Source organism: Neodiprion virginianus, chromosome 7, assembly GCF_021901495.1.
Source record: "Neodiprion virginianus isolate iyNeoVirg1 chromosome 7, iyNeoVirg1.1, whole genome shotgun sequence".
NCBI classification, from domain to species: domain Eukaryota; kingdom Metazoa; phylum Arthropoda; class Insecta; order Hymenoptera; family Diprionidae; genus Neodiprion; species Neodiprion virginianus.
This window is the reverse complement of record NC_060883.1, coordinates 13,849,884-13,921,972: the sequence shown is the minus strand read 5'-3', so window position 1 is coordinate 13,921,972 and position 72,089 is coordinate 13,849,884. Positions and strand designations below refer to the sequence as shown.

General features: G+C 42.3%; 1 protein-coding gene and 1 long non-coding RNA gene across 2 annotated transcripts; one reads left to right on the top strand and one right to left on the bottom strand.

Moving 5' to 3' along the window:
- Positions 1 to 23,291: 23,291 nt before the first annotated feature.
- LOC124309623 (uncharacterized) lies at positions 23,292 to 30,065 on the top strand. The gene is made up of 3 exons (XR_006909268.1): positions 23,292 to 23,649; positions 26,894 to 26,898; positions 30,053 to 30,065. It is a non-coding gene; the product is annotated as an uncharacterized LOC124309623 (long non-coding RNA).
- Positions 30,066 to 43,627: 13,562 nt separating this feature from the next.
- On the bottom strand, positions 43,628 to 44,296 carry LOC124309439 (uncharacterized). The gene has a single exon (XM_046773102.1). The coding sequence runs from the start codon at positions 44,294 to 44,296 to the stop codon at positions 43,628 to 43,630; it is 669 nt and encodes a 222-aa protein (XP_046629058.1).
- Positions 44,297 to 72,089: the final 27,793 nt, after the last annotated feature.

Genomic DNA, 72,089 nt, shown 5'->3' with positions numbered 1-72,089 from the left:
ATTATTAATTCAGGATATAACAAGTAATTTTTTTCAAAAAAAACATAAGCAAGCGGTATTCATTTTTTTGTAAATAACTTTTAAAGTTGGTGACTTGCGATGATTCACGTGAGTGGAAGTAAGTGAGCGATAGTCGGTAAAGAAAGACAGCACTAGTGAGTGAGAAAGAAAACAATAGCCATTGACTATTGGTGTCCTTTACATGTCACGGTACTACCTTAAGCATTGATCAAGTAAACCATAAAATATGAGAAGCGATTATAAGAAACAGGCGAAATATAAAAATTGTAATAGTTATCACATTACAAGAATTATCAGCGATATAACAGGGGCAGGAAATTATGAATCACGAGGTGAATTCAAGGAAACAGGTCAAGTAGAGAATTATTATAAGATACAGAAAATAACAGATAATACGTAGTCTCTAGTTTGCGGTAAGTGCGAGAAGAAAGAAAGGTAATATTCGATACGGTGAAAGATAATTTCGGGAATTAGACAATTAATGTTCAAAAGAATTACCACGCAACGTACGACAATCCAAAAAGACTACGGACAACTACGATCAGCGATATTAGCGAATAAAATAATGAAAAAGATGTTAGGCGATACGGCGCAATACTCCAATGTCAAATGAACGACGAGCGGGACCACGCGGCGATGTAGGATCGCTCACGCGGTACACTCACTGAGATAAATTAATCAAAGGTAATAGGTAAAGAGACAGTTATGAATTAATCAGAGAAAGTATAGCGAAATAGTAATACTCAATGACTAAGATAAGAATTGACATTTAACAGAACACGCTGCTATACAGCGATATTAGACATTTAGGTATTCTAGAAGAGAAAGATAATAAAATGAAGCAATAGTCACTAACAATGCGTAAGTTATAGTCGGCCAGTCGCGAAGTTACTTGCAATAAGGAACAGAAAGGGACAAGATAAGAAATAGTAGAGAATAAGATACGAGCCCAGGTGGCTCACGCAGACCAACTGCAAGATAGAGAGAGAGAGAGAGAGAGAGATAAAGATACGATGTATTGCAAGTAATTTCGTGGCTTCACAAAATAGAAAAGGAACCTCACTTACGTAAAGAAGAAGATAGAGAAGGCACCGAAAATGCGGTAACAAAAGCGAGAAACTGAATTTACGATACGAGAGACATAAGAGATAGTGATAGCGGTACGATATATCGATAGCACGTCTTCTTAGAGTGAAAACTGAACGTAGAGTGTCGAGACAAGCGATGATCCTGATTTTTGTCGCGCTGCTGTCACGTACGTTTTGTACCTTGAATTGTATCTAGAATTAAGTCTTAAAATCTGAGAAAATGATACTTCTAACACCACCAAGCAATGATGGAGGGTTTCGAGCTGCGTTTGCGTCTTGTAACTGTGATGTGAACTCGACGATAAATTTTGGACGGGTTCAGTCAAGACCAGAGTGCAGGATCGACCGGTAGCTGCGGTGGTATACATTCAGAGCCGAAGATCTGCGGTGTTGGGTGACTATCGCTCTAGGAATGCAAAACATAACTCGGTTTGAGTACAGCTCGGTCAAGGATGGGGCGCAAGGTTGAATCTTACGTAAGCTTTTTATTGAAAAAAATTCTCTCTTAAGAGCTGAGGTAAAGGTAAAGGTGTAAAATTATTTCATGAATATTCTTTAAAGAAGAGTTTTATTGAGGACAATTTTAGGGTACAGTTGACAATTACTTCACAACGATAGTACAATAATTCTATTCAACAGTATCATAACCAGGATGATATATTCGCCAGGAATGCATGACTGTTCTTGTAGACGCTTCTGCGCGGTGACACGAAACGTACACCCTTGCAACCCGAACAGTATGATGATTTTGTAGCCAATTTTGGAGTATCAAAACGCTTTGATCCGTACAGATTGCGTTGGGTACTGTATGACCGTCGCATCTCAGAAACACAGCTGAAGTTTTTTGCAAGGTTTGAAGCGACGGACAGCTAAAGTGCAGCATATCGATGATTTCAACTTTGGGGACAATTTCGAGCAACCAATCTAGTTTTTCTTCTCCTTCTACGTACACGGTTTCAGCTTTGCGCAACCTGTTTTCGATGGTCCACTCAACTTCCTCAAACGGTATGGTTTCACACCTCCAAGGTGAACCGTGAAAATAGCGTTCCAACCAAGAATTTTGGCTTTTGTATTTGACGTCCCGACGATCCCATTCGTGAGGTGGCTTGAAATAAAAACATTGATGGAGATGCTTCCGAGTAGATTGAAATTATAGCCAATTCTTTCAATGTGAAGGTATTATTGAAAGTTCTACGAAAGCCTTGTATGTCAACGATAAGCTCCATCTTCGAACTGTGCGACATGGTGGGAACGGGTCAGCTTTTATAGCAACTTTTTGACCCCACCACTTAGCGACTTGTATTCGACAATACGATCGTAAACAATCAAGCAGTACGCCGATGTTTCAGCGGAAAAGTCATTTTAACTTCAAATTCAAGACGGATGTCGACAGGTCCGTACTTCAAAGATTCGTTTTGTTTTGAACAGTCGATAACGAATAAGGGGACGTCTCGAAGGAATTCACTCTTTGTCAACAACGGCTCGGGGTTCTTGTCGTAGTAGGTAGCTTGGAAGTTTGCGTACATCTCGTACAGGGGCGCGTACAGATTACGACTCATGTTGAGGTTCAGGTTACCGTACGGATGAGATTAAGAGTTTAAAAATAGCTTGACGTCCGTGATATTGCAGTGATCGAAATGACTTGCGGTCTTGCCGGTCTTGTTTTTTCTACTTGTTTGGAATCCCAAAATGATGTACCGAGTTTTTTTAATCTGAGTAGAAGTTTTCACAGTCCAAACGTGTTTCGGAGTTGTGGGAAGTAAGGGATATTCGTACAATTCCCAACTGCGGAAGCTCATCGAAATAGGCGGATCTTCCCGAATGAAATTTAGTTGGTCAACTTTTTTCTGATCCGCGAGTTTCAAATACGGTATTGGCCATTTCACTGCATTGGTCGATTTTCAATTCCTCCTGTTGAGTATGCATGATTGCGTTGACGTCAGTTTTTGATCTCGTCAAAATTAACTCATGTTTAGCGTTGACAAAGATCTTGCGGTAGTCCTCAGCGAAACCCAATATCATGCTGAGCGGTATAAGTACGTCAAAATTACCCTCGGCATCGGTTAATTTTTTCTTCTCTTCTACATCAAGCCATCCAGCGTTCTCCATCAGCCAAGTCTGACCACGGTGCAGGGAAGCGTAACCCTTTATGAGACTTGTCAAGCCAACGTTCTTGCTTCTATTAATCTCAACTGCATTAATTTCGTAGCGAATTTCTTCAAACAGATGACAGATCGCGTTGTTTACGAGCTGTGTGTTCACAGTAGCTGTACCATCAGATTTAAGGAGTCGTCCATGGATATGTACCGAACTTTTGCCGGGTAATATGCATGAATTCTGATGCTCAACGGTGATTCGAATTTCATCGCTGTTGTTGAAAGTTGACGAGGCGTAAGGTTTGTGAGCGTGAATCTCGTAATGCGCAACGGATTCGTCAAAGACGACTTGTGTTTGAATGTTTACGATTTCTTCCTCCATGGTACGTAGCAGATGATAAAACAGAAAAATCGGATTTTTAGTTGTCGGAAATTCCTGTTGAGAATGTAATTTCAGAATACTATATATATGCATACATATACGTATACTATGTACTATGTATTACTATAGAGCCCAGTATGCGCAGTAGAGGTTAGGCGCATACGGCGCGTATTAGTATTAGTGAGATCGAGAATCGATGAGAGAGTCTGTACTGCGACTGCTCCTTCTTGTTCGTCGCCGACTCTCATGACACAATGTAGTCTTTATCAAATGAGTTTACCGTCAAAGTTATTGACTAATCAAATTGTTCTTTATTAATAATAAATAAAAGAGAGTATTTATTTACTGAATCGATCCACAAAATCTATCAATTCCTCTTCCAAACGTGGTCAGATTCAGACCCAGAGCTATCAGGAACTGCACGTTTCGAGGTGTTAACGGTTCAAGAATCGATCGATGACTGACTTGATCGGGGCATGCCGACTTACTGATATACCTACTCTTTGACAGTCTGTTGTATACAATTCCCATCGTTTATTGCGATTTGACATGTAGTCTTACAGTAATAACCTCTCTACAAAAATCAACCAGGTCTCCGTCTTGATCCACTAACCGGAGCTGTACGTGATCTATGGACCTGACGGTGAGCGGAAGGTGAATGACGTCTGACGGTACTTCCACGATCTTATATCCTAGTGGGACAGTTGTGAAAAACTTGTGAATACTGTGTACTTTGTATTCATTGACTTAGGCGCCCGTTGTAATGCTGCACTCGACTCGCAACGCTTTGACCTTGAGTATAGTTACAGGCACGTCCGATTCGTGAGTTTTATCAACTTCCAATACACGTGGTGTGACTTCCGAAAGTTGAGCAATGGAATCATTCGGCTGGAAGTTAATCGTGTGGTTGCATGTGATATAGCTGCGTAATGTATTATTATTGGGTTTGATGGCGAGCCTGATATCTGTATCTCTTAGCACGTTTTGAAGATGCTTTGCTATGTCCTCGATCGCGCAGCTGCCAGCAGGTATGGTGATCACTTTGTCAGTTACGTAAATTTTATTTTGGCCAACATCAACGTCGGGAATCGAATTAAAGATTACTTATTCTACCAAGCCAAGAGCATAACTTTTATCAGGAGCAAGTTCGATCGGTGGGAAATATTCTGCTTCGAGAATCGAAGAGGTTCCCGAAATCCTTAACGTTAACGAATCATCCATGACTGCGAGTGGTAGACTGACTCTGATGAATGATGCACCATGATTATATAGTTTACCACTCTGAAATTTCAGACACAAGTGTCCGCATTCAAATGTATCATAACCCTGGTACCTTTCATGATTGTATTTGACGCTACCAACGCCGAGGTATTTTATGAGGTCTGAGGGTGGTTGAAGGTTGCCGAAACTGTCAAAGTAATCTATATTATTGTCGCGTTTCTTGTATGCGACCCAGTGTGTTCCCGGACCGTCTTTGTCGTCAAGGTTGATTATGGCTGACTCGTTTTTTCGTGGACCGTTTTCGGGCATTTCGTTTCGCATGAAAACACCTCTGAAATGCGAAACCTTGAAGAATTTTGCATATTTCAACAAGTTCAAATCAGTCAACGCTCGACGTGGTAGCATCACATCTAGTTTATTGAAAGATGGAGACCTAGACCTGTTAAGTACGGTTTCATATGAAGCCCTTTGCCCAACGCGATAGCTTCCATAGTTTTGTTGCGTCGTTTTCTCTTTCCCAGTTCTCGTTTGGCAGCACTTGCATCGTTCACAGCTTTTGCTATACCTGCCGCACCACCAGCTAACGCGCCTGTAGCACTCAGTCCAGCGAAAATAGGAATTAGAAATGGTAGAAAACCACCGACTTTTGAAAATACCGGAAGGACGCGAGGTGTTCGCACTTTACATTTACCACCTACTTTTTCAACGGCGTTCTCTGCTCCCTTCAGCGCAGATTCGATAGCTACTTTTGCATCGTTTCTTGGAACCATAGAACGTTTTGCAACATTTATAATTTTTCTCAAGTTTACATTTTTTGACTTTCAAATTCCCATTCCGAGTTTCGATTTTACTTTCATTGTATTAGCTACTGCCCAAGCGGCTGCCTTCTCACCCAAATTTGCGTCCTTTGCGAGAACCCGTTTCCAAGCTTTCTCAGCCAACACCCTATCAGCCTCGTTTCTAACTTCAAGATTTTCACGATTCTGCGAGTAAGCAATTTCGTGGTCCTTGCAAGCTGCGTCGAAAAGATTGATTCCCGGATCACCCCGCGCGAGTCGCTTTGTTAATTCTGTACCAGGCCCACAGTACTGATAACCAGGTACATGCAATTCGACTGGAAGGCTGCTAATAATTTTATTCACCAGACCCTTGCCACGTTATTGCCGCCTGCTGCTTTGTTTACCTCTGTACGCGATCATGTTTGTGCGTTGACTGAAGAAGAGTGCTTCAGAACGGGGTATTTATAGCAAATCCGATCAGTCATGTCCGAAATGCGGTTTGAGAAACAACCTACTAAGCTTATCGTCATGAATTTTGACAAACTTTCAGAGCAAAATGTCAAAAGGTACAAACGGCACTGTGAATTACTCCCGAATAGTGTACGTGCAATATTCTGTGGACCGTCAAATTGTGGTTGAACTAATGTGTTAATCACACTTATAACCCATCCCAACGGACTCCGATTTGAAAATAATAACATCTACTCGAAATCTTTTAACCAACCTAAATACCGATTGTTGAAGCAATTGTTGGACCATGTTGAAAATACGGAGTATTTAGCGATTTCCAAGTGTGAGCAAGTGATTACACCGGAAGGAGCACGGCCCAACTCAATAATCATATTTGACGATGTAGCGTGCGAGAAGCAGGACAATATTAGAGCCTACTTCCGCATGGGTGGATATTACGACGTTGACTGTTTATATCTCTGTCAGACGTACGCGCGTATTCCCAAACATCTCGTGCGCGACAATGTCAACTTTCTCGTGTTATTCAAACAAGACGATATGAACCTGGGACACGTATACAACAACCATATAAACACCGATATGTCTTACACAGAGTCCAAAAGTGTGTGCTCTGCATACTGAAAGGGTAAGAAGTACGGGTATATGGTGATCGACTAAGACAGTGAGCTCAACGAAGGACGATACAGAAGGGGATTCGATTCTTTTGTTAGCCTGGAAAAAAAAAAAAATCTAACGTTTTTGAGCGAGGGACGCAGTAGCGTTGCAGACTCAGCTGCGTCAACATGCAGAGTTCTGAAATTTTCAAGCAAAAAGATGTCCTACATCAGATCGCTCAAGCGAGTGCTGCGATCCGTCGAAAACATAGATCGCTCAAGTCGGGCAAGGAATCTACGACTCAGAAATCGAGTGACGTTTTCAAACCAGTATTATATACCATACCAGTATTGACTGCATAAACTGGTGCATCTTAAAAAGATACTTAACCTGTGAAACAAAAGGTGGAAGAAATTGAAGAAGAAATAAAGCAGATGAAAAATGAAACAAAAAATGAAACTGTCTCGGAAATGGACGATTCCTTTGCTTCGGCAGGAGATGAAACAATCGTAGAAACACCGGCGAAAAAATCAAGGATGAGTATTTTGCACTGATGAGAGATGCGAAGACAAAAGGCGAATTGGACAACGTGTACGGTAAACGCAACCTCTCAAAGTGACTACGTTCATATTAGCGATACGCGTTATCCGAAAACGAAGGGTTTGCTGGAACTTTTGTTCAACAAGAAGCCTGACGGTTCTACGTTCATATTAGCGATACGCGTTACTCGAAAACGAAGGGTTTGCTGGAACTTTTGTTCAAAAAGAAGCCTGACGGTTCTTCTGTGAGCGCCGGAGATTGGGAAAATTTTAAAAACATAATCCTCGCAACGAACGCGCATAAGAAGTATTACTCATCCGATGGGGTTGTTCGAAACGATAACAGTTACAAATTCAAAAATGTCATTGCCGAATTGATGGAATATTCCCCATCACCTCGCCGGAAGGGTAAAGGTCTACTTTCGCAAGCTGTGATCACTCGACAAGGGGTTGAAACGGAATACGTTTTCTAGGATGATCCAAACGAGTTAGTGGAGCGTCTTCGTTTACTCTTGGCATCTCAGGCAGCGGAAAATCCGAGTCACAATGACGAAATGATCTACATTATCGAAGAGCTACGCGAAGCAGGAATCATTTATTGAGCAGCTCCCATCGTTTTTTTATTCATTACCGAGATGAGCGTCAACGTGTTTGGACGGCATCTGGATAAAAACACGGCCGCAAGCACTTGCGGTCCTCCGGGTGTCGGATTTTGAATAACAGCGGACGGGCATTACGATATACGGAACAAGAGACTGTGCAATGTCGCAGATCCCGCAGAGCCAAACACTGCTGTAACTTTAAAAATCTTGAGACGAAAATTCCACGTGCTGCAAAAACAAATCGACAACCTCGATCAAATGATCAAAGCTTTAGAGCTCACCACGGAGAAAGCCTTGGATACCTCTTACACAGACTTTAAAACAGGCAGAGACCTGTCGATTCGAAACGCTGATAATATTTCTCAATTGGACACTCGACTAAGAGCGTTGGAATATGAACGAGGAAAAGCAAACACTGGTGACGGAACTGCATAAGCCTGCACGCCGGAATGACCCGCGTCGACGTGTAGACGTGCGCTGCATCGACGAGATCTGGCAGGCAGATCTTGTTGATATGACGTCATACGCTGGACAAAATAAAGGCTACAAGTACATGCTCACAGCCATCGATATTTTTTCAAAGAATGCGTTGGCTGTACCGATAAAGAGCAAGTCTGGAGATGATGTTACAAAGGCAATGGAATCTGTGCTTGTCCAAAGATGGGTCCCGAAAAATTTACACGTCGGCAGAGAAACGGAATATTGCAACTCGAAATTTAAATCGCTCATGAAACGCTACGGAATCAAATTTTACTCCACGTACAGTAATTTAAAGGCTTCGATCTGTGAACGTTTCAATCGCACGCTGAAAGGTAAAATGTGGAAACGGTTCAGCATGCATGGAAGCTACAAGTGGCTCGATATCTTATCTGATTTGGTTTTGCCTTACAACATGGCGGAACACCGAACCATAAGAATGAAACCGTCGGATGTCACCGTTGCAAACGAGAGGCTGTTATTACGTCAGGCGTACGGAGGGCTTCGAGCGATACCTACCATATCGGCAAAATTCAAATCCGGTTGCAAAGTTCGATTCAGCCAATTCAAAACTGTCTTCGAGAAAAGTTACACTCACAATAGGACGATTGAAATATTCACGATAAGTCGAGTGAAAATACTCATCCTGTGACGTACAAGCTCAAAGACTACCGAGATCAACCCATCGCTGCTGGTTTCTACGAACAAGAGCTCCTCAAGGTTGAACATCCGGATATCTATCTGGTGAAGAAGGTGCTCAAGAAGCCTGGAAGAAAAATATACGTTAAATGGTCAGGTTTTGACAATACACACAACAGTTGGATGAACGAATAGGACATGTCACATTTTAATAAATAAATTTTTGTGTAAACGTAGGTGCCTCTTTATTTTATAACCGACACATAACAAGTATGCATCTTTATTTTCAGACCATCGACAGACATATGCATCGTTGTTCAAGTTTTCAAATTTCGGAGCGTTCTTATTCACTATCCTACATAATAACATTTCATACATCATGGTACAGTTATGAATTACAAAGCTAAGGTGCAGGCTTGTAGCCCCACAGAAGCGTGTCGGTTGTGTTTTGAAGCACGATAAGCTTGTCGTCATCACAGTTCAGTGCCACTTTCTGCTGTTTTACGTTGTATACCTCGTGCTTCCGACTTAATATCAAATCCTGATTTGTGGACACAGTTTCACTGTTCAAAACACATTTGAAATAATCGTTGAAAGTTATTCTTCCCAACGCTGATCCTTTGACACCTTTGGCACGTTTATTGTCTTTCTTATCTCCCAAGACTCGGAATGCGTACAATTTGGCTCCTAATCCTACGAATTCCAGCATCACTTTTCCGTTATTCTCATCTTTCATCAAGCCGAGAACTTTTTTGTTTGCTCGAGGTATTCCATAAACGTTGTCAAGCGGATAATCAGACGTGTCGAATTTATGCAAGTTCTCCTTCATATGTTCGTATATGTCGGGAACGGTAAAATTGTAAATCAAACTCTCGGTATCCGTATACATAAATTTTGCTCGGTTGCCAAATTTCTGCTCAATATAATCTTAATGAAAATCATGGATATATGTTTTAGACACATCCAGGATGGAGAAACCTGCATACAAGGGTTTATTCAACTTGACTTTCGTCTTAATCATTCCGACGATAATCATCTCTTTGTCGAAAACGGTGCAGCTGTGAAAATTAGGCTTGGCTATGGTAGCTTTAGCACCGTACCGTCCATCCCATTCGGTGATCAATCGAACATCTCTGTACTTTCGCACGCTTTTCACTGTTCTGCCAAAAACTGCGGTGTTCATGACTGTGTAAAAATTTTTCTCGAATTCGTTGTCGGATTTTTTCCACAAATCGGTAATCAAATCTATATATTTTTCGAGCCACGGGGTTTGCCCGAATTTGAGAACTCTGTGAATTTTGAGTTTGAAGCCTAGTTGTAAGCATTGTTTCAAAACGCTGTAGTGAGCGACGTAGTTTTTCTTGGAAAATAGCGTGGTCGTCAATTTTGGCTGTTTATTGTTCGAAATCGGAGATACATAGTGCTCCGGACACAATGGTAAATCTTTATGAGTTTCATGGAGTTTCTTAGGATATTCCAAATCTACGTCCAGCATGTAACCAAACTCCGCATTGTCCGAAATGGTAAGAACGTCGCATTGTCTGGAGTCTGATACCCATTCGAAGGAACTGTACGTCAGAGCAAAGCTCATAGCAGCACCGTACAAATTATTAACGTCAAAGTACATGAGATAAGATTCTTCGACCTCAGGATCGAATTCCTCTCCCATATATCTATTGTTGGCCTTTGCGTATCTGTTCGAACACTGTGATACACCACCTCGAATACCTTTTTCGATAAACATAACCATGTCTATGTCGGTGAGAAGCTCGAGCTCGATGTCGGTACACTTTAACATCGTATCAAACGACAGACCGGTCGCGGTGTAATGATGTAACGGATCTAGGTCGTACGTTGTCCACCAGCTCTGTCGAAAGTTTTGAAAAACGTCGGCTAGTAAAAACACGTCCGTCTGTAAATACAAGTCCGAATACTCTCCCAAAGTTTGAACGTTGAAAGTTTGCCCAACTTCACATGCATGTGCATAGTCGTCGCCTGATATATCCCGATCATTTAACCCTTTCGGTACGGACGCATTTTACGTCGCGCCGTCCCCGCTGACCGAGCAGTTGCGGCAAGCTTCCGTACTTGCGGAACAACTGCAAGCGCCCGTCAGACGCACAATACCACGCTATCTCACGCAGAGCGAGTGCATTCGCTCGTAAAGAAAAATGCTTAAAAAATTATCACATAATGTTGGGTCACCATGGTCACCGTTCGTACATAACGAGCGTCAAATGTTGGGTTACCATGGTCACCGCTCGGACAGAGCGAGCGTCGGGCATTGGGTGACTATAGTCACCGCTCGGGCCGAAAGGGTTAATTTTGAGTGAAATTGTTGTTTGGATGGTAACCGTCTGTCCTCGAGCTTCTCCCTAGTGTCTATGTATTCGTACGGGAACACTCCTCTTCTGGTCAATAACTGAAATTTATCTGAGCTATGATAAAATTTTCGTGTGATTGATTTCTGATCATCACCGAGATACGTTGCTAATTTCTGAAGACTACTGGGCATGAAACGGTTCAAATCTACGGATCTAAACTTTACATCTGTCCCCTTGACATATTTTGCAAAAGAAATGTACTTTTTTTTTTGTTCACGGGTGGAAGCTCAATTGTGCCCTCGAACGATGTAGTCAATGCTTTGATCAGAAAATGTGAATCGTAACCCGACAGATTGTGGAATATCACTGGGATAGTGTGCGAATTTTGGTAATTCAGATTGCAACCTCGATGAGCAGTACCACGGTACTTTCCTGTGAAATGGCAGTGATCACGATGTTTCACGTCTGTGAGACAACACGGTTTTTCACAAATGTCACACACTGTTGTTGAATGAAATTCGTTGATTTGATTGAAATTGAGCGGTTCCATCTCTACAACAGTTTTGAAATAAACTTCTAACGAATGTGCCAATTCTGCTATTTCATTCACAAACCATTGAATGCAAGTCTCTCCACGATTAATTTTGAATATTGAAAGCGAATCGTCAAACGCATAATGTAGATAGTAAGCTATACTATACGGAAGATGCTTCTGATAAATTGTTCTTGTACCCATCTTTTTAAGCGTAGGTTCCGGTAAACATTCAAGATCGGCGTAAATGCAGAACGGAACGGTTTTTTTGTGCTTGAAATTTTTCTGATTTCCGTATCTTCTCCTCCTCTATAGGTAGAATAACTTTTGTCTTGTTTACATTTATGTCGGCTGGGAACAGAGCTGCTGTGACTGACCGAAGAAAGCAGTAATAGTCGTTGTTTCTGATGTTTCCCACAGTCTTCTCATCACTGATGTGCTTAGGTAACGAGATGTATGTGAACACATTGCCTCGTAGTGGCACGTACTTGTTGATATCCACAGTCAAATTGATTATTTCAGTCAGCGACCAGCCTGAATCCTTTTCCTGGAAATTTTCCTGGAATTTTCCACCTGTTTCAACAAACGCTTCGTCACATTTTCGATGAACCATTTGTTGATATCTGTTGTCCGGAGGATGATTTCATTTCTCGTATTAAAGAATTTGATCTCTTTCACCATGTGATCATCTTATCTAACTTCAAATTTACAAGCCAAGATAACGTTGGCTTTCAAGCTCCTGTCTTTCTTCAGAGCGCTTTCTAGTCTCGTCGCAGCTAGTATCTTTGCGTCTTCTAGAAATCTCTCCACATCTTTGTGCTTCAAATTGACGATGGATCCAGTTCGAATTTTCCCCTCGAAAGCTGATTCCAAATCTTTCCAGTGAACTCGATCGCTTTTTCTTACTTGCTGCGTACCTTCACCCGTTTTCTGAAGACGTTTGAATTTTTTCCACTAGCGCTTTCAAGAGTCCGATCGTTGTGATAATTCTCATCTTCTCTCCAATCGATAAAGCCTTTTGCAAAATTTTGTTCAGAAGCCGAATATTTTGACTTCTGAATTTTATCCATTTTTGAATCTCTGCTGATGATGATGATTTGTCCAAGATTTTGTACGCCGATTCCATAATATCGATGAATCTCAAACACTTCGCGGATTCCATCTTGAGCTTCATCCTCACGTATACTTGACAAGTTGCGACTTGATGATCGTTTCCAGCGATGAGCGTCCGTTTTATAGGGCAGCTGTACGTATGTTTGTGTATGCGCGCGCACCTTTTAGCATTCTTAGAGCAATAGTAACCCAACACTGCAGATCCATGGCTCTGAATGCACCGCGGCTATCGGTCGACTTTGCACTCTGGTCTCGACTGAACCCGTTCAAAATTCATCGTTGAGTTCACATGACAGTTACAAGCTAAAAAAATGTCACGTGGTTGATATCAAACCGACATCCGAGTTAGTGAAAAACAATTCTCAGAACCATTAATTTCGGAACGTCGCGTGGTTGAGAACGTGGGAAAGGAATGTAAGGTGGTTGATGTTACACATCAGCGACATCCGAGTGGATGAAAAACAATTCTCGGAACTAATAATTTTGGAATGTCACGCGGTTGTCAACGTGGGAAAAGAATGTGGGGGTGGTTGATATTACACATCAGCTGTCCCACCGTGGGAAAGGAATTTGGAGTGATTAATGTCACACATCAGCAGTACTTTAGTGGGAAAAGCATGCGGGACGGTTAAAAAGTTCTCGCCCCCGCTGCACCCTCTACCGTTGGCAGACAAGCACCACATAAAGACTTTGATCTTCGGTCGGTAAGATTGTCGGTAAAACGGCACGATTTTGACCTTTGACCGATAAGAATTGTTGGTAAAGCAGTACGATTTTTACCGTCGACCGAGACAACTATCGGTAAGGTAGCATGGTTTTGACCTCAAGTCGGTACGGCATACTGTGACGTCATCGCGGAGAAGGGTTTGAGTCTGGGAAGAATGTCGGTAAGTGTCGGTAACAGGAATCTGCGTGTCGAACCCCCATTGCTATACTACATACCTATATATTTAGAAATACCCGCATTCGCCCGAGGGACAAGGGAAATTACCAGAAAGCCTTGTTCAGGTGTAGCCGGACTCAAACCACCGTGAGTCAAGTTCACGCCTGAGCGGCGTGACCCGTCTAAAATTTTTGCAAGTTGCCGCTCAGGGCTTTCTTGACTCGGTGGGGATATGAACTCACGTCTTCCCGTTTCGCAGTCTCGCACGCTACGCAATACGCTACTACGGTCGGTGAGAGAGAGAGAGAGAGAGGGAAACATTCATTTGATCGCGGGGTAGTACCCCCTAACAACCATAGACACACATATGTACATAAAAATAAAAAATTATACATATATATAATACAAAATATCAATTATGGTGTTAGTGAACAATACCAAAAGATTATAAATTGAAATCTAATAAGAATCTTCATACAGACACCTCGCAAATAAATGCAAATCAAATGACAGGCATACATGCGAAGAGAGTGGTCACATTTCGAAAACAACAATCATATAGTACATATTAAGGCGGAAGAACTCGCAAAATTCATCAATATGGACACGCAGTGTCTGAGCATTAAGACTGCTAACATTGAGGAGCGCATAGGTCTAGTACAAATCGCAGGCGGTGAGTCATCGCAGGACTTGGGTTAAGGCTGATAAGTCCGAGGAAGGCAGCAAGCGCAACGGTTTGATCCCCGGCCTAGGTCTCACAAACAGCGCAGCATCATCTATCTCCTCGTGCTCAGCGACGGATACTTCTCTAATATTCGACTCCGATATCGGTGTAGTTGCGGGAGATGTCTTTTATTGACGTAAACCTTTCGATCCGAAAAGGTGGCATCGATATCTGCTGCTTGGAGTTGAGGCTTCAGCTTCTTAGCCGCAATTACGGGATCGCACCATGTAGGAGACTGAAGGACTAACCAGAGAGGGCGTGCATCAAAGGTAGGAGAGCCGGGAACAGTTGCCTCCGATCGAGTGGTTGATGCACCAGTGGCATTCTAAGCTCTGCTGTGGCCCATTCTTTCAAAACGGATCACGGCATCAGGCGACAGCCGAAGATTGAGAGCTGCTAACTGTTTAGACAATAATAAATCTAGAGGCTCCCGATCACCACCCTATGGAACTCCTGAAATGATGACCTGGCTTGCAACCTCATTGCAAGCTACCCGCAACAGCATAGCTTCATAGGCAGGCGCCAGTACGCCAGTTTGTTTAATGGCAAGCTTGTCACCAATTTCGCTAATCTGCGCCGTATGGTGAGACTTTACCTCTACAAGCGAGTCAACATCCTTTTTTACTTCCGTTACGGTGACATTAACAGTTTCGAAACCTGATCTGAGAGCCACTTTATTAGCTAGCATGCTCTCAAATTTTTAGCGAAGTTCCTTAACAACCGTTACGAGCGTGTTGACTTTAGCAGCTTTGGATTCAAATGCGCCGAGGCGAGAGTTCATAGACACGAGCAAAGATGAGATTTTTTGTATTTCACCTCCGATAGTGGTTGTCTCATCTTTTGTACAGACAGGGCAGTGACCACGAACACGATCTATCGCAGCCCTGCTAGTTTCAACCTGAAACCGTATCTTCAGACAGATAGCGTGAAACGAACGTTTACATTTGTCACCAGTGGTAATGGCACCACTGGGGATATCTATAGCAGCGTAACACAAAGCATAGTTTGGAGGAGCCATAATATCAGCAAGTCGGTATCGCAGATTGGTATCAATAGGAGTCTACAGATGACGCGAGGTAATCCAACAAAACAGTCAACAAAGGCTACGTTCAAATTCACTGGTCTGACACTGGCACAGACAGCTCCAGGAAATTAACAAAGTCAAATCGTCCGAGAAAGTACAGCGGTTTATAAAGTATTAAGAGTCTCAATTATTCAATAGCTGCACAATAAGGTGCGAAAAGTTATATACCACCAGAAAGACCGGCACAGCGCGAGCCGAGTGATACTAGGCGTGTCGAACTCAAAAAAGAAAGACTTAGGAAAAGTCCAGAAAATGTGACGAGCAATAACGGACACACGTTACTCACCAAACACCAGGCAGTGAGAGAGAGAGAGAAAGAGAGAGAGAGGAAGAGGGAGAGGGATAGGGAGAGGGAGAGGAAGAGGGAGAGGGAGAGGGAGAGGGAGAGGGAGAGGGAGAGGGAGAGGGAGAGGGAGAGGGAGAGGGAGAGGGAGAGGGAGAGGGAGAGGGAGAGGGAGAGGGGGAGGGGGAGGGTGGAGAGAGAGAGAAGCGTTTATTTATTCGCCCTGGGACAAGTCCCCTCAGGCGGCATATGTATAATCAAGAACGAAAACAGAAAAATTAATATATACGAAAATAAGTAAACTAATTAATTATTACAAAATAAAATAAAAATAAAACACAATAACATTGATAGAAAATAAATGAAATAAATAAATAAATAGATAAATAGATATGTAAATATATAAAAGTAAATAAATAAATAGGTAGAAGTAAGTAAACATAGAGAAAGAAACAGAATAGGATTAGTTGAGACTGCCAGTACTCGAGCATAACAACTCGAGGAGTAAGCCGAAAAATAAAAAATAAAATATAGAAATAAAAATAAAAATAAATAAAATATATACATATATAATAGGATTATAGATAAAGACATAGCCGGGGCGAAAATTGTCTCATGACAGTAAGAAACAGAAACAGAAGGCTAGCAGGGCAGAGAACAATAGACACAATAAACATAAAAGTAGATTCACTCAAATAAAATAATAAAACAAAATAAAATCAAATAAAATAAAGTAGCCTTATATTTTAGACGAGGAAAATAACTACTGCAAAGAATCAAATCTTTGTTGATCGAGATTTCAGTAATAATCATAAAGTTTGACCTTGAATATAGCTAGCCTGTCACTGTCAACAATGTTCTGTGGGAGTGAATTCCACAAATAGCAGGCACTGACTATAAATGATTTTTGGTAACAGACCGTGCGGCAGTGCGGAATGCAAAGCCTGGCAGTAGCTCTCGTATTGACAGCAATACGTTGCGACCGCGCCTCAGCTGGTTGCAACGTCTCAGCCAAATAAGTTGGCCTACCTGAGCGTAAAATAGTAAAAAGATAAAAACCGATTAAGTATAGCGTCCTATTTCGCTGAGTTAGTCAGCCCAACTGAAGTCGGTGTTCCGTAATATGCTCATCCCTCGCTACGCCTGTAATAAATCTAACAGAGGGGTTAATCAGTCGCTAGAGCTTAATATCAAGTACACCAGGTAGATTATTATAGACTGCTGAACAATAATCGAGGTGAGGAAATATAAGAGCCGTAACTAACCATTTACGAAGAGAACCAGAAAACAGTTCCTTGTTGATTTTCAAATGGTATAAAACCCTGTTGACCCTGTTGCAAATTACATCAACATGGTCATTCCATGTTAGAGTCGCATTCATAATTAGTCCAAGGTTACGGACCCTGTTGACATACTCGATTGTATGATTCCCAACCTTAATTAGTGGTAGATGAGAGGCATCTAGCCTATTAATGAATTTGGAACTACCACAAAACATTCCCTTCGTCTTTCCGAAATTGATTTTCAAGCAATTGTCACCGGCCCAATCATGAATTGCTTGTACATCACGCGAGACTTTACTTACGCCCTCGGCAATATTTGATGGTAGGAATGAAAGGTAAATTTGTAGATCATCAGCGTACGAGACATGCTTACAATAACGTATCGATGCGGGTAAGTTGTTGACAAAAATGGAAAATAGTAACGGACCCAGCACCGAGCCCTGCGGGACCCCCGAGTGAATATCAACCCAGGAGGATAAATCCCCATCTGACCCCTTGACCGCTTGACGTTGATCACTCAAATACGACCTAAACCATTCAACCGCCGAAGCTGAGCAGTTAAGAGCTTTTAATTTATCCAACAGCTTCGCATGACAGACAGTGTCGAAAGCTTTTCGGAAATCGAATAGCACAATAAGAGTGATCATCCGGTTATCAATAGCTTTTTTAACGTCATCCGTTAGTTTAATTAAGGCAGACTGAGTGCTGTACCCGTAACGAAAACCCGACTGGTAGGGATCCAACAAGCACTTTGACTCCAAATAAGCAGTTAACTCGAAGTAAACAATCCTTTCAATACCCTTGGAGAGAGCACAAAGAATAGATATAGGACGGAAGTCGTCAAGCGAGGTTGGATTTTTTATCTTATTGATAGGCTGAATTAACGCTTTCTTCCACTCAAGGGGGAAGACAGAATAAGTCAGCGAGTAATTATAAATTTCCAGCACAAAAGGGAGCAATGATTGGACAACCAGACGTAAGTAGCTTGCCGGAATCCCATCACAACCACAGGCTTCAGTTTTCGAGGAGAGTAAACATTCTGCGAGATAAGTAGGAGTGATGTGTTTAAAGTAAAAGCGCTCAGAGTCAAGAACGGACTCGGGATCGAGTACAATTGGACTGATCGTGCAATGGCAGGCAGAATTGGCAATCCTAGCAAAATGACTATTAAGTTAAGAGGTCGTGAACTCAGCATGGACTACACCTTGACGCTGCTTGCAGAGGCCAAGATGCTTGAATTCTCGCCATAAAGACTTAGGAGTAGTTAGGGCGGAAAAGAGATCTTCATAATAGCCCGATTTAGCTTCACGAATTTCCAACTGAACTCGATTCCGAGCAGCCTTGTACTCGCCAAAGAGAGTCACAGAACCAGATTTTTTGAATGCCCTAAAACACATGTTCCGTTCTTTGATACGGTCACGGATAACTTCAGACAACCACGGAGCTGTTTGACGCTTAGGAAGATAAGTTTTAAAGGGGGCATGTGTGTCCAGAGTACTAAGCACATGCTCATTGAACAAGGCTACTTTATCATCGATATTCACAAACCTATCGAAAATAGGAGACCAGTCAAGACCAAGCAGGTCACGATTGAAGGACTGCTGGTCAATATTTTTCATATCTTGGTAACTGATTGATCTAGTCGCCAACTTAGGCACCCCAAGCGAGTATTTAATGTAAATAAGCTCATGGCCTGAAAGAAAAGGGGTACCAGATTGCCCATTAGCTAAAACCTTAGCGATATCGTCAACAATACAAAGGTCTAACCTGGTATGTGAGTGCGCAGTATGATGAGTCGCCCGATACGGGACAACATGAAAGCCATTTCAATGAAAAATACCTAAGAGTTGACGAGGACTTCCGTTTCCGTTTTGAATGTGAGTGACAGGTGTGCGGAAGAGTGCGAGAGAAAAGGCGAGAATTTAGCAGGATAGCAAAGGTGAGGAGAAAAGGACATAGGGCAGAGAAGGAGCGGGGAAGACATAGACGGGAGGTCGGGTGAAGGAAATAGGGAGGCAGGAATAGAAGGGAAGGGCAGGTGAAAAAGAAAGAAGGGGGAGAGTTTCGAGGTTAGGCAGAAAGAGCCGGCGGACGGCAACGATTCGGATAAGATAGGAAGAGGCAGTGTCATCTAGGAAGTAAGAAGGGGGATAGAGTGGACAGGTAGGCGGCGGATAGATAAGGTAGGGAGCGGTGACGGAGAGAAAGAATATGAGTAACGCGGGTGGCCAAAAAGAAGGGGCGACCAGGGAAGAGGAGGAGAAAAAGAAAGGTAGGCCGGGTGCAGTAGCAGCGTTAGGGAGGGATAAAAGGCATAGTCTGGGATCGGCGACGACGGTGCTAGATTTATGGAAGAGAAAGCGGGAGGAGGAAGAGGAAAAAGGGGAGGAGGAGGTAGACGATTAGCAGGAAAGAGAAAGAGTATTTGGGAAAAGCAGGAAAGTGCACCGGTCGCCGGAGGGTAAGACAGGGGAGGAAGGGCAGGCAGAGGGAGGGGGTATACAAGATATGCTAAGGTTGATTAGGGAAGAGCTAAAGATAGGTCTAGAGGTGGTCAAAGGGCAGGGAAGGGGGATCAGGGAAGAAATGGAAAAGATTAAAGGCGAAATGACTAGAAGGGAAGAGCAGTGGGAAGTAGAGAGGGGGGAGATGAAGGAAATGATAAGGGATCTAGGTAAAAGACTAGAAGAGGTAGAAGAGCGGAGAGGGGGAAGATGGAAAGGGTAAAGGAGAGGCTGATAGAATTAGAAAAGAAGAGTGCAGAAGGATGGGGAGAAAGGCAGGTACAGGGGAATGCGGAAGTGGCGCAGGTAACAATAGATAGATTAAAAGAGATGGAGTGGGCCATAGAGAGGAAAGAAAGGGAAGAAAGAAGGGGAAATATAGTAGTGAGAGGAGCGAGACTTGAGAAGGGAAGAGAAAAGGAAGGGTTGAAAAAGATTTTGCAGTTGATAGGGGGAGAGGTCGAGGTAAAGGATATGTGGGAGGTAGGCGCGAAAAAGGGGGGAGAAAAGGGGATATGGATAGCAAGACTAGAAAATAGGGAGCAAAAGAGGCAGGTAATGGGAAGAAAAAGCCTCCTCAAAGGGAGGGAGGAGAATAGACGAGGATCTCACCTAGGCAGAGAGAAGAATGAAATGGAAGTTGAGGGAGATAGCAGCTATTGAGGAGAGAAGGGGAAACAGAGTAAGAATAGGGTATGCAAAGATCTGGATAAAAGGGAAAATGTGGAAGTGGGATGAGATAGGAGAGGTGCTTAGGGACGGTACAGGGAGAGCGAGGGAAGAGGGGCAAAGGGAGGGGAGGGGAAAAGTAGGGGAAAGCGATGAGGAAAGGTCAGCAAGCGAGGAAAGACAAGAGGGAAGTATAGAAGCACAGGGAAGGGTACGTAGGGAAAGGCAGTCGGGGGAATGGGTAGTGGGGGGGGGGGGCAGAGGCAGGGGGGGAGGGAGATAAGGAGGAGAGAGAGGGGAGTAGGCGAGACAGAAAGGGAGGGGTGAAAAGTAGCTTTTTGGAATGTGGCGGGGCTCGCGAGAAAGGATGAAGATTTCTGGAGGGGGCTAGGGGAGTGGGATGTAATATTTCTAATGGAGACATGGATAGAAAAGAAGGGGTGGGAAAGGATTACAAATAAGTTGCCAGTAGGGTATAAATGGGAAGTGCAGTATGCGGTTCGAAAAAATAGAAAGGGAAGAGCAATAGGCGGAATGCTGTCAGGGGTAAGAAGGGATATAGTAAGTGGGGAGGGAGGGAGGGAAGAGGTAAAAGAGGGCATGATAGCAAGGAAAATAAGTGTAGGGGGGAAAAAATGGGTAGTAGTAGGAATATACGTAAATGGGGACCTAAAAGAGAAGATAGGGGAATTGAAGGAGCGGGCAGAAGAGATAGAGGGAGGGGTGAAAGTGCTAGTGGGGGGTGATTTTAATGCCAGGACAGGGCAGGAGGGGGGAGGATGCTGGGGAGAAGGAGAGGAGGAGAGTAGGAGTAGGAAATCAAAGGACAGGAAAATAAACTCGGAAGGTAGGCAGCTGGTGCAATTTTTAGAGGAGACAGGATGGGCAATAATGAACGGGAACATAGAGGGGGATGAGGAGGGGGAATTTACGTATGTAGGAGGGGCAGGGGTGACAGTGATAGACTACGCTATAGGAGACATCGAGGTGAGGGATAGGGTCAAAAGGATAGAGATTGGGGATAGGGTTGACTCGGATCATCACCCGGTAATAGTGTGGTTGAGGGGGGCAGTGGCTAGGACAAGGAAGGGAAAAAGAGTAGGGGGAACTAGTAGAGGAGACTGGACGGAGGAGGGTAGGATGAGGTTTAGAACAGAAGTCAAATGGGAGGGTATAGGAGAAGTGGATGTAGGTAAAGAGATAGTGAAAAGAATAAGGGAGTTTAGACGAGCCTTAGATGTAGGAGGGAGGGAGAGAGAAGTGAAAAAGGGATGGTGGGATGAGGAATGTAGGCGAAAAAAAGCGGAAGTTAGGCAGAGTCTAAGGAAATGGAGAAAGGGGGAGGCGGAAGGGGACGCGTATAGAAAGGAAAGAAGGGAATATAATAGGCTATGCGAGGAGAGGAAAAAGAAAGAAAATGAGGGATTCATAAAAGAAGCAGCGGAAGCAAGGACAGAAAGCAAGGTATGGGAGATAGTTAATAGGAAAAGAAAGAAGTGGAAGAGGGTGAATGAAGAAATAGGAGATCAGGAGTGGAGGGAGTATTTCATGGGATTATTAGGCGGGGTAGAAAGCAAGGTAACAGAAGGCGGGGAGTCGGTAAATAGGAAAGGGGACGGGGAAGGGGAGCTGCAGAGGGAAGAGATTAAAAAGGTGATAGGAAAGCTGAGGGATGGAAAGGCACCAGGGGGGGATGGAATAGTTAGCGAGGTATGGAGGTATGGGGGGGAAGAAATGCAGCAGTGGATATGGAAAACATGTAACAGAGTTTGGGTGGGGGAGGGCTGGCCAGAGGATTGGAGGGAGGGATTGATAGCGCCGATAGTTAAGAAGGGGGAGGGGAAAAGGGTAGAAGAGTATAGGGGGGTGACTTTGATGCCAACTCTATATAAGGTGTATGCGATGGCATTAGCGGATAGGTTAGAAAGAGAGGTAGAAGAAAAGGGCTTGATACCGCAAAACCAAACGGGTTTCAGAAAAGGCATGGGCACCATTGAAAATATATATGTACTTAATTATTTAATCAATAGGCAGGTGGGAAAGGATAAGGGAAAGATGGTGGCGTTTTTTGTAGACCTGAAAGCTGCTTTCGATTCAGTGAACAGGAAGGTGCTGTGGGAGACAATGGAAAGGAGAGGGGTGAGGGAAGGGCTAAGGGTAAGGATAGAGGAAATTTACAAGGAAACAAAGAGTCGAGTAAGGAGCGGGGGAAAGGTGGGAGAGGCGTTTTGGACAGCGAGGGGGGCAAGGCAGGGATGTCCGCTCAGTCCGCATGTGTTCAATCTGCTGCTAGCGGACTTAGAAGAGGAAATGGGGAGAGGGAGAAGGGTTGGGGGGGTGGAGTTAGCCGGCGGCAGGGTATGCACGTTAGCTTATGCGGATGATATAGTGTTACTAGCGGAAAGTGAAGAGGAAATGGAGGTAATGATTAGGAAGTTAGAAAGGTATATGGATAGGAAAAGGCTGACGGTAAATGTAGGGAAATCAAAGATTATGAGATTTAGGAAAGGAGGCGGTAGAAGGAAAAACATAGATTGGAGATGGAAAGGGAAAAGGATAGAGGAGGTGAAAGAGTTCAGCTATTTAGGGTATAGAGTGAAGTGCAATGGGGGACAGGAAGCACAGGTGAAAGAGATAGTACGGAAGGCAGGGGTAGTAATGAGGCAGGTATGGGGAATAGGAAAAAGAAGGTTTGGGAGGGATTGGCAAGAAAGGATTTGGTTATTTGACAGGCTAGTATGGACGGTAATAGAGTATGCATCGGAGATATGGGGGTGGAGGGAGTGGAGGGCGGTCGCGGCGGTACAGGATAGATTTTTGAGATGGACATTAGGAGTGGATGGGAGAACACCGGGATATCTAGTAAGGAAGGAACTACAGAGGGAGAAACTAAGGATTAGGGCAGGGAGAAGGGCATGGAATTTTGAAAGGAAGCTGGAGAGAGGGGAGGATAGCGAGTTAGCTAGGAGATGCTGGAAAGAGATAAGGGACAAGGCAGAAGCTGGGAGGCAGGGATCGAGGTGGGAAAGAGAAAGGGAAAGTTTCTTTGCGGAAAGGGGAGCAGAGAGTAGAGAGGTAGTCGCGAGAAGGGAGAGGGGCGAGATGGAGTTTAGGGAAATAGAGGAGAGAGAGAGGGAAGAACAGAGAAAAGAGAGGTGGGAGAAAATAAGTGAATCGAGGTACAACAGATGGTACAGGCTAGTGAAAGGAGAAGGGATACCAGGATATCTGGGAAAGGGATGGGGAGAAAGCAGGTGGATAAGGGTGGCAAGATTTAGATTAGGAAGTGAGATGAAGGAGGCAAGGTACTGGGAAGAAGAGGAAAAGAGAAGGTGTAGGGTGTGCGGCGGGGAGGAGGAAACATGGGAGCACGTATGGGAAAGGTGCGTAGGCTGGGATAGAAGGGAGGAAAGCTGGCAGGAGGTGGTGAGGGAGATGTTAGGTGAGGAGGGGGGGGGAGAAGGATGAGAGAATTGGAAAGGATCAGGGATGTACAAGAGAATGAAAGAGCGAGAGATGAATGGGAAATGGAAGTCGATTAGGGTAAGGACGATTTAGGGAATAGAATAAGGTAAAATAGGATAAGGTTAAGTAAAGACAAGGATAAAAAAAAAAAATAAGAAAAGGATAAGAGGGAAAGTAAGGGAATGGCAAGGCAATGGCACAGGACACAGGCAATTAGAAATTAAGTAAGGATAAGGTAGGAAGTAAGAATTAGGGTAAGAATAGGTTAAGAAAACATGTAAAAAAATATTGTAAAGGAAGAGGAAAAGGGAAGTCCTTGTAACCCCAAGGGGAACAATAAATATTACATACATACATACCTAAGAGTTGACGAAAGTCCAACGAGTCAGAGTTAAGGTTGGCGTTAAAATCTCCTACAATAACGAGATTCTTATACGATTGCGCAAGTTGCATAAAAGCATCCTCAAACTCTGATAAAAAACCAATTTTCGGAGGTCGATAGACGACCGCAAACAGAAGTTTAGAGGCGATCGGTACGATAATCTCCATAATCAGATACTCAGGCTTGTGACAATAGAGATTAGGCGAGGATGAGATTAACCGCGCATTCAAACTTTTGTGGACATATACCGCAATCACACCTCCGCCCTTGCCTAATTTGTCGTTCCGAAAAAGGATGTAATCTTGGATCCGAATAACTTTATCGGGAATAAGATCGTGAAGGAACGATTCAGAGACTGCTATGACATGGTAGAAATTGTCTGAAAAATAACCCAGAAATTCATCGAAATGCGCAACAAGCGATTGCACATTCGCATGACAGATCGTCAAACAGTCCGAGTCTAGAAGATGTGCGTTGGGTCGAGCAGCTAGGGTAGCAGGTGACGTCGACGTCGATGTCCGTTGCACACGTCACAGAGACGCACAGGGCTGACCAGTAGGCAGGTCAGCAGGAGTGCGTATGCGTAATGGCACCTCTCCGGTGGTCTTCTTAATATATATTGTACCCCTCCTGGCCCAAACATATTTGAAGCCGTGTTGAGGGACATAGCTACGTGCGGAGTTCAGGAGCAGTCGCTCTGAGGATGTCAGGGATTCGTTAATAAAGACACGAGCCGCAGGAAGAGAGTCATCGACATCCTTGGCTAGTAGCCCACTTTTAGCTCGTCAATTATCTAGCCACATATCCCTCATCACACAGGAAGTGAAACGAATGATGAGTGGACGCGGTTTGTCGCCCTTAGAGGGAATTAGATAGGCGCGAGCTATATCCCCAGCTGAGCAGGAAACACCCAGGGCACCAGCAAGACGTGAGACCATCCCTAGCATAGTAGTGCCAGAAATCTCCAAAAGACCCGTAACAAAAACCTCGAAGTCTTTACTTTGCTTCTCCAGTCGGTCCAGCCTTGAAGAGGTGAGCGGACAAGACCTTCTCAGTGTATTGGTGGAGGAGCCCGACTCTTGAAGCGATCCTACCGATGCAGCCAGGTCTGACAGCCTGTTCTCAATCACATCAGAGCGATCTTCGAGGGTTTGACAGCGGGCAGCTAGAGCGGCATTAGACCGCGTCAGATCGTCAACGTTAGACACCAGCTGCTGCGTTACTGATGCAACACTGTCGAGCTTTTGCGCACAGCAGTATAGCCTCTTTTTGATGTCCTCGAAATTGCCTAGTTTTTTGAGGACAGTTTCCATCGCCCCCGAAATGGTACGGAGTTCACTGGCCAGTGAGGTGATTGAGACAGGCCAACCCCCAAAAACACGACCTTCACCCAGTCCTTTACACACCCTGGAAGTACCGGCGGTAGCTGCGGTACCCGACTCTCGCATAGCCTGACCTGAAGAAGAAGGACTGCAAGTAGTACGCATGTACTGAAATGCTCCAGGTATGGGTTTAAAAGACAGTCCCAAGTGTTTTTTTACACAACTTGCGTGAAATGACCTCGCACAGACACCCTGACAGCCAATGTCTGATTCCGACACGAAGCCGCTGCAGAGACCACAACGTTGCGTCATAGTAAGGTGAGTGTAAATAGATGTTTAGGCAATCTGGAGATTATCAGAGTAGCTGAGGTAAAAACAATGTAAACACTAACATCAACAGTATTAGGATTGACCTATGTGTGCTTGTACGTAATATGCCAATAGACACACATAAAACCAGCTCACGCAATCACACTCTAGCGGCTAACAGCTGAATTAAGTAACTCAAAGTGGCAGTTATAAAATTTCACTTTAAACGATTAAATAAAACACTAAAAGCACAGTTACAGGGAATAGATTACACTCAGAACAGTGAGAGGTACACCGAAACTCAGGGGATACCACTACACAAAATAAAACCGAACCGTAAAGTCCGAAAAAATATAAGTAAATCCTGCACCTGAGGTAAGCACAACCACTCAAGTTGACAGTTGAAAGCTCGAGAGGAAAGGGAGAGGGAGAGGGAGAGGGAGAGGGAGAGGGAAAGGGAGAGGGAGAGGGAGAGGGAGAGGGAGAGGGGGAGGGAGAGGGCGGAGGGGGAGGGGGAGGGAGGGGGAGGGTGGGGGAGGGAGGGGGAGGGAGGGGGAGGGGGAGGGGGAGGCGGAGGGAGAGGGAGAGGGAGCGGGAGAGAGAGCGAGAGAGAGAGAGGGAGAGAGAGAGAGAGAGAATGGATGAATATACTTTATTATGCCCTGGAGAAAAACTCCGTGTGCAATGCGTACATGAAAATATAATGTAATAAAACTTAACCTAAGAGCTTAAAACTAAGAAAAAGCGTACAAAATCAAAATGCAGAGAAACCGCGAGCACAAAAGTGTAAATAAAACATAGAAATAGTGTAAAGAAAAAGAGTAAAAGAAAAAGAAAAGAAAAAGAGAGTGGCCAGCAAGCCGATTAACCGCACGCAGTGAATGCAACCAAATATATTAAAGTTGCGAAGCCAACAAATGCGCGCGCAGATCCCTCTTGAAGGTGGAGAGACACTGCAGAGTTGTAATGCTAGGAGGAAGGGAATGCCAGAAATGAGATGTAGAGAGAACGAAGGAATTGCGTAATGTGGAGGTACGATGCAAGGGGATAGAAAATGTTAGTGTAGAGTGGAGACGAGTTGGACGAGCTAATGTAGGAGCAAAAGAGAAGAGGTCGGAGATGTAGGAAGGGACATTTAATATGAGAAGCTTGAAAATAACTATGCCCATGAAGTACTTTCTGCGATTGGAAACCGTAAGCCAAGATAAGCTATTGCGAAATGGGGAGATATGAATGGCACGACGAAAATAGTCTGGCAATTATACGAGATCGTCTGAAATATTGTCATAAAGCCACGTTTCCGAAACTGAGATGATATGATAAAAGTTAAGAGCAACATGCGCAGTAAAGAACGGAAAATGGCCAAGGAGCGAATTAGCATTTAAGGACGCGACCTTGAGAGGTGACATAGATGGTTGCATTATAACATTGGGCAAAGTCGGCTTAGAACGTCGCGGTAGTCAGGTAAGTCGATTAAGATCCGACTCGGACTGGAGAATTATAATCTCAGGACAGCCTTCTCTCCGAACCTTGACAACACCCCGATTAGCCCAAACATAGCTTAGGTTGAGTTCACGAGCTCTAGATTTAGCTAACAGTAAGAGCTTATGGATATTAGATGGAAGCAATTCATTAATATAGATACGGTCATCACAGCTCAGAGAGAAGATGTCATGGACGGTAAGGACCCTTCTGGCTGACACTTTTTCGAGAACGAAGTCGCGAGTGGCCGATAATTTCAGGCGAACCACCAGCGATCTCTTGAACACAGGCTCGAAGTGGAATCACGAACGTGAGGATCGTTGGGCTGGCGCGTTTTCGGTTTCATAAGGCGTGAATCCAGAACATCGCCTAAGAGCTGCGAGACGCCCAGAAAGGAAAAGATAGCATTCATAGTCTCAGAGTCGGATAGGGAGAGCTTCAATGGTAGTCCGCGAACAACAAATTCCGTTGTCGTAGATAAGGCTGGTGCAGCAGATGACCGAGACAAGGATGAAGTCGAGGCAATGAAGGAGGCCATCTCTTGTTTGATTGCGGATATTTCTTCGACGTGTCGTTGTTTTATCGAAGTGATCTCCTCAGCCGACTCGAGATCTTGGCATTCAATACCCGCAACTCTCGACAAGATATTACTCTGGCCAGCAGACAAGCCAGCAACATCCTCACGAATGGTGGACATTGTTTGAACAACTCCGGCCACCGTGCCTTGAATATCCTCATACTGCTGCATCATGTCGAGTTTCATGGTCTCAAATTTTTGCTCAAGTTTAGCATCGAAGGCAATTGTAAGGTCAATTTTAAGTTTATCGATTTTTTTATCGAGTTTGGAGTCAAGGGCCACAGCATTAGCCTGTAGCTGGCACATCACATCGTCGATCGTAAAGCGAGGTGCAGCAGTAGACGCTGCAGTCGCAGTGGTGGCCATTGCAGTTGCAGTAGTTGGCGCTGCAGTCGCTTGCATCAAAGTGGGAAGCTCCAGATTCAAACGGTCAGGTGATGATGGGGGCGAACGCTCGAGTGTGGTCGACCGACGTCACATGCATTGTTCGCATTTGAATGCTGACGAGCCAAATTCCGAGGGGTCGAATTTATATGAGAGAGAGAGAGAGAGAGAGAGAGAGAGAGAGAGAGAGAGAGAGAGAGAGAGAGAGAGAGATTGATTGATTGATTGATTGAATAAATTTATTAGGGCTACGGGGTACAATCCCATACAGCCCAGTAAGATAGTACATTAGTAATATTATTTGTAATTCACATCATATCTTATAATTAATATCTTCAAATTTAACAAGAGATCTTACATGTTAAGTTTAACAATTTTATAATTTTAAGTATAATCCTAAGTATAACATCTTTGTTTATTCTTAGATATCAGTAGATTTCTTAATTTCGGTAAGCGTAGTAACATAGTAATAGAAACAGTCTCTAGAGTATACATATCACAAAGTATTTTATATTTGGTTACAATTTCATTTAATAACTAAAACTAAGTGACACAACTTATGCCGAAGCTACTGCTACATATCTAAAAGACTAGTTAAGGTACTGTCGTGTGGTAGCGGGTTCAGTATCAAGTTTGGGTCTTGCTCCACCCTAAAACGCCACCGATCAACTTCAATCTTAACGAGTTTTGTAAGTATGTCACGAGCGCCACATATTCACACCAAATAATCATAAATCATGTCAATTATTAATATCACTTTAGAGACGAGGAAGCATAGCTTAAATATATTAGTTAAACTTTATAAAATATTTCTTACAAAACAGTTCGTGGCATAACCGAGCGCAACGGCGTAGTTGACGGATAGCAACGTCAGCGTCTCCGCGGCCGCCAGATCCCGGGTGTAATCAACACCGGGATGAGGCGATCGCGAGATCACGTGCTTCGAGGATGACCGTCGCGAGGCGAGCCTTTGTTTCAAAATTGTAAAGTCAGCGAAAACCTCGCTCGCCGCCCGACGTTCCAAGGGCTGTCGGACGAGCGAGCGAAGTCAGTCCCCGGCTCCTTCGGAGCTGCTGTGTGAAGAGTATCAGACTTAGAATCACCGACGATCAGAGCGGGAACCCTTCTAATTCTACAAGCGATATTCCGAAGCATCTCGCGCCGCGGCGTTAGTCTTTGAAGCTAGTAATAAGTGTTGAACCTCGAGCCACGAACTCAATCGAGCTGTGTAGTAATAAGAATAGTGATAATTGAGAGAGAGTGAGAATTCGGAGTAGAAACCACCAAAAGAGTGAGTGGATGTATGAACGAGAACAACTAGGTTAAGAACATTTATGTAAGCTTCCTCGTCTTAGATATTTCACCCGCTGCTTTCGCTTGCTATTTTCAGTTGCATTTGATTCATTAAAACTTGATCCCATAGTAAACATTCTATTACATTAATATCATTGAATCCTCCAAACCTATTCCCGGGAACGCCCTGTAGAGGACGATCACCTCCCGACCCACCAAAAAAATAAGAATAAACCTCTACGAATACCTAGAGGGTTAAGTCGTCGCGTGCGAGACCGCTCCGCACGTGACAAGTACTTCTGATTTAAAGCCACTAAAACGTTGAAGGTCAAACATGATGTTGCGAGCTAGGGAGGAGTTTATAAAACGCGATGCAACATAGTGAAACGAGTTATCAAGCTTCTTAGATCGTGCCACATTTATCAATAATGGAGCAGGAGGATAACGTGGCGTAACATGTCTCTGCTCAGCATCAGCCTTTAGTTTGAAATGATCAAATAGATACGTAGGTTTTCTTGAAGAAATCACAGTGTAGGCTAGAGTAGCAATAATGCATAATTGTCTATCCTCAACAGTAAGCCAACCAAGGGACAAGCGATATGGCGTTATTGGAGTTTGCCAAGGGATATAACCTTGAACAAATTGAATACAGGTATTCATGAGACGATGAAGCTTTAAGTTTTGTGCTTGTGTTAAATCATTGTATACCGCTTCTGCATAGTCAAAGTGAGGAAAAATAAGAGATTCTTCAAGGCGTTTTCTAAGAGATCGTGTAAGTGCATGCCTATGAAATCGCAGGGAATAAAGTGCCCCGTGAACACGACTAGAAATCTGACTAATATGCTTCTCCCAGTTTAAGGTTGAGGAGAGTTGAACTCCGAGATCAGTTACATGACTAGAGTAGTCTAAAGCGACACCATTAATTACAACTCTTGGAAGTGCGGAAAAATCAATACTGGAGATGTAAGCTTGACTACCCAAAATAATTAGCTTGGTTTTATCAGGATTCAGTCTAATCAAGTTCCGTTGTGCCCACTCAAAAACACGAAACGCATCCTCAGAAAGCCTGAGTATATGTTCATGTAATTTACTGGGCGGACAGTGTAGATAGATACGAGTATCATCTGCGTATATTCCATGTCTGGAATAAGTCAAAACTTGTGGAAGATCGTTGATAAAGATCGCAAATAACAATGGCCCAAGTACACTTCCCCGAGGAACGCCTGCAAAAGTTTCAACAGGGTCAGAATAGGTACCATTCTCATTTTTAACTACTTGAGTTCTGCCCGATAAATAATCAGCAAGCCATCTGATGACGCGATCAGAGCAATTTAATGCACGTAATTTTCGTAAGAGTAGTTTGTGAAAAACAGTATCAAAAGCTTTTGAGAAATCAAATAATATCAATGGTGTGAGATCACCCTGTTCAATACCCATTCTGACTGCTTCTATGAATCCTAGTAGAGCAGTTTGAGTTGAATATCCCGGTCTAAAGCCCGATTGATGAGGATCTAAGAGATTATGAGTATTAAGATATTCAAGTAGTTGCTCATGTATCACACGTTCAAATAATTTGGAAAATTCAGAAAGAATAGCGATAGGACGCGTATCTAAAGATGTAGCAGGCGGATTTACTTTTGACAGAGGTGTGATTGAGGCCAATTTCCAACAACTAGGAAAAGTTCCTTGTTCAACGGATCTATTAAAAATCTCAATCAAATACGGACGAGGGACTGGGTATACAGTTTTAAGCATTTCTGTTGATACTAAATCGGAGCCAGTACAATTCGTTTGAGCCTTTAATAATGCTCGATCAATATCTTCACCTGTTATAGGTTTAAACTCAAAAAGACTCAGAAGACTACTCCTGAGTGGACAAGAGTTGATATCAAGAATTTCATTCGACAGAAGAGGTTGTGATGCACGAGAGACAGCAGCAAAGTGTTGATTTAAAACATGTGGGGAGAAGTACTTAAGTGGAGAAGGAGTTTTTGGTGTTGTCAAATTCATGCTTCTAAGTATGTTCCAAGTAGATTTCGAGTCCGGAGATGAGTTGAGTAAAGTCGTGTTATAACCATTTTTAGCAACATCTATATTGTTTCTAACTCTAGATCGCAATTCAGTAAACAATTTTCGATCAGTGGGACGACCGTATAGGTGTGCTCTACGATAGGCAGCACTCTTTTTCCGCATCAGTGCGCGAATGTCGGCCGAAATCCATGACTTGTTTTGCGCACGAATTGTAACAGTTCTCTTCGGTGCGTGAACATCAAAAGTAGAGAGTACGTTATTGATGAGAATTGTAGTTATTCAGGACAAACTAGAGGATTGTGTCGGAGAGTGAAGGAATCCATCAATATTATTATTATGATAATCATGACTCAAATTTTGATTATGACTAGGCTCAGCCGATAAATCCAGTACCAGCCGCGAATGAAGTTCATCATAAAGAGAGTTGAGATTCAAATTTTTCAAGTTACCATGAGTGACTACCTTCGGTTCTATTTCCAATGCTGGAAAATCATACTCAATTGAGACGAAGTCATGACCACCTGCAAAAGGAGCATCAGTTTTCGAATAGGAACGAACCAAATCTAGGTTCGGAACCATAAATAAATCTAACCAGGTATGTGTTTGAGTACCATTACTATGGAGTTGATGATGAGTAGGTTCAGACGGGACAGGCACTAAATTATGTTCAAGAAGATAATTATGAAGAAAGTTTGAGTCCGGATGACTCCTGTGCATGGGTAAATTAAAGTCACCCGCGATAATAAGATCAGTATAATTCGCAGATAATCGTATAATCATATCAAACACGTCATATGGGTAGATTCCATGGGGTCGACGATAAACAACCGCTAGTAAAATACTAGTTGAACTATGTCTAACCTCTACAATTAAATACTCTGCCTTATTATCAAATTGGTGATTAGAGCTTGCTAATACTTTAGTTTAATAACATTCACGAATATATAAGACTATTCCTCCACCTTCCTTTCCAATGCGATCCTGACGATAACTATGATAGCCTGGAAGATGGTAAGTTTTTTCAGAATCTCCAGGAACAAGAAAAGTTTCAGTAAGAGCAATAGCATCATAAGTAGAATTTATTGAAAAATAGGTTTCTAAACTATTGAAATTGGCTGATATGTGATTTATATTACTATGACAAAATCTAAAACATCTTCTTGAAGTAAAAGGTTCATTTTGCGGCTGAGCGGTAAGTTGTTATTGTTGCTGTTGTTGTTGCGTGTTGTTAACACGACGATCAAGTGGTTGAGGTTTGTTGAGATCTTCAACTGAATAGATGGGAATGAGAGGAGCTGTACTGTTAGTACGCATGCAAACCATTAAGTTTCGTACAACAGGTTCAATATAATTCAATGCTTTGGCTTTTGGAATAGCAGCACGAAGTAGATTATAGGTTTGTTTAGGTCAAACAGCATTCATAAAGACTGGTTTTTCAACACCAGAGCCAAAAATGATTTGCGCAGTCTTTTCCTTAAGCAAATGCGACTGAGATGTAACATTATTGCGTACTGTAGGGGACACAAGTTTGACCATGAGAGTTAGAAATTCCAGAGAAAGAGCTGAATCATCAGCTGTAGTTTCAATTGCAGCATTAGCTGAGACATCAGCTGACTGTGCAGAGGGCAATTGCCGAATCCCAGGTACATAATGTAAATTATAGTCATTTTTAGTCGCTTTAAATACTTTTTGAACCGCATTATCATATTCATTTGTCGGGGATTTAGGAACGCCCGTAATACGTACTTCACACGAATCAGAAAGAAACTCCCAGTCTTTAATACTTTTAAGGGTCGACTTAATATCATTCAACTGCCCAGAGTTAACTCGATTTTCGATTTCAAGACATGTTATTCTAGTAGACAAATCTGCTAGCTTTTGATTCACTTCTTTTGTGAAAGGATCAAATTTTTAAGTTGACCACGCCTCAAACCAAGGTGGCATATTTCTATCGCCCATGTTTGCGGGAGAATCTGATGAAGAAGCTACGGAACAAGCAACTTTTTGCCTTTGCAAGTTCATTGGGGACGGAACAGGGAGACAGAGATAGATAGATAGATAGATATTTTATTATGCCCTAGAACACTTTGGGGCAAGAGAAAAACTACAGTGTAGGAAAAGTATTATGAAAGTATATAAGTATAAAAGTAAAATAAAATAAAATATAATATAATATACAATAAAACAAAATAAAATAAGATAAAATAAAATGAAATGAAATGTAATATAAAATATAAAATAATAAAATTTAGATAGAATAAAGTAAAGTAAGTATATTAAATGAAAAACACAATGAAATAAGCGAAATAAAATAAAACAAAAATAAACTAGCACTACGCAATACTATTACTTCAGGTAGTTTGAAGATAGGTTAATCAATCGGGCTAGCTAGGGCAGAAACCTCATTTGATAAGCAGTACTCATAAACCATAGCCTTGAAAACAGCACATGAGGACGAGGAAGTAATGTCAGGAGGAAGAGAATGCCATAGGTAAACAGCAGTGAGATGGAAAGAGTTGCGGTAAATGCAAGTTCTATGTAGCGGAATACGAAAAGTATTAGCCATGCCCAGACGTAACGAATGACGAGTATAATCATGATGTAAGAAAAATAGTTCAAGCAAGTACAACGGGGCATGGTTATGCAAAATATTATAAGTAACTATAGCTACAAAGTACTTCCTCCTGTTTGACACTGACAGTCACTTCAACCGTAATCGATACGGGGTGATATGTACATCACCACGTAGATCGAAAATGAATCGTATCGCACTGTTCACCAGTCGCTGAAGTTTTGAGTCAAGCTCGTTTGACAAATCATTATAAACAAGACAACAATAGTCAAGTGAAGGAAAAATTAGAGTAGAGACCAATTTTATGCGAAGTTCAGTTGATAGTGAGTTCTTATGATATTTTAATCTATGAAGTGTGAAATTCACTTTGCGAGATATTGTTGTTACATGACTAGCCCAAGAAAGATTTGCTTGCAATATAACTCCCAGATTACGAGCCTCCAGTACTTAAGGTATGGAGGTCTGATTTATTGCCATGACCGGCAATAGTTTAAAGTCAATGGACTGAACGTTTGCTCCACTACCACAGATCATTACAGAAGACTTCGCTAAATTTAATTGAGGGCTATTTTCATTCGAATACTCAGATATCTGGTTGATATCATATAGTATCTTAGCTAACCCTACATTGAGCTCTGACAGGTGACAGCTCAAGTAGATTTGAGTATCATCAGCAAAAACTATGTGGTTGGAATACTTGAGAGAAGCTCCTATGTCGTTGATAAAGATAGAAAACAATAAGGGTCCTAATACAGAGCCTTGCGGAACACCCGATGTGATAGGGAGCCAGTCCGAAATATTTGTCTTATCTATGACAGTCTGAGTTCTACCAGTGAGATAGAAGTAAACTCAGCTCAGAGACGATTCAGAAAAACCAATGTCACGGAGCTTTTTCAGCAGAATAGAATGAGAGACCGTGTCAAAGGCTTTGCTGAAGTCAAAGAGAACTAAAATAGTGACACGTCCATCATCAGCAGACTTTCTAATGTCATGGTAAAGGCGAAGCAAAGCAGTCTGTGTACTGTGAGCAGTGCGATACCCTGACTTGCGAGAATTCAAAATATTATGGTCAGTAAGATATTTGATGATCTGGTTATGAGCTATCTTTCCATAGATTTTGGAGAGTTTGCACAAGTTCGCATTGGTCGAGTATCCGAAGGAGACAAAGGTGTACTTTGTTTTGACAAAGGTCTAATAAATGATCGTTTCCAACTCGCCGGAAAGAACGAGTTGTCAAAGCAGGAATTGAACAATTTCTGTAAGAAAGGAACCAGCAATGGAGCTGCTTTTTTAATAATGAAAGACGAAATACCGTCGGGTCCAGTCGAATGAGAATTAGAGATATAAGACATAATTAACCGGAGTACATCATTCTCCGTTACGTGCTGAAACCGAAACAGATGATTCGAGGTATCAACATGGCTTTCAATTGACTGTAATTAACTTTTAGAACAAGCTGGTGAGGAACTAGAGATTGAGGAATTATAAAAGTTCAATTGATCAGGCGTGAAAAAATTGAGAGGGGAGGTTGACGATGTTTTTACTAGCCCAAGGGTCGCAAGCTCCTTCCACAGTTTGTTAACATTGTTAACATTGGCTAGTCTGGTAAAGTTGTATTCGCTTTTCACACGTTTCAACTCAGACGTCAACTCATCTCTGAATTTTCGATAAATTGCATACCCTAATGGGCTATTAGCCCTTTTTGCCTGTTTATAAAGGACGTTGCGTTTTTTAATACGCAATTTTAATTCTGATGTGAGCCATGGTGCAATAGGCTTGCGTACAATAAAATTCTTGAAAGGAGCATGAATGTCAAGAGCTAAAAGTAAAATACCTTCTAAGGCCTCAAGAAACACGTTAATATCATCAGAGATTAAGGAATTTGTGGGTACAAGCTCTACTATCTTAACAAGAGATAATTCCACAGTTGTATTGAATGCACAAACGTCAAAATTCTTAAAGTTGCGGAAAACTATCATCTGGTCAGGATTCTGCGGTGTAATAAAGGCATACGAGAGTTCAAGAAGGTCATGGCCTGCGATAAATGGTGTTTTAGACTTTGTGAAGGCAAAGTTTTGTCACTACTATCAATAATTATGACATCAATAAGCGTATCAGACGTGGATGTATGTTGCGTCGCTTGGGATTCGACCAGGTATAATGATAGGGAAGAAACCATCTCACTAAGATATCTAGATTCAACAGAGTTACACAAAAGATCACAATTTAGATCACCAGCAATTATGACATTTTCGAAGGAATGACTAAACTCACAGAAAGTGTCAACATTGTCAGTGAATAATCGATTTTTGGGTGGCCTGTACATGGACGTGAATAACATAGAGTCCTGGTTAGGATAGTGTATGTCAAGCAGGGAAAACTCAGGTTGATTAGAATACAAACAAGGTGAAGCTGCTAATAGATTGGCTTTCAGTGACTCATGAATATAACACGCAACACCTCCACATCCCTTTCCTATTCTATTATGACGAATAATAAAATAGTTCGGAATCTTAACAAGATCATTAGAAATTTCAGGCTTGAGCAATGTTTCAGATATAGAAATAACATGATAAAAATGTTCGCTAAGATATGATTTGATGTAATCAATGTGGCCCAATAACGAGTTTGCATTAAATTGACAGATTTTCAAGGACGTAGAACTATCATGCAATCTCACCGCTTTTCGAGAGTTTTGTACATGATTTAGTCAACCTAACTTGTCGAGATCAGCCTCAGAGGTAATACGAATAAGCTGAGATCTATCTTGCTTACGTGCGTAGATCTGACCCTCCCTAGACCATACATATTTCCAATTCCTATCAGACGCGATCTTCTTAGTTTTGCGCAACAAATTATACGTGTTGGGTGATGAAACTCGTTGACCAAAATATTACCAAGTTTATCACACGCTAAAACACCTCTAACCGCTAATACGCCGTGCGAACGCTTTTTCCTTATAATATGGCTACTAATCTGAGAGGATTTAAAGAAAACGATAAATGATTTTAATGCCTCTCTAGTGTTATCCCGCTTAGGATTTTGGCTCGACGGAGCTCTGCGGATGATCAAACGAATGTCGAGTATGTCAGAAGCAAGTTCAGGGACACCAAGCACAGTCAGAACTTTAGTAACAACTTCTAACGGACTATCGGTAATTGTAAATGGTATACCAGCAACGGTGATCTGGGCAGAGGAGTTGACAGATGTATTGGCTAATGAATCTCGTAAAGAATCAATTTCCGTAGTAAGTAACACGTTGCTGGCCTCTAATTGTGCTATTCTGTCACCTTGATCACTCACTGTTTTAACAATATTTTCGATGGTATTAAGCTTCGATGCCATGTTAGAATTAAATGTATTCTGACAGTTAATGGAAGCATTAAGTGTTTCAACATTTTTGTTTAGAAGGGCTGCTATCGAATCTAGAGTTTTGCCCGATTGAGACATGACAGGTGTATCAACAATACAAGTCGACTGCTCTCTGATATTTTGAGAACTACTCGATGGCGTGTTACCGAGATTTTTATAACAACAAGAAGTAGAGTTTCTACTACTCGTATAATATCTGTAATACCCTGGGTGAAAACTTTTTAAGCAGTCTACACACCTGAGTTTTTCACCGGCTACAAGCCGTTTGCACTTAAAGCAAATATCCGCCATGCAACCGATTTGGTGTAGTAAGAAGTAACAAGAATACCAGCTGAGAGAAATGTCACAGAGACATGGTAAAAGGTCGTGTAGATACTAATACACCGCATAAATCGCACTCACAGTAGACACGCACACGCTGAAGCATACAGGAACCCAGCATTAACGTAAACAGGTACTTAAAGATCAATTCCAGCTTCAGAGTATTATTTCAGAGAAATTCCCTAGCGGTCGTCCAATGGGAAGAGGGAAGATAACGTGGGAGTTGTAAACAGCGAAATCGTCCGTTAACTGCCAAGTCGTTTCACTCAAGAATTATAGGTTATGGAATACCAGTCTTAAGTTTATTGCCTCGTCCCGTAGGTCAAAAAAGAGTGCAACGACGATTTTTAGCTCAAATTTTTGCGAGAGCAACGGGGGAGGAAAAAACCTGGAAGCAGAGCCCGAAAACGGGCAGGGAACAGCAGAAAATGGGCAGAACAGGAGGGTAGAGAGAGAGAGAGAGAGAGAGAGAGAGAGAGAGAGAGAGAGAGAGAGAGAGAGAGAGAGGGAGGGAGGGAGGGAGGGAGGGAGGGAGGGAGGGAGGGAGGGAGGGAGGGAGGGAGAGAGAGAGAGAGAGAGAGAGACAGAGAGAGAGAGAGAGAGTACCAAAATAATATAAGATAATACAAAAATTAAAATAAAATAAAAATAAAAATAGAAATACAAATAGATACAAACCGAAGCCACATTCTGCGCGCATAATACATCATACAGCATTCATCATACATCATACAGCATACATCATACATCATACAATACATCTGTTGATTTCAATAGTTTCACAAGCATCACCCTCGCTGCACACACTCAGCCTCTTCCGCTCGCAGATCTTCTAGCAGGCCAATACGAAACACCGGCAAAGTGGACGCTGATGTAATTGACGGAGGCAAAGAGTTCCAAAAGCTAACGCCAACATACGCAAAAGACTTTTCATACGTCACGGGCAGGCATGGGAAATCCTTTGCAGGCAGGCAGCGACTGGGCGTTAAGGCCGCAGACATTGAGGAGCTCCGGGCGGGTCAGTGAGCGCTTAGGTTTGAGAACAGTCGCAGATGTGAGTCATTGTAGGGCTCCGGTTAGGGTCGACAAGGCGGAAGAAGGCTGCAAGCGTAACGGTTTGATCCCAGGTCCAGTTCGAACAAACAACGCAGCATCAGATATCCACACAGACCTCGGGCTGAGCGACGGGAACTTCTTCAAGATCTGACTCCGATATCGGTGAAGTTGCACAGGATGCCTTTTGTTAATATAGACCTTTCGGTCCGAGAGGGCGGCATTAATTTCTGCAGCGCGGAGTTGAGGCTTGAGCTTCTTAGCCGCAATTACTTGATCGCACCAGGCAGGAGACTCAAGTATTAACAGAAGAGGACGCGCAGTGAAGGCAGGAGGAGAGCCAGGAGCAGTTGCATCCAAACGCAAGGTTGAAGCACTAGGGGCACTCTGAGCTCTATAGCGGCCCATTCGTTCGAAGCGGATTATGGCATCAGGAGGCAGCTGTATATTAAGAGCCGCTAGCAGTTTGGTCAATAGTTCATCTAGACGCTCGCGATCACCACCATCTCGAATCCCTGTAATAATTAGTTGGTTCGCAACTTCATTGCATGCTACCCGCAACAGCATAGCCTCATCAGCAGGTGCCAGCACGCCAGTCTGCCTGATGGCAAGCTTGCTTCCAATTTCGCTAATCTCCGCTGAATGGCGAGACGCTACCTCAGCCAGCGAATCAACATCTTTCTTGACCTCTGTTACGGTGGCATTGACAGTTTCGAGACCTGATTTGAGAGCTACATTATCGGCTAGCATGCTGTCAAATTTTCCTCGAAGATCCTCGACAACCGTTACGAGCGTGTTGACCTTGGCTGCTGTGGCTTCAAACGCACCAAGGCGAGTGTTCATAGCCACGAGTAAAGTTGAAATTTTTTGAATTTCTGCTTCGCTAAACCAATAGCGGTTGTCTCATCTCTTGTACAAATAGGGCAGCAACTACGTACACGATCTGTCGCAGCCCTGCTAGTTTCGACTTGAAACCGTATTTTGAGACAGATAGCATGAAATGAATGTTTACATTTGTCGCCAGTCGTAATGGCACTACTAGGGACATCTATAGAGGCGTAGCACAAAGCACAGTTTGGAGGAGCCATACTATCAGCAAGTCGGTATCACAGATTGGTATAAATAGACGTCTATAGATAACACGAAGGTAATCCCAAAACAGTCAACAGTCAACAAAGGCTCACCTCACTAGTCTGACACTGACACTGACAGCTCCAGAAAGAAACAACAAAGTCAAACCGTCCGTGAAATTTTAACGGGTTATAATGCACTGTAAGTCTCAATTATTTAATAGCCGCACTACAAGGCGCAAAGAGTTTTATACCACCCAAGAGCCGGCACAGCGCGATCCGACCAATACTAGACAGACCGAACTTACAAAAGAAAAACTCAAAAAACGGCCAGAAAATGTGACGAGCGATAACGGGTAGACGTTGTTCACCAAGCATCAACAAGACCGAGAGAGAGAGAGAGAGAGAGATTTTTTAGATTGAGATTTATTTTGATTTTATGCCGTGGCCTGTTGGAGCCAATGGGCAAGTTTAACAGAGACAGAGAGAATAATAGAGTATCTTAATAGTATAACTGAAAATAGACATGACATAAACAGGAAGAGCAACAGCAAACTTGTAATACTAAGTAGATATAATACTATATAGATATAAATAGGAAAAGAAAATAGAGAGGTACATTTGTGAGATTTATCAAGGGCAATGTAACAAGATAACAAAATAACACCTATAATTACGATAATGAGGTAGGGAATAGACTTAACCTAAAAGGAAGTGAACGAAACTTAGTAATCAGAGCCTCGGCGACGGTGCTAGATTGACGGCTACTAACTCCAATGCTAAAAGCCGATCGAAGAGTTTAGCCTTGAAGACAGCCAGAGGGGAGGATTGCCGGAGTGATAGGGGTAGACTGTGCCAGAAATAAATAGCCGACAGGAGAAATGAATTTCGGTAGCAAGTCGTGCGATCAGCGGGGATATGAACTGATGATGGGTAATCTGTAATTGCAAGACTCAAAGAGCGACGTACGTCGGTATCTGTTTCGATAAAAGAATTCCGTAAATAAGTCGGTATAGACGTCAATAGAAGCTGATACAGAAAAGAGCCTAAAAAGTACAGGCGACGATTTGCTACCGACAGCCATTTCAACTGAAGACGGTAAGGTGTAATATGAGTGCCCCTACGACAGTTGTAGATAAATCGGATGCCACAGCTTACGAGCCTCATCAGTTTAAGATTTAGATAATCAGTAAGGTCGCAATAGACGAGGCTACAGTAATCAAGATAAGGGAGAACTAGAGCATGAACGAGCAGCGTTTTGACTTCCGGTGATACAATATTTCTATGTTGTTTTAATTTATGCAGAGTCCCATGGACTCTGCGAGAGATCTGAGCTACGTGAGCGTTCCAAAATAAATCGGCAGAAATAAAGACGCCAAGATTTCGAACTGAGCTAACGTATGGGATACACTGTCTATTTATAGTGACTCGTGGCAGATTGTCGTGACATAGTTGAGTAAGATAGGAAGAGCTACCAAGGATAATGGCCTTGGTTTTCGCAACATTGAGCTTCAAGCCGTTTTCGGTCGCCCAATCCGACACCGCCCCTGCATCGATACTGACCCGGCCGAGAGCCGAAGCAATGTCGGTCAGGGAGGTATGCAGAAATACCTGGAGATCGTCGGCAAATACAATATGCTTCGTGTGGGTTAGTACAGGGCCAATATCGTTAATGAAGATAAGAAAGAGAATCGGACCCAGTACCGAGCCCTGAGGAACTCCTGAATGGTTTGTTAAGAAACTAGAATGTGTGCCGAAGAGAGTTTGGACGGCTTGGGATCGGTTTGAAAGGTGAGAGTGGAACCACCTAACTACATCGGCAGTCAGCCCGTAACGAATGAGCTTAGCCAGTAGTAAACGATGATTTATACTATCGAACGCCTTTGAGAAATCGAAAAGGACTAAAATAGTAACGCATCTATTATCAATCGCTTCTCTCACATCGTCCAGTAACTTGAGCAGGGCCGACTGGGTACTGTAGAATTTACGAAAACCCGATTGATACGGATCTAGTATGGCATTCTGCCCGAGGTAGGCCATAAATTGAATTGCTACTAGCTTCTCAAAGACTTTCGAAAGATGAGCTAGATTGGCCACAGGTCGAGTATCTGATTCGGAGGCAGTTGATTCACATTTGTTAAGCGGGACGACATAAGCCCGTTTCCAGATCTCACGAAATGAAGTATGACGAAGGGAGCAATTGAAGAGGTTTGTCAGAAGAGGTGCGATCACGTTTAGGTGATCCCGGAAGTGTAATAATTGGATATCGTCAGGGCTCTCACCGCGCGATTTAGTAAGACAGGATGAGAGTAGGCGCAGGACTTCGGATTCAAGGACAGGTGAAAACGAAAACTGAGATTTAACCAAAGGTAAAGCGTCTTCTAGCAGCTGATCTAACTCATGAGTTGAGCAGGGAGGATGGGCATTTGTGGTGGAAGTATAAAAAATATTTATTTGGTCAGCCCCGAAGTGATGTAAGGGGGAGGCCAGCGGACCTTTTGATACAATAAGCCCAGGCGGCCAAGTTCGCGCCAGTCGCTCGATACATTGGGGAAATTCGATAAGCGATCATTAAAATATAAATTTTTTGCTCTTTTAATCTCGACTTTGATAGCGCGGCGTAGAGCGTGATATCGAGACATCAAATCAGCTGATTTCAGACGTTTCGCCGAGGTATATAAGTAATTTTTAGCGCTTATACGCCGCTTAATTTCTGGCGTAAACCAGCCCGCTGGAGGTCCCCTAAATTCGCGCATGATCAGCGGTGCATGGGTATCTAGCACGTGAACAATAGATGAACATAAGAACTCTGCCTGTCTATTTATATCCGATGAGGAGTCAGAGGGCAGTATAGTGGCGATAGAGCAAAGATCGTTTTTCAAAGCTATGGGGTCGCAGTTTCGAAAATGACGGCATTTTCTTAACCGAGTGCGCCGGTTCGGAGCTAAAAGTTTGTACTGGAACTCAAGTAGGTCGTGCCCTGCAATAAAGGGTGCAGATGACTTCACAAATGAATGAATCTTTTGAGACGAGTTGACTATAACAACATCTAGCCAGGAGTCAGAGGAGCCTGTATGATGGGTGTTCCCGTAAGGGATAAGATACAAGGAATGACTAAAAATGAAATCTTGAAGGTACTTGGCCTCAAAATTGGAGGAACTTAAGTTGCAATTTAAGTCTCCGGTAATAATTATTCCACTATAGGCGTGAAGGATATTCTCAAACTTGTCAATAAACACGTCTAATAGTTGACCCTTCGGCCTCCTGTAAATGATGAAGAACAGAAATTTTTTACCGTGCAAGCTGATTTCCAGGATGAGGAACTCAGGTGAATTTGAAAACTGGGGAGGGGAGGAAACTAGAATCTTAGACTTAAGAGAGCTGTGAACAAAAACACCCACTCCGCCCCCCACTTTTCCAATTCTGTCATTTCTTATCAGATAATAACCATTCAATGAAACGCAATGGGAAGAAATATTATCGTGCAGCCATGTTTCGGAGACAGAAATCATATGAAATCGGCCATCAGCAAAGAATTCCCTAACAATATCGATATGCCCTAAGAGAGAATTTGCATTAAAATTAGCTACATTAAAGAAACAACAATCAAGAGTGGCATCGGAAATAGAAGAGATGGGGCCGCAATCCAATCCAACGAGGGTAGATTCAGATGGCTTCGACGTTAGTCAGGTGCGATGCGAGAGTAGTTGAAGATCGGCCTCAGATTTTATCAGGATGTGATCAGAGGACGCATCCCGCTTGACGTATACCAATCCATTTCGAGTCCAGATGAAGCGATAGCCTCTCTCCTTGGCATAGGCTCTCACCTTTCCTAGAAATTTGGAAAGAGTAGGGGGCAGATGCTCGTTAATGAAGATAGGAGTCCGGAGCTGATCATGCGGCAAGCCAAGCTGATTTGCATAAATGGGGCCTTTAGCTCTTTTGGCGGCAAGTAAGCGATTTCGACATTGGACGGATCTGAGTCTGCAGAGAATCAATCGGGGCTTATTGGAATCCAATGTGCTTTTGATGCGCCCAATCTCCAGAACATCGGTAGGCGGCACGTCAACAGAGAGTTGAGTTGTAAGGGCGACAAATATAGCCAACAGGTCCTCGCCTTCTAGCTCGGGAACTGCAGCGATAATTAAATCGCAATTTAAAGAATTTCGCTCGAGAGACGCCAGCCTGTCCGTCAGATTTGTGTTGCACAATAGTAGCTCAGTATTAGATGTCACAAGGCGGGTGATCTCAGCCACCTGTGATTTACTAGTGTCCTCGAGGTCGTCGATAGGAGCACTAAGAAGTGTATTCTTGTTTAAGAGATCCTCCACTTTTGCCGTGAGGCTGCTGAACATCTCAGTTGTGGATTTTGAAGAGAGAGAGAGAGAGAGAGAGAGAGAGAGAGAGAGAGAGAGAGAGAGAGAGAGAGAGAGAGAGAGAGAGAGAGATGCGGCTGTCATGGGGCTGGTTTATTAGAATCCTCGAGCACGACAACGACTATCTATCAAAAACATGTATAGACAGACTGATAAATTTTGCTAACAACATAGAAGCTGAAAATAAATATAACTGGGCCACCCAATTCAGATCTTTACTATTCAAAACAAACTCCCACGATTTGTGGGGGGACTTTGATCCTGCTGCATGGAAAATAAGAACTGAACCAGTATTAGCCAAATACAAACAAATTCTGAAAACAGAAGACCTCGAATCATGGACCGCATCGACGTCTGCCAAACTCGAAATACCCCGACAAATAGACAACCGGATAGCCAAACACTTCAAAATGAGACTCCCATTACTCACCAAACGTATTACCCAAGCTAGACTAGCCAATGAGGATATCTGATACTTCAGCTTTAAGCACTGTTCTGGGAAACTCGATCCAAACCAAATTTGTCGGAACTGTAATCTTGCAGAAAACGAAATACTATTACACTTTATGCTGCGCTGCCTATTATGTGAACCTTATAGATTATATTACCTGAGCGACCTCAACGCCGTGCGGACGAATGATATGTTGATAACAATTCTTACTTCAACAGACTCAAAAACCCTCAAAAATCTTTTCAACTATGTTACTTAAAGTTTAATGTTAAGAGCGTTCTCATTATTTGTTTAAACTGATTGTACTACTAAGCGCCGCCCCCCCCCCCCCCCCCTTGCTATAGGGGTATCTGTATGCCCGTTTTGAAGCAATAAAGAATAATAAATAAATAAATAATAATAATAATAAATAGAAACTACGTTCAAAAAAGTATTTGAAATAAAATAAAAAATGCTTTTTTCGAAAACGTATTTGAACGCAAGATAGAAACAGGTATTTTGCATTTTGTATTTGCATTTTAAATACAACTGATTCAAATATATCACATCTCCGATTGCTTGAAAGTGGCGATGATCTTTGTATGTGTGATAATTTAAATAGGCAGAAGACACTGAATATTAGAGATTTAATTTCCACCTAACTGCCGCGTTTCTTTCAAACACCCAACATTTAAACAGATTTCTCATTTCAGTTGAATAAAACCAATTTTCAAAGTGCATTAGCATCAAGTTTCGACCGTTCTTTGAAGAATCAACTTTTCGACTCAATAACAAATGCTTTCCGAGTCACTACCTCGACTGTTTGAGATTCTCACCTCAAAAATTCGTATGAACTACATCGCCGCCAGAAACAGAGTTTGACAGCTGAAACTCGGAATGGCCAACCTGCCCGAGCAGCCGATAAAACTCTTGCATGCGCATTGACTGTATAGTTTCTAGAGATTGTCCCGGCATAACACTCGTGCCAGAGGCTGAGCATACGCACACTGTGTAAAGTTGGTCGCACGAGCCGCACTCCTACCACGAGCAGATCGTGCAATCAACTTCACAGTATGCGTACAATGGTCGCCTTCTTGTACTTGTATCACAAAGTACTGTTATTCGTAGTAAATGATACACGCTTCTCATTGATTCTTGTCCTGTCTTCATAATTTCATATTTTGTTTCAAGAACTTGAAGAACATTCTTACTGATTTGGAGATGTTATTCAAAGACTATGAGACTATGGAACAATTCGCAAGAAGAAATCATTTCGTACACAAGTACAAGATGGAAAGTTTAAGAACTCTTTTGAGGCGGAGAATAAAGATGGTTGCCAAGATCACAGCTGATCTCATCGACGATATTTTCGATTGTAAACACGATGCTCTGCTCAGCGATATCTTCAGGTAATTTAGAGTGTTCATATTGTTATGCCTCATCTGTCTTCTTTGTTAGTTTACGTTCACTAATTATTCATTAAGTGGATACCCATTTCTTATTTGATATGTATACTAATATTTCAAAGAAGTAAAATTTTTTGTGTGTAAGTAGGAGGTAATCTCTGAAACTACTCAACTAATTTTTTAAATTGTTACACTTCTAAAAAGCTAATGAATTCCCAATATTGATGAATTCACTCGGAAGAAAGAGAACTGCATGACTGTTTTATTGGAATGCGCTAACCAAATGGTTGGATACACGTGAAAATAATATATATTTAACTCAGATTTCTGTGCGAAAATGTGACGAGTCAGCTAGTCTGAAATAAAATATTGCATCACATAACAGTAGTATACGCCTCTTGGATAACTCTAGTGGCGCGGCTTGGTGGCAGATTCAGGCAAAACGTGGACGTGCGAGCGCGGTCAGCTGTACGGTTTATGTATCAATTCAATTAAACAATGCTCTCCAAAATAAACAAAAAATGGGTGGTACGAGGTACTGTTGTATCGTGGACTGCAAAAATACCCAATCGAAAAATCCAGAGTTAACTTTTTATTCGTTTCCGAGACGAAATTGGGAAATTAGCAAGAGAAATGAGTGGATAATAGCTGTCAGAAGAATGTAAGTAATATTATAACAATTTGATATGAAGAATTAACGTATTGGAAATATACAAACGTCAGATTTTCTTAAATGTTTTATTTTTATAGTACACCAGATAACAAGCCGTGGCAGCCGAATGAGAACACTCGGATCTGCAGTAGTCATTTTATTGGTGGCAAGCAGTCTAACATAAGGAGATACATCTACATTTTTCATTTCTGTTTTGCATGTATAGATGCAAAGTTCCTGAAAATATATTTTTTCACATTATTATTGAACTATTCATTCATCTTATAATTAATACATACCTCTAATTTCACTTCGTACGGCGGATTATGTACTCTCGTCTGTGGTATTACTTTCCCACGGACGATTCGTTCTCCACTAGCTTCATCATCAATTTCGACAACCGACTGAACGGCCGGGCCGTTTAAGTGGTTAAGTGAATTAAATTTAATTCACAAAAATATATTCCACATATAGCACATGTGTATACATACGAACAAGCTTTACACACATGTCAAAATTGTGTCTCTTCGCGACGAATTCTCAAATGTAAACATATTCAATGGCACACGAAAACAACAATCTTCGAAATACAGGTGATGAGAGAAATTAATGACATGTAGTCAGGGCGGCAAGGTGGTCTAGTGGAGTAAGTCTCCGGTAAAGCATCTCTAGATACCAGGTTCGATTCCTGGCTCCGTCCTTAACTTTTCAACTCACCTGAAAATTTCGAAATTTTACTCTTATCTACTGACATGATGGCTTTGGAATAGTTTATACCCTATAAATGTTTAATTAATCAATCGTCGTATTGTTAGTAATACGATAATCCTAAAAATAGGGACGTAGTAAAAATCACAATGAATTTGAAAGAACATCTCATATGTTCCGTGCATTTACTTACCTTTCGACACAGATTTTCCGCAAATGAATTCTGCATGGATATTCTGAAATCCACATTTGATGATAGTGTGGCTCATAATATCACTTTTAATTTCGTATTGCACTAAATAAAACAATAATTTAAAACGTGCCGTGATTTATATGTGAATCATATGTTTACTGGTATGAAAACAACGTCCTTGAGTTGCCGCCGTTAACCGACAGATTGCCGTTGCCGTCGTTTCGCCATGATATCCAAGAGGGGTATATTGTGTTACAAGTGCAAAAAGTAAGTGATTTTTAACAAGTATAAAGTGAGCAGCGTAAGCCGAAAGCTGTTGGTAAGATCTCACACGTACAAGTTTGTATGTAGCTTGAGCTAAGGTAAGAGCTGTAATCACAATATTGAATATTATTTATCCAAACGTGTGAAATGAGATATTTTATGTTACACTATCACATTTTATCCATCTGTTTTCTTGCGTCCCGTACGTTACGTAACCCTTTTTCTGGCAGTATAAAAAAGAGAATTGAAATAGGTAAAAGTATATTTTTACGTCCGCACACGAAATTTCTCTTTTTTATACTACACCGAAGGAAAAACTCATAAGCCACACTATTCTTTCATAAAATATCATGTGCGCAGTGGTGACAGTCTTCTTCGCGTCACATATACTGTGATGTTACTTATGGCCTACGACCTTTTACGCCACAAATCTTATTCGACCTTAAGTAATGAAATATACATACTTACAGAGGTTGAGAATATTCAATAAATAAAGCATGTGAATTAATGAAAAACATGTCCACGGAAGAACATTCCGTTTATTCAGGATCAATTTGAGAGAAGGTAAACGGGAAATTTTGTATGAACTTTATGTAAATGACTCCAAATTACGGCAAGAAGGATGTATAATGCATTGTGACAAAATTTAACCATGTGAGTATACTAGAACGAGGAATGAATGAATGTGGCACAGGCACCTATTATTCATTCATTTATTAACTTTTGTCGGATTTTCCAGGTGAAATGGGCGGCTCGATGGCTCGAGAGACGTAACAGTTGCTGGTGAATTTGCGAAGGAATTAATAATTGACCGTCACCAATTATTGATTATAATGTCAATGTGGATTTGGTCTCGTTGATTGATTTAAATTTAAAATAAATAAAAGGAGTCTGCTTTTTTACGACTTTTAATATACGGATGAATCAGATTACATTGCATGTGTATAGATAAGAGAACAACGGTTTTGTGTCGTACGAGGAATTTTCAGCGAACCTATCGCCTCGGCGTCTTCCCGTAGAGAGCTCGATGTTACTCCTCTACAGGGCAGGTGATTCAGTATCGACCTATAGAATCCAGTGTTTATGTCGATTCTCAAACGCTTTGCCGCATTTGATATTTGCTCAAGGCGCTGAAATTTGAATGGATCTACTTTCTCATATCATTACATGATCTCCCCCCACCATTTTTGATGCTGTGATGACCAGGAAACATCGAAAATCAAGTTGTGTTTTCTACTTTTCATAACTCTACGTTTTGTAAAGAAACTAAAATTTATCCTATTTCATTCATTTCACCATTCATGCTTCATTTCTCATTCTCTTAAGCTAATGTAGATGCTAATCAATATTTTCTTCTGCAAAAATTTTGTTTAGCTTGACTTGTAACTCATTTCTTACCTAATCTTATCAATGTAAATATAAAATTTCAACAGATGAACGTTTGTTAGATCCGTGGCGAGTTTCTATTTATTTTTCTTCGGCTTGTTATACCTTTGGATCTGTGGATTGATAATATTTGCGTATGTTCCCACGACTGAAAGTTCCAACAGTTTCATTCTTATTATTCATATCTATTAAACTATATGCATTATCATTTATCTTCTTATTTATTTTGTATGGACCTTTGCATAAGTGGAAAAGTTTTTGTGTTACTTTGTCGATGGTAGATGAGGGATATCGTACCCGTAGTAAAACTAGATCTGCTTCTTGCAAAGTAACAGTTGATATTGCTTTTTGATTTGGACTTCTTTTGTTCAAAACTTTTCTGCAAGGCTTCTTTAGCTAATATTATTTTAACATCACAATTGCTTTCTGTTCTAATCGGAAACTTAATCATATCTGTTATTTTATCGTTAGCTGTTTTGTTATAATGGACTTCGTACGGGATAAAAATAGCTGAAATTTATCGGAGCTACGATAAAATTTTCGTGTGATTGATTTCTGATCATCACCGAGATACGCTGCTAATTTCTCAAGACTACTGGGCATGGAACGGTACGAATCTACGAATCTCAACTTCATATCTGTCCCCTTGACATATTTTGTAAAAAGTAAATTCGTCGTATTATCTCCCGAGTTATCGTTACCTTGTTTTCTACCGATTGCAGTAAAGTTCTCTCGTTTCTAATTGACAGAATAAAAATTTTCGTAGTATGGTACCTAGTACTATGGTGTGTTGTTAAGTTAAATAGTTTTTCAATTTCTTTGACATATTTTGCCCGTTTGGTGTATTTAACATTACTGAAGGCACGAAATACTCGGCCAAGTTCTCTCAGTACTCTTTCAGTTAGGTTTGACTGTGTATGCCTAATGGATGAATAGATTACATTTACCCCTTGTTTTTCCACTTCACTTTTCCATCTAGCTGCTGTAAACTGTGTGCCATTGTCAGCAGGCGTTTGAGTTTCTTAATCTTCTGAAAATAGTGGTTGATCATTTTGTTAAGTGCAATTGCTGTAGTACCCATGTTTTATTCGATAGAGAGTCATCTGATTTCAAGATGAAATCAGATGGCTGATGGCTGGTAGCGGTTGATATTTACAGTGATGTTGAGAATCTCAATCATGCTCCAACCGGAATCGCGTTGTTCGAAATCTTCCACCTTCGATAGCAGACTACACCATGCACGTATAAACCAGCCATTCATATCGCTCGATGGGAGGAGAATCGCCACGTTGGATGTGTTGAAGCTCTTAACTTCGGTGGAGATCTCTTCATAATTGACATTTTCGAATTCGCACGATAATATGAGGTTAACCTTCACATTTCCCTCCTCGCGCAGTACCAGCTCTAACTTCTCGGTGACGACGCGCTGCACATCGTCCAGAAAGGCGTCCAAATTTTTATGACGGAGATTTGTGACAACCCCCGGTGTGATTCGGCGGGCAAAAACACTATCCACGTCGTTCCACCGTACACCCGAAGGAGTACCGATATTTCCACCCGTCACCACCGTGCGCTGCTGCAACTGCCTGATCTTCGTCACCCAAGATTGTAGGAGTGTGATCGTATGTTGGATCCGTATTTTCGCACCAACGGTGGTTCCTCGCTGCAAGGAAATATCGCGCAGAACTTGGATATTCGCCATACCACTATCAGTCCAATGATTGATGACAGCGTCATTCTCTTTTCCGGGAGGTTACTCTCTCAGCAAATTGTACGTCCCCTTCATCTGCTCTGCAAGTCCCATATACGCTTCGACAACCATGACTTGGACGTTGATATAAGCTGAACTTTGTATAACTTTTGACTTGCATGTATCGTGTAAAGACTAATGAGTCTGCATCGGATGCGTTGAGCTTTTATAGGAAAAATTGGTCAACGAAAAGCAGGTAGCGAACAGTGTTTGGCGTGAGAAAAATCTTGTCTTGCCCGCTTTTGACCGGCTGGTATGTGTTGTAACGCTAAATTCTGTTACCCTCGGATAAGGACTTACCGTTGACACTTTGGCGCGATTCTCCACTCATTCAGAATATTGCACTATAACAAAATCAATTATGTTGGGCGCCAGACGCGTTAGCGTCGATTTTCAAACAATAATACGAATCAATAAAAATAACAGGAAACCGTACAAAAAATAAATAGAGAACCCGTTGTATGGCTGGCTCAGGTACTCACACGAACTGGCAGGGTGGCGGTATTCAAGGCAGCTAACAATAATTACAGAATTAAAGAAAATAATAAAATAAAGAATAAACGCACGTCAAAAGGAAAATGAACACGTCAATCAATCATATAATGTTGAGAAGGTTACATGGTTGAGACAGGCAAATGAAATGGTATCCACGGCGATAGTTAATAAAATAGCAATCGTTGTTCACAATAATTTCGGTAGAACAGTAGTAAATGGTAGCTTTAAAACGAGAGACGGTAGTTAACAGAGAAAAATGAACGTAGGTCGGGAGAAGCGATATAATGCAAGAATTTACTCAAAACTACACGTCACTGGGCGACGTGATCTTACCCAAGATGCAAATGACGCTACGAAAATTTTTATTCTGTCAATTAGAAACGAGAGAACTTTACTGCAATCGGTAGAAAACAAGGTAACGATAACTCGGGAGATAATACGACGAATTTACTTTTTACAAAATATGTCAAGGGGACAGATATGAAGTTGAGATTCGTAGATTCGTACCGTTCCATGCCCAGTAGTCTTGAGAAATTAGCAGCGTATCTCGGTGATGATCAGAAATCAATCACACGAAAATTTTATCGTAGCTCCGATAAATTTCAGCTATTGACTAGAAAAGGAGTGTTCCCGTACGAATACATAGACAGTTGGGAGAAGCTCGAGGACAAACGGCTACCATCCAAACAACAATTTCACTCAAAATTAAATGATCGGGGTATATCAGACGACGACTCTGCACATGCATGTGAAGTTTGGAAAAACTTTTAACGTTCAAACTTTGAGAGAGTATTCGGACTTGTATTTACAGACGGACGTGTTTTTACTAGCCGACGTTCTTCAATACTTTCGACAGAGCTGTTGGACAACGTACAACCTGAACCCGTTACATTATTACACCGCGCCCGGTCTGTCGTTTGATGCGATGTTAAAGTGTACCGACATCGAGCTCGAGCTTCTCACCGACATAGATATGGTTATGTTTATCGAAAAAGGTATTTGTAGTGGTGTGTCACAGTGCTCGAACAGATACGCAGAGGCTAACAACAGGTACATGGGGAAGTAATTCGATCCTGAGGTCGAAGTATCTTATGTCATGTACTTTGACGTTGATAATTTGTACGGCGCTGCTATGAGCTTTGCTCTGCCGTGCAGTTCCTTCGAATGGTTATCAGACTTCGGACAATGCAACGTTTTTACCATCTCGGACGATGCGGAGTTTGGTTACATACTGGAGGTAAATTTGGAATATCCTGAGGAACTCCATGAAATTCATAAGGATTGACCACTGTGTCCGGAGCACTATACAGCATGTCCCTAAATTGGGGGACACGGACCAGCCAGCGTGATACCTGACTCAAATCCAACCGAGAATTTCTTTGCCGCAAGCTCGTCCGACGCATAGTTTTTGAATTATAAGCGATAGCGTTAGGCCAATCAGAGTGCACCATTTCATCTGGATTTGCCGCCACGAAAATTGCTGTTTTGTTCATCTGGGTGAATTATTATTATTCGTTTACGAATTAGATATCGGCACCTCCCCTCTCTCCCTGTTGTACCCATTCTCGAGCGCTGACCTCGGTATTGTTGCCGCGGCACACGCTGCCGGCCGCACACCCACGGACGCACACTCGTGCGTGTGAAACATAAGCGAATGCCCAGCTACACAATACTACGAAACACACATCTGCGAGTGAAAATAAAAATAAATCCCCAAATCAATCAGCGGATTTAAGATTTAATGTTATAAAACACTTCCAATCATCGATGTATGCATCAAACTATAGATTTTAGATGATTGATATGCCGTTAGGGTTCATAATTAGTCATTCAATCAATCTGAATTATGGTTTCCGAACATTTTTTGTGTTTTTGCAACATAATTTTTCCACTGGTTTGAAATTCATCATTGACATCCGATTTTTCAATAATGCGAGGGAAAAATGACTCGCTGAATTGACGTGTCAATAGGTTTGTAAATCAATTACGATTCACCTAGTTAACACAAAATAACTGAATAAATGAGAATTCACTGAATCACTAAACATGATAACCGAAATCATGAGAATTATTTGAGATATAACTGAATTAGGAAGGGTTGTAATAAGTCAAGTTACTTTGAATAACTTTAGATTCGTGCCAAAATTTCATGTTTAGAGAGAAAAATAATTAAATTCAAATAAAAAAGTAATTTTAAATCAAGAAGAAGAAAATTCCCAAATACATGAATTCAAATGGAACAATTTCAATATAATAAATCTCCCTGAATTCGAGGGAAAATGATTATTATTATTTGAAACAGAAAAATAAAGTCAAATTACATGAATTAATTCAATTAATTCAACTCAAAAAAATATGGTGTCATTCAAATTCCCAGTTATTTCCTCGTTGATTCAATGTGGGTCTACAAGTATATGCTCACAGTCATTGGTATCTTTTCAAAGTATGTGTGGGCTATACCGATAAAGAGCAAGTCTCGAGATGATGTTACGAAGGCAATGGAATCTGTGCTTGTCCAAGGACGGGTACCGAAAAATTCACACGTCGACAGAGGAATGGAATTTTACAACTCGAAATTCAAATCGCTTATGACACGCTACGGAATCAAACTTTACTCTACGTACAGTAATTGAAAGGCTTCGATCTGCGAACGTTTTAATCGCACGCTGAAAGGTAAAACGTGGACACGGTTCAGCATGCAAGGAAGCTACAAGTGGCTCGATATCTTATCCGATTTGGTTTTGGCTTACAACAACGTCAAACACCGAACCATAAGAATGAAACCGTCGGATGTCACCGTTGCAAACGAGAGGCTGTTATTACGTCAGGCGTACGGAGGGCTTCGAGCGATATCTACCGTATCGGCAAAATTCAAATCTGGCGACAAAGTTCGAATCAGCAAATTCAAAAATGTCTTCGAGAAAGGTTACACTCCCAATTGGACGACTGAAATATTCACGATAAGTCGAGTGGAAAATACTCATCCTGTGACGTACAAGCTCAAAGACTACCGAGATCAACCCATCGCTGGTGGTTTTTACGAACAAGAGCTCCTCAAGGTTAAGCATCCGGATATCTATCTGGTGGAGAAGGTGCTCAAGAAGCGCGGAAGAAAAATATACGTTAAATGGTTAGGTTTTGACAATACACACAACAGTTGGATAAACGAATCGGATACGTAACTTTTGAATAAATGAATTTTTTTTTTCTAAAAACGTATGTCCCTCTTTATTTTATATCCGACACACAACAAGTATGCGTCTTTATTTTTTAGACAATCGACAGACATGGTACAGTTATAAATTACAAAGCTAAGGTGTAGGCTTGTAGCCCCACGGAAGCGTGTCGGTTGTATTTTGAAACACGATCCGCTTGTCGTCATTCCAGCTCAGTGCTACTTTCTGCTGTTCTACGGTGTATGCCTCGTGCTTTCAACTCAATATCAAATGCTGATTTGAGGATAGATTTTCACGGTTCAAAACACATTCCAAATAATCGTTGAGAGTCATTTTTCTCAACGCTGATCCTTTGACACCTTTGGCACGTTTATTGTCTTTGTCATCTCCCAAGACTCGGAATGCGTACAGTTTAGCTCTTAATCCTACAAATTCCAGCATTATTTTTCCATTATTCTCATCTTTCATCAAGCCGAGAACTTTTTTGTTTGCTCGAGGTATTCCGTAAACGTTGTCAAGCGGATAACCAGACGTATCGAATTTGTGCAAGTCCTCTTTCATGTGTTCGTATATGTCGGGGACGGTAAAATTGTAAATCAAACTGTCGGTATCCGTGTACATTAATTTTGCTCGGCTGCCGAATTTCTGCTTAATGTAATTGTAATGAAAATCGTAGACATATGTTTTAGCCAGATCCGTGATGGAGAAACCTGCATACAATGGTTTATTCAACTTGACTTTCGTCTTACTCATTTCAACGATAATTATATTTTTGCCGAAAACGGTGCAGCTGTGAAAATTGGGTTTGGCTATGGTAGCACTAGCACCGTATCTTCCATCCCATTTCGTGATCAGTCTGACATCTCTATACTTCCTAACATTTTCCATTGTTTTGCCAAAAACTGCGTTGTTCATCAGTTTGTAAAAATTTTTCTCGAATTCGTTGTGAGATTTTTTGCGCAAATCGGTATTCAAATCTATGTATTTTTTGAGCCACGGGGTTTGTCTGAATTTGAGAACTCTGTGTATTTTGAGTAACTTTAAGTCTAATTGTAAGCATTGTTTCAAAACCCTATAGTGAACAACGTAGTTTTTCTTGGAAAGTAGCGTGGGCGTCAATTTCGGTTGCTTACTATTCGAGATCGGAGGCATGTAGTGCTCTGGACACAGTGGTAAATCCTTATGAATTTCATGCAGTTCCTCAGGATATTCCAAATCCACCTCCAGTATGTAACCAAACTCCGCATCGTCTGAGATGGTAAGAACGTCGCATTGTCCGAAGTCTGATAACCATTCGAAGGAATTGTATGGCAGAGCAAAGCTCATAGCAGCACCGTACAAATTATTAACGTCAAAGTACATGAGATAAGATTCTTCGACCTCAGGATCGAATTCCTCTTTCATATATCTATTGTTGGCCTTTGCGTATCTGTTCGGACACTGTAACACACCACCTCGAATACCCTTTTCGATAAACATAACCATGTCTATGTCGGTGACAAGCTCGAGTTCGATGCCTGTACGTTTTAACATTGCATCAAACAACAGACCGGGCGCTGTGTAGTAATGTAACGGGTCCAGTTTGTACGTCGTCCAACAGCTCTGTCGAAAGTTTTGAAAAACGTCGGCTAGTAAAAACACGTCCGTCTGTAAATACAAGTCCGAATACTCACCCAAAGTTTAAACGTTAAAAGTTTGCCAAACTTTACATGCATGTGCATAGTCGTCGTCTGATATATCTCGCTCATTTAATTTTGAGTAAAATTGTTGTTGGAATGGTAGCCGTGTGTCCTCGAGCTTCTCCCAACTGTTTATGTATTCGTACGGGAACACTCCTTTTGTGGTCAATAACTGAAATTTATCTGAGCTACGAAAAAATTTTCGTGTAATTGATTTCTGATCATCACCGAGATACGTTGCTAATTTCTCAAGACTACTGGGCATGAAACGGTACGAATCTACGAATCTAAACTTTATATCTGTCCCCTCGACATATTTTGTAAAAGAAATGTACTTTTCTTTGTTTACGGGTAGAAGCCCAATTGTGCCCCCGAACGATGTAGCCAGTGCTTTGATCAGAAAATGTGAATCGTAACCCGACAGATTGTGGAATATCACTGGGATAATGTGCGAATTTTGGTAATTTAGATTGCAACCTCGATGAGCAGCACCACGGTACTTTCCCGTGAAATGGCAGTGATCACGATGTTTCACGTCTGCAATTGTAAACGGTTTTTCACAAATGTGACGCACTGTTGTTGAGTGAAATTCGTTGATTTGATTGAAATTTAGTGGTTCCATCGGTACAACAGTCTTGTAGTATCCCTCTAACGAATGTGCCAATTCCGTTAACTCTTTCACAAACCATTGAACGCAAGTCTCTCCGCGATTAATTTTGAATTTTGAAAGCGAATCGTCAAACGCGCAATGCAGATAGTAAGCTATACTACACGGGAGATGCTTCTGATAAATTGTTCTATTTTCCCCATAACTTTCATGTGTGGGTTGCAGTAAACATTCGAGATCCGCGTAAATGCAGAACGGAACGGTTTCTTTGTGCTTAAAATTTTTGAATTTTAGAATTTTTTCCTCATCTGTAGGTAGAATAACTTTGGTTTTGTTTAAATTCATGCAATCTACATTGTGCTTTGTTAAACACTCTTCAGAATGAAAGTAAGTGAAACATCTATCGCACAACCAAGTACGACCATTACGTTTAGAAATTTGAGAACTCGTTAATCGAGACAGATCTCGAATCCATGCAAAATGATGTGTTACATTCTTTTCAATATTTTCCATACTAAAATCGTCATCGTCATCGTCAGTGATTTCAGTTTCTATCACCAAGAGAAGAATTACAGGTTTATCAGACTTGTTTCGACTCAAATAAATGGGTACGATTTCACTGCGCTTTTGTTTTTCCGCACTATCTATACCATAAACGTTAATTGAAAGTTTGTTAAGTTTCTCAAATTTTGGAATCTGGTCTAAAGACATTGGAAAATGCAAACCGTCGTATTGTAGCACTGAGCTGAAATGTGAATACGAAGTAATTTTACTAGGATTGTTGTTGTCGGCTGGGAACAGAGCTGCGGTGACCGACCAGAGGAAGCAATACGAGTCGCTATTACCGATGTTGACGACAGCCTTCTTATCTTGAATATCTTCGGGTAGTATTTACTTTGGGTAGTATTCCCAAAAAAAAAAAAAAAAAAGGGTAGCGGTGTGTATGTGAAGACACCGCCCCGTAGTGGCACGTACTTGTTGATATTCACAGTCAAATTGATTATTTCAGTCAGCGACCAGCCTGAATCCTTTTCCTGGAAATCTTCCACCTTTTTCAACAAACGCTCCGTCGCGTTTTCGATGAACCATTCGTTGATATCCGTTGTCTAGAGGATGATTTCATTTCTCGTATCAAAAAATTTGATCTCTTTCACCGTGCGATCATCTTTTCTAACTTCAAATTTACAAGCCAGGATAACGTTGGCTTTCAAGCTCCTGTCTTTCTTTAGAGCATTTTTTAGTCTCGTCACAGCTAGTACCTTTGCGTCTTCTAGAAATCTCTCCACATCTTTATGTTTTAAATTGACGATGGATCCAGTTCGAATTCTCTCCTCGAAAGCTGATTCCAAATCTTCCCAGTGAACTCGATCGCTTCGTCTTACTTTCCGCGTACCTCTACTCGTTTTCTGAAGACGTTTGAATTTTTCCGTGAGCGCCTTCAAGAGTCCGATCGTTGTGATAATTCTCATCTTTTCTCCAATCGATGACGCCTTTCGCAAAATTTTGTTCAGAAGCCGAATATTCTGACTTCCAAATTTTAACCATTTCTGAATCTCTGCTGTTGATGATGATTTGTCCAAAATCTTGAACGCCGTTTCCATAATATCGATCAATCTCAAACACTCCGCGGATTCCATCTTGAGCTTTTTCCTCACGTACACTTGACAAGTTGTGACGTAATGATCGTTTGCAGTGATGAGCGTCCTTTTTATAGGGCAGCTGTACGTATGTTTGTGTATGCGCGCGCACCTTTTAGCATTTCCAGGGCGATAGTAACCCAACACCGCAGATCCATGACTTTGAATGTACCGCGGCTATCGGTCGACCTTGCACGCTGGTTTTGACTAAACCCGTTCAAAATTCATCGTTGAGTTCACACGGCAGTTACAAGCCAAAAAGTGTCACGTAGTTGATATCAAACCGGCATCCGAACAAGTGAAACACGATTCTCGGAACCATTAATTTTGGAATGTCACGTGGTTGATAACGTGGGAAAGGAATGTGCGGGTGGTTGATGTGACACATCAGTGATATTGGGAAAGGAATTCGGAGTGGTTCATGTTACACATCAGCAGTCCTATCGTGGGAGAAGAATGCGGGACGTTAAAAAAGTTCTCGCCCCCGCTGCGCCCTCTACCGTCGGCAGGCGAGCACTACAGACCTTCGGTCGGTAAGATTGCCGGTAAAACAGCACGATTTCGACCCTCGATCGATAAGAATTGCCGGTAAAGCAGTGCGATTTTCACCGTCGACCGATACAACTGCCGGTAAGGTTGCATGGTTTTACCTGAGGAGAGTGGGGGTAACCTTCAAGGGTTTGCGTCTGAGCTGCGCGGAGCGGCTCGGTGGGCTGCGCGGAGCGGCTCGGTCGGTAAAGAAGGTGTTTGTACTCAGAACTCTCATAGCCATACTACTCATTTCGGTTAGGCCTGCCCGTTACAAGGTACTCCCTGAACCCTGGGCGGAATCAAGGAATAAGGGTTTCGGAAATCGAGTCGCGGAATACTCATAGAGAGCGCCAGAACTGGAGTCACGCACCCGCGCTTCGACAGGGACGAAATAGCGAATTACGAAAGTAGTGTATATATGAGAGTTCTAATCCAAAGATGGCGGCGCTCCCCCCTAGTTCCCCCCCAGGTCCCCCCTAGATCCCCCCCCCCCCCGCGACTCACGGCGCACCCTCTCTCACGCCCCCCCCCCCCTCGGTCATTTTCGGCGGCTACTTTCATAGGATTTGACACACACACACACACACACGCGCGCGCGCGCACACACACACACTAAATAATTCCTGTCGAGACTTGTTTGGCGCCGGAAAGCCGCACATAAATCAGATAGGGTAAGAACCCGCTAGATCTATTGAAAAAATTCCAGGAAATGACCCCTGAAGGAAGGTTTAAAATGGCGTTTTGAATGCTTTTAACAATTTTTTTATTTAACACCAATTACATTTAGTTTTCTTATTGTATTCTCAATCATCTTATTTTAAATTTTAATGAGTAAAATTATACATATTATTTTCAATATCCATGTTGATTAAACATATTGTTATTCCAAAATTGACTTATAACAATTTTTTAACAGTACCACTGATCGGATTATATTCAACAATGCGATCATGGAAGATCATGCAGTAGGCAGAAGTGTGTGGTGGGAACGTAGTGCTAGAGTCAAATTCCAATCGAATGTCCATAGGTCCAGTTTTCAATGTTTCGTTCTGCTTGAAGCAATCGTTGACGATAAGGGGAGCTTGGTTTATAAATTCACGCCTCGATAGCAAAGGCTCAGCTTCTTTGTTATAGTAGCTCATTTGAAACCGAACATACATATCATAGAGAATGGCGTATTGATTATTGTATATATCAATATTTATATTTCCGTAGGGATAGCACTGTGAGTTGAGGAAGAGTTTTACATCTCTGATCCGACAATGATCAAATACGCCAGCATTTTTCAGCGGCTCGTTTCTCCTTGCAGTTTGAAATCCTAGAACGACATATCTCGGCTTCTCAAGCTGCGTCGATGTCTTGACTGACCATATATGCCGCGTTGTTGACGGGAGCATCGGATAGACGTACGTTTCCCAAGAACGGAAACTCATGGATATGGCCGGATCCTTGGCGATGTAGTTGAGTAGCTGGATTTTCGGTTTATCAGCCAGTTTGATGTAGGGCAACAACCACTCGATTTTATTCAGGGTGATTTTAAAGTTTTCCGTCGCCGAGCTCTGAATCACGGCATTCAAATCAGTGTTGGAACGTGTGAGAATTAACTCGTGTTTAGCGTTGACGATGACTCGACGATAATCTTCGGCGAAGCCTAGCACATAATTTAACGGCGAAACAACATCGAAATTTCCAGCGGCATCGGTTAGGTCCTTATCCCCACTCAGCCACCCGGTATTCTCCAGACTATATTGCTGGCCTGGAGTCAAGGATTTGTAACCCTTCATAGTGCTGGTAATTCCAACATTTTTATTCCGATCAATCTCTACACCGTTCAACTCGTAGCGAACTTCCTCAAACAAATGACAAACGGCCATATTGATCAATATCGTAACCGTCACCGCAGCCACACCATCATCCTTTGTGATTTTTCCGTGAATGTGTAGAGAGCTTTTACTGGGCAGTAGACACAAGTCTTGATGTTGAACAACAATATGGATTTCATCGTTGTTTTGGAAGGTGGATGATGCAAACGGTTGATGAGCATGAATCTCAGAGTGCGCGATCGATTCGTCGAATACCACAGGTTTTTGTATTCTTATTATTTCTTCCATGGTAACACGCACAGAATGCAGCGAACACGAATTTTTATTTTCCAAAATTTCCACGTAATCGAAGACCTAGGCTCTGGAGAAACCGAACGTTCAGAGGTGTCAGTCTCGTAGGCGGTGTAAACGTTGTCAGAGGTGTTGGGCGACTGACGATTTTTGGCCATGACGTTTGACTTTTATAACTTTTGCCCGACTTTCTCGTCTCAAACACGATTCCCATTATTTGAGTGATTTCAAGTGTAAACGTACAGTAATCGTTTCGCCGCGAAAATTAATCAGCTCGTCGTCTTGATCGACTATTCTCAGCTGTAAATGATGTATCGACTGTACGGCGATTGGCAGGTAAATGACGTTGGTAGGCACTTCGACAATCTTATATCCGGATGGAACGGTTGCGAAAAATTCGTGAATCGTGTGAGCTCGACGCCCGTTTATATACGCCCCTGTGGTTATGCTACACTCAACGCGTAAAGTATTAACCTTCAGTATGGCTACGGGTAATTCAGATTTATGAGTAACGTTTCGTGATAGCTGAACCGCCTTAAATCCCAATAATCGGCCGATCGAATCTTTGGGCTTAAAGTCTACCACATGATTGCATGTGACTTCACTGTTCAGCTCGTTGTTGTTAGCTGTCAGACTGAGGGTGATGTCGGAGGGTAGCTCCTTATGTAGGAAATTTTCAATGTCCTCAATTTCATAGCATCCCGTGGGTATCGCGATGCTCTCTCTGCTGTTGTCCGCTCGTTTCAGGTAAAATTTATTACACCTCTCATGAATATTGGGTATTGAATTGAATGTCAGGAACTCGACGAGTCCGAGAACATAATTCTTTTCTGGTGATAACTCGATTGGGGGGAAATATTGAGCCTCCAGCACGGAGGATGTGCCTGACAGTGTTAACGTCAACGATTCCGGCATGACTAATGCTTGCTCATGTAACACCTGTCTTTTTATAGTTGTTCGCTGAGAAATTTGAGACACAAGTGGCCGCGAATCACAGTATCATATTCTTGATACCTCTTATGATTGTATTCAACGCTGCCAACACCGAGATACCTCATCAAGTCCTTAGGCGGTTTCAAATCACCGAAACTATCGAAATACACAACATGGTCACCATTTTTCTTGTACGCAACCCAATGTGTCCCCGGACCGTTTTTATCATCAAGAATAATAATTGCGGATTCTCGCATTTTTGGTCCTGATTTCGGCAGATCATTCCGCATGAAAACACCTCGAAAATGCGAAATTTTCATATTTTTAGCATAGTTGCGTAAATCAATGTTGGTGAGAGCTCGGTGTGGCAGCTTTACTAGTTTTTTGCCGGACGTAAGTACAGGCCCATTCCGCTGCGGTAGGGTCGCAGGTATGATCCCTTACCCAAAGCAATCGCCTCCATTGTTGCATTGTGCCGTTTGGCCTCTTTCAACTGATGTTTGTTGACACTAGTTTCGTTGACAGCTTTAGCTATACCCGCAGCACCACCCGCAGGAGCCCCAGTAGCGCTTAGACCGGCCAGAATTGGAATGAGAAACGGTAGGATGCCGCCAATTTTATCAGGCACAGGTATAACGCGAGGCATACGAATATTCTTCCCAGTCCCACGCGCGGCCGCACGAGCACCCGCCAACGCCGACTCGACGGCTTTATAACCCGGTCGCATGGCGACCTTTGCCGCTGTGATGATGGATTTAAGATTCACAGTTCTCTTTCGCTGTTTACTCTTCCCGTCAGTTCCAGATTTCTTCTTCGCAACCACTCCAAGTTTCGGCCGCTTTGCAGCTAAGCCCATTCCGAGTTTAGATTTAGCTTTCATGGTGTTGGTGACTCCCCAGGCTACCGCCTTTTCACCCACACTAGCGTCCTTGGCCAAGACGCGATTCCACGCCTTCTCAGCGAGCGCTTTGTCGGCAAGATTTCTTGCTGCGGTATCGCGATTCTTAGCGTATGCAATGTCGTGGTCTTTACACGCGGCATCCAGCGGATTGATCCCCAAATCTCCACGAGCCAACCTCTTTGCCAATTTCGTTACAGGTCCGCAGTACTGATACCCTGGCACATGCAATTCAACTGGGAGATGATTGATGATTTTATTTAACAAACCACCACCGCGTTTTTTCCGTGTGCACATCCTTATAGTCAGGCAACAACTAACGTGGCTTCTATAAAAGGCGGAATTTGTATACCCTTATCTCAGTTTTCGTTGTCATGCTAACGAAGCATCATGAGATTTCAAGATCAGCCCGATGAACTACCTATCGCAAATTTCGATAAAATGGTTCGACGTGGTAAGAGGAAGATAGAAAAACGACATGGAAAATTGCTGCCAAATACCGTGAGAGCAATTTTTTGCGGGCCATCCAATTGCGGTAAAACTAACGCTCTTCTCGCACTCATCACCCACGGCAATGGATTGCGATTCGAAAATGTCTATGTCTATCCGAAATCTCTCATCCAACCAAAGTATCAATTTTTGCAAAAGTTACTAGAACCCGTGCAGAGAGTGAGTTATTTCCCGTTTTACGAGAACGATGAGGTTGTAAAACCGGAAGATGCTCGCTCTAACTCTATTATGATTTTCGACGATGTGGCTTGTGAAAAGCAGGATAATATCAGAGCATACTTCAGCATGGGCAGGCATTGCGATATCGATAGCTTTTATCTAAGTCAAACGTACGCGCGCATTCCAAAACACTTAGTGCGTGACAATGCAAACTTATTGGTGCTATTTCAGCAGGATGATATGAATCTGAAACATATCTACAACGATCATGTGAACACGGACATGACGTATCAGCAATTTAAAGACTCGTGCTCGGCATGCTGGAATGATGACAATTACAGTTTTACCGTAATTGACAAGGATAGCGAAATCAATGGGGGGCGATATAGGAAGGGGTTTGACTGCTTTATAAGCATAAACTAACATAAACTTGCACAGTTTCGTTGCAACAATCGAGCCTGCAGCATGGAGAGTGCCAAGATTCGTAAGCATAGCGATACATTGAGTGAAATATCAAAAGCATCCGATGTCATACGGCTGAAGCATAAGATGCTCAAGTTGGACAAGGACACGACCGAACAGGTTATGGGAGAGGTATTCAAGCCTTTAGTAACACCGCTGAAAAAATTGGTGGATACTTCAAAGCTGCAGCAGCAGCATATTAAACGTGAAATTAAAACGGAACTACCAGATGTGACAATGAAAAAAGGAGAGAGTAGAACAGCAAGGCCGGTTCTGAGTACAGACACCTTCTTTACCGACCGAGCCGCTCCGCGCAGCTCAGACTCAAACCCTTTTCCGCGATGACGTCACAGTCTGCCGTACCGAAGGTCAATTACCGACAGTTGTATCCATCGAGGGTCAAAATCGTGCTGTTTTACCAACAATCTTACCGACAGTTGTATCGATCGAGGGTCAAAATCGTGCTGTTTTACCGACAATCTTACCGACCAAAGGTCTGTAGTGTTCGCCCGTCCCACGATAGGACTGCTGATGTGTAACATGAACCACTCCGAATTCCTTTCCCACGGTAGGACTGCTGACGTGTAACGTCAACCACCTCACATTCCTTTCCCACCTTATCAACCACCTCACATTCCTTTCCCACGTTATCAACCACGTGACATTCCAAAATTAACGGTTCCGAGAATTGTTTGTCTCAACGTCGCACCGAAATCCTTTGTCCGCAGGCCGCTCGCCGTCGAAACTTGTCGAACGCATTGTTTTGTCTAACCACCTCATCAACCACGTAACATTCCAAAATTAATGGTTCCGAGAATCGTGTTTCACTTATTCGGATGTCGGTTTGATATCAACCACCTCACATTCCTTTTCCACCTTATCAACCACGTGACATTCCAAAATTAATGGTTCCGAGAATTAGTCGCGGTACAGAGCCTGCGGTGTCGGGTTACTATCGCTCTTGGAATGTCAAAAGGTGCGCGCGCATCCGTACAGCTGCCCTATAAAAAAGGACGCTCATCACTGCAAATGATCATTACGTCACAACCTGTCAAGCATACGTGAGGAAAAAGCTCAAGATGGAATCCGCGAAGTGTTTGAGATTGATCGATGTTATGGAATCGGCGTTCAAGATTTTATCGGAAAAATCGTCGCCGGCAGAAATTGCAAAATGGATACGACTCGGAACCCAAAATATCAGGCTTTTGAATAAAATCTTACGCAACAACGCCTCAACGATCGGGGAGAAGACAAGAATTTTGACTACAATTGGAATTCTGAAATCGTTGACAGTCAAATTTCAACAATTGCAGAAAGTGGGTGACGGATTACGAAGCCGACGAAGAAGCGATCGAGTACGGTGGGAAGATTTGGAATCAGCTTTCGAGAGTAGAATTCGAACTGGATCCATCGTCAATTTGAAGCATAAAGATGTGGAGAGATTTCTAGAAGACGCAAAGGTACTAGCTGTGACGAGACTGAAAAACGCTCTGAAGAAAGACGGGAGCTTGAAAGCCAACGTTATCCTGGCTTGCAAATTTGAACTCAGAAAAGTTGATCGCACGGTGGAAGAGATCAAATTTTCTAATACGAGAAATGAAATCATCCTCCAGACAACGGATATCAACGAATGGTTCATCGAAAACGTGACGGAGCGTTTGTTGAAAAAGGTGGAAGATTTCCAGGAAAAGGATTCAGGCTGGTCGCTGACCGAAATAATTAATTTGACTGTGAATATCAACAAGTACGTGCCACTACGAGGCGGTGTCTTCACATACACACCACTACCCAAAGATATTCAAGATAAGAAGGCTGTCGTCAACATCCGTAACAGCGACTCGTATTGCTTCCTCTGGTCGGTCACCGCAGCTCTGTTCCCAGCCGACAACAACAATCCCAGCAAAATTACTTCGTATCCACATTTCAGCTCAGTGCTACGGTATGATGGTATAACGTTTCCTATGTCTCTAGACAAAAACACCATTTCAAAATTTGATAAGCTTAACGACCTATCAATTAACGTTTATGGTATAGACCAAGGTGATCGGAAAAAAAGTGAAATAGTACCGATTCACCTGAGTCAGAATGAGTCTGATAAACCTGTAATTCATCTTTTGGCGATAGAAACTGAAACCACTGACGATGACGATGATGATGAAATGGTAAATTATGAAAAAAATAGAATCTTTCATTTCACTTGTATTCGAAATCTGTCTCGATTGACAAGTTCTCAAATTTCCAAACGCGCACATCAGACGTGGTTGTGCGATAGGTGTCTGTCTCATTTCAATTTCGAAAGATGTTTGTTGAAGCACCGAGCTGATTGCATGAATTTAAACTAAACCAAAGTTATTCTACCTACAGATGAGGAAAAAATACTGAAATTCAAAAATTTCAAGCACAAAGAAACCGTTCCATTCTGCATTTACGCGGATCTCGAATGTTTACTGCAACCCACACATGAAAGTTTTGGGGAAAATAGAACAATTTATCAGAAGCATCTTCCGTATAGTATAGCTTACTATCTGCATTGCGCGTTTGACGATTCGCTTTCAAAATTCAAAATTAATCGTGGAGAAACTTGCATCCAATGGTTTGTGAACGAGTTAAAGGAATTGGCACTTTCGTTAGAGGGATATTACAAGACTGTTGTACCGATGGAACCACTAAATTTCAATCAGATCAACGAATTTGATTTGTCAGCGGTCTGTCATATTTGTGAAAAACCGTTTACTCTCACAGACGTGAAACATCGGGATCACTGTCATTTCACAGGAAAGTACCGTGGTGCTGTTCACCGCAGCTGTAATCTAAATTACCAAAATTCGCACACCATCCCAGTGATATTCCACAATCTTTCGGGTTACGATTCGCATTTTCTGATCAAAGCCCTGGGTACGTCATTCGAAGGTACTGTTAAACTATTACCTGTCAACAAAGAAAAGTACATTTCCTTCACTAAATTCGTTAAGGGAACGGATGTAACGTTCCGTTTCATAGATTCGTACCGTTTCATGTCTAGCAGTCTCGATAAATTATCATCGTATTTGGACGATTGTCGAAAAACAATAACACGTAAATTCTGCAGTAGCTTGAACAAATTTCGGTTATTGACTAGAAAAGGTGTCTTCCCGTACGAATACATAGACAGTTGGGAGAAGCTCGAGGAGAAACATTTACCAGCCAAAGAACAGTTTTATTCAAAATTGAACGACCGGAATATATCAGACGACGATTACGCGCATGCGTGCGACGTATGGCAAACTTTTAACGTCCAAACTTTGGGAGAGTATTCGGACTTGTATTTACAGACGGACGTGTTTTTACTGGCTGACGTTTTTCAAAATTTTCGACAGAGCTGTTGGACGACGTACAAACTGGACCCGTTACATTACTACACAGCGCCCGGTCTGTCGTTTGATGCAATGTTAAAATGTACAGGCATCGAACTCGAGCTTCTCACCGACATAGACATGGTTATGTTTATCGAAAAAGGTATTCGTGGTGGTGTATCACAGTGTTCGAACAGATGTGCAAAGGCCAACAACAGGTACATGGGAGAGAAATTCGATCCTGAGATCGAAGAATCTTATCTCATGTACTTTGACGTTAATAATTTGTACGGTGCAGCTATGAGCTTTGCTCTGCCATACAGTTCCTTCGAATGGGTATCAGACTTCAGACAATGCGACGTTCTTACCATCTCGGACGATGCAGAGTTTGGTTACGTGCTGGAGGTAGATTTGGAATATCCTGCGGAACTGCATGAAACTCATAAGGATTTACCATTGTGTCCGGAGCACTATGTACCTCCGATTTCGACCAATAAACAGCCAAAATTGACGCCCACGCTATTTTCCAAGAAAAACTACGTTGTTCACTACCGCGTTTTGAAACAATGTTTACAATTAGGTTTAAAATTACTCAAAATTCATAGAGTTCTCAAATTCAAGCAAACTCCGTGGCTAAAAAAATATATAGATTTGAATACCGATTTGCGAAAAAAATCTGACAACGAATTTGAGAAAAATTTTTACAAGCTAATGAACAACGTAGTTTTTGGTAAAACTATGGAAAACGTGCGAAAGTACAGAGATGTCAGACTGATCACCGAATGGGACGGACGGTACGGTGCGAGAGCTACCATAGCCAAGCCTAATTTTCACAGCTGTACCGTTTTCGACAGAGATATAATTATCGTTGAAATGAGTAAGACGAAAGTCAAGTTGAATAAACCATTGTACGCAGGTTTCTCCATCATGGATCTAGCTAAAACATATATCTATGATTTCCATTATAATTATATTGAACAGAAATTCGGCAACTTAGCAAAATTAATGTACACAGATACAGACAGTTTGATTTACAATTTTACCGTCCCCGACATATACGAACATATGAAGGAGGACTTGCATAAATTTGACACGTCTGATTATCCGCTTGACAACGCTTATGGAATGCCTCTAGCGAACAAAAAAGTTCTCGGTTTGATGAAAGACGAGAACAACGGCAAAATCATGCTCGAATTTGTAGGGTTACGAGCTAAACTGTACGCATTCCGAGTCATGGGAGATGAGACAGACACTAAACGTGCCAAAGGAGTCAGAGGATCAGCGTTAAGAAAAATAACCTTTAACGATTATTTGGACTGTGCGTTGAAACGTGAAAATCTATCCTCAAATCAGCATTTGATCATGAGTCGAAAGCACGAGGTATACACCGTAGAACAGCAGAAAGTAGCACTGAGCTGGAATGACGACAAGCGGATCGTGTTTCAAAATACAACCGACACGCTTCCGTGGGGCTATAAGCCTACACCTTAGCTTTATAACTGTACCATGTCTGTCGATTGTCTAAAAAAGACGCATACTTGTTGTGTGTCGGATATAAAATAAAGAGGGACATACGTTTTTACAAAAACAATTCATTTATTAAAATGTTACATGTCCGATTCGTTTATCCAACTGTTGTGTGTATTGTCAAAACCTAACCATTTAACGTATATTTTTCTTCCACGCTTCTTGAGCACCTTCTCCACCAGATAGATATCCGGATGCTTAACCTTGAGGAGCTCTTGTTCGTAGAAACCACCAGCGATGGGTTGATCTCGGTAGTCTTTGAGCTTGTACGTCACAGGATGAGTATTTTCCACTCGACTTATCGTGAATATTTCGGTCGTCCAATTGGGAGTGTAACCTTTCTCGAAGACATTTTTGAATTTGCTGATTCGAACTTTGTCGCCGGATTTGAACTTTGCCGATACGGTAGGTATCGCTCGAAGCCCTCCGTACGCCTGACGTAACAACAGCCTCTCGTTTGCAACGGTGACATCCGACGGTTTCATTCTTATGGTTCGGTGTTTGACGTTGTTGTAAGCCGAAACCAAATCGGATAAGATATTGAGCCACTTGTAGCTTCCTTGCATGCTGAACCGTGTCCACATTTTACCTTTCAGCGTGCGATTGAAACGTTCACAGATCGAAGCCTTCAAATTACTGTACGTGGAGTAAAGTTTGATTCCGTAGCGTGTCATAAGCGATTCGAATTTCGAGTTGTAAAATTCCGTTCCTCTGTCGACGTGTAAATTTTTCGGTACCCGTCCTTGGACAAGCACAGATTCCATTGCCTTCGTAACATCATCTCCAGACTTGCTCTTTATCGGTACAGCCCACGCATACTTTGAAAAGATATCAATGACTGTGAGCATGTACTTGTAGCCTTTGTTTTGTCCAGCGTACGACGTCATATCAACAAGATCCGCCTGCCAGGTCTCGTCGATGCCGCGCACGTCTACACGTCGACGCGGGTAATTCCGGCGTGCAGGCTTATGCAGTTCCGTCACCAGTGCTTGCTTTTCCTCGTTCATATTCCAACGCTATTAGTCTGGTGTCCAATTTGGAAATGATTTCCGCGTTTCGAATCGACAAGTCTCTGCCTGTTTGAAAGTCTGTGTAGAAGGTATCCAAGGCTTTCTCCGTGGTGATCTCCAAAGCTTTGATCATTTGATCGAGGTTGTCGATTCGTTTTTGCAGCACGCTGAATTTTCGTCTCAAGGTTTTTAAAGTTACAGCATTGTTCGGCTCTGCGGGATCTGCGACGTTGCACAGTCTCTTGTTCCGTATATCGTAATGCCCGTCCGCTGTTATTTGAAACCCGACACCCGGAGGACCGCGAGTGTTCGCGGTCGTGTTTTTATTTAGCTGACGTCCAAACACGTCGACGCTCATCTGGGTAATGAATGCAAAAATGACGGGAGCTGCTTAATAAATGATTCCTGCTCCGCGTAGCTCTTCGATAATGGAGATTATTTCGTTATTGTGACTCGGATTTCCCGCTGCCTGAGATGCCAGGAGTAAACGAAGACGCTCCACCAACTCGTTTGGATCATCCCAGAAGACGTATTCCGTTTCAACACCTTGTCGAGTGATCATAGCTTGCGGAAGTAGACCTTTACCCTTTCGACGAGGTGACGGAGAATCATCCATCAATTCGGCAATGACATTTCTAAATTTGTAACTGTTATCGTTTCGAACAGCCCCGTCGGATGAGTAATACTTCTCATGCGCGTTCGTTGCGAGGATTATGTTTTTAAAATTTTCCCGATCTCCGGCGCTCACAGAAGAACCGTCGGGCTTCTTTTTGAACAAAAGTTCCAGCAAACCCTTCGTTTTCGGGTAACGCGTGTCGCCAATACGAACGTAGTCACTCTCAAAAGATATCAACGAATCACCGATCATCAGTCCGTTTGAGAGGTTGCGTACACCGTACACGTTGTCCAATTCGCCTTTTGTCTTCGCATTTCTCATCAGTGCAAAATACTCGTCCTCGACCGGTGTTTCTACGACTGTTTCATCCCCCGCCGAAGCAGAGGAATCGTCCATTTCCGAGACAGTTTCATTTTTCGTTTCATTTTTCATCTCCTTTATTTCTTCTTCAATTTCTTCCACCTCTTGTTTGACAGGTTTGGTGTCTTTTGTAACATTCACCAGTTCTTGCAACGGAGTCACTACTGGTTTGAAAACGTCACTCAATTTCTGAGTCGTAGATTCCCTGCCCGACTTGAGCAATCTGTGTTTTCGACGGATCGCAGCACTTGCTTGAGCGATCTGATGTAGGACATCTTTTTGCTTGGAAATTTCAGAGCTCTGCATGTTGACGCAACTGAGTCTGCAGCGCTACTGCGTCTCTCGCTCGAAAACGGTAAATTTTATTCCTTTTCCAGGCTAACAAAAGAATCGAATCCCCTCCTGTATCGTCCTTCGTTGAGCTCACTGTCTTTGTCGATCACCAGAAACCCGTACTTCTCACCGTTCCAGCATGCAGAGCATACACTTTTAAACTCTGTGTAAGACATATCGGTGTTCACATGATCGTTGTATACGTGTCTCAGGTTCATATCGTCTTGTTTGAATAACACGAGTAAGTTTACGTTGTCGCGCACGAGATGTTTGGGAATACGCGCGTACGTCTGACAGAGATAGAAACAGTCAACGTCGTGATGTCTACCCATGCAAAAGTAGGCTCTAATATTGTCCTGCTTCTCGCACGCTACATCGTCAAATATGATTATTGAGTTGGGCCGTGCTTCTTCCGGTGAAATCACTTGCTCACGCTCGGTAAACGCAAAATACTCCGTACTCTCAACATGGTCCAGCAATTGCTTCAACAATCGGCATTTAGGTTGGTTGAGAGATTTCGAGTAGATGTAGATATTTTCAAATCTGAGTCTGTTGGGATGGGTTATAAGTGTGAGCAACGCATTAGTTTTACCACAATTCGACG

Excerpts from the sequence above, each read along its gene's own strand:
- LOC124309439 (XM_046773102.1), bottom strand. The coding sequence starts at position 44,296 with ATGTTCAGCAGCCTCACGGCAAAAGTGGAGGATCTCTTAAACAAGAAT.